Source organism: Lacerta agilis, chromosome 10 (assembly GCF_009819535.1).
Source record: "Lacerta agilis isolate rLacAgi1 chromosome 10, rLacAgi1.pri, whole genome shotgun sequence".
Classification (NCBI taxonomy): Eukaryota; Metazoa; Chordata; class Lepidosauria; order Squamata; family Lacertidae; genus Lacerta; species Lacerta agilis.
Genome location: NC_046321.1, coordinates 180,820 through 241,763, shown reverse-complemented (window position 1 = coordinate 241,763; position 60,944 = coordinate 180,820). Strand labels below are relative to the sequence as shown.

The 60,944-nt window shown below is 52.6% G+C and overlaps 2 protein-coding genes across 8 annotated transcripts in view; one reads left to right on the top strand and one right to left on the bottom strand.

Annotated features, from left to right (window-relative positions):
- DENND6B (DENN domain containing 6B) overlaps positions 1–6,328 on the bottom strand; it is a 17,870-nt gene extending 11,542 nt beyond the window's left edge. For 2 of the 6 annotated variants that reach the window (XM_033161466.1, XM_033161467.1), the window contains exons 1-3: positions 3,429–3,528; positions 2,816–2,895; positions 2,670–2,732 (exon numbers count right to left, since the gene is read on the bottom strand). In XM_033161466.1, the coding sequence (XP_033017357.1) occupies positions 2,670–2,732; positions 2,816–2,833 (81 nt within the window). In that variant the 5' untranslated portion in view covers positions 2,834–2,895; positions 3,429–3,528. Of the gene's footprint in view, positions 1–2,669; positions 2,733–2,815; positions 2,896–3,428; positions 3,535–4,480; positions 4,562–5,515; positions 5,629–6,189 lie in introns of those variants that run through there. The other 4 variants (XM_033161468.1, XM_033161469.1, XM_033161464.1 and 1 more) reach the window with 4 other exon arrangements.
- An 11,501-nt stretch (positions 6,329–17,829) lies between these two features.
- PPP6R2 (protein phosphatase 6 regulatory subunit 2) lies at positions 17,830–54,930 on the top strand. Of its 2 annotated transcripts, XM_033161461.1 has the most exons (24): positions 17,830–17,965; positions 25,629–25,874; positions 26,816–27,002; positions 27,156–27,293; positions 28,353–28,418; positions 29,564–29,676; positions 30,416–30,529; positions 32,517–32,643; positions 33,309–33,461; positions 33,689–33,901; positions 34,336–34,400; positions 35,412–35,527; positions 36,780–36,865; positions 37,100–37,180; positions 39,148–39,245; positions 40,130–40,187; positions 40,740–40,867; positions 41,389–41,579; positions 42,711–42,873; positions 43,700–43,788; positions 44,650–44,836; positions 47,789–47,812; positions 51,987–52,148; positions 53,966–54,930. In XM_033161461.1, exons 2-24 carry the CDS (start codon positions 25,648–25,650, stop codon positions 54,015–54,017), a joined length of 2,838 nt encoding a protein of 945 aa, XP_033017352.1. In that variant the 5' UTR covers positions 17,830–17,965; positions 25,629–25,647; the 3' UTR covers positions 54,018–54,930. The 2 variants fall into 2 exon arrangements, with proteins under 2 accessions (XP_033017352.1, XP_033017354.1); XM_033161463.1 differs by lacking the exon at positions 47,789–47,812.
- The last annotated feature ends 6,014 nt before the right edge of the window (positions 54,931–60,944 follow it).

Below are 60,944 nucleotides of genomic sequence, written 5' to 3'. Positions count from 1 at the left end.
CGGCGGTGGTGGGAATACCTCTGGAAACCTGTAGAGTTGTGCTGGGTCGAGTGGTGTGCCTTTAAATTGTTCCAGATGCTTGTCCAAGAACTTCTGTTTCTCCGCCAGGGACCTTATTCTTATCTTTTTTCCTTCAAACGTGAATGCCAGGCCTTCTGGAAATTCCCAACTGAAGGGGATTTTCCTTTTTCTAAGCTCAGTTGCCAAATCGTTGTAAGGAACTCTTTTGTCAAGGAAAAATCTGGGGATGTCCTTATAAAAAATTACTTTATTCTGCTCTACCACCAGGTTGTTTCTATAGTGCCAGTCCAGAAAGAAGTCTCTATCGTGTCGATCGTGGCACACAATCAAACAGTCACTGACTGTTTTGTTACTTTTCTTTCCTCTGGAACCTCTTGGACCAAATCTGAAGGCCTTCACTATGCGCGCTGAGACGTTGATTTCTTCTATCTCCCAAAATCCTGAAAATAACTTCACTATATAGTCTTTTAGGTCTTCCCCTTCCACTTCTGGAAGATTTCTTAGGCGAATGTTGCCCTCTCTTTGATGTAGTTGCAGAAACGCAAGGGACTCTTCCACAGACCTCTGTCGTGTTCCAATATTCTCTATCTGTTCCAAATCTAAATTATCCAATTTTTCCTCCACCTTTTTTATTTTTTCCTTGACCACTTTAATTTCCTCTGAGTCCTTTTTCAAGGTGGTCACCTCTTGCCCAATCCTATTGATCTCTTCTCTGTTCTTCTTTACATTCTCCTCAATTTGCCCAATTGATTTTTCTAGGGTCTGCGTAGAATTTTTAATATCAGCTTTTATATCCGCTTGAAGTTTTTCTATCGCTGAATTCACTGCTGTATTTCCTGATGAGACTTGATCTTGTGTTTGCTTCAGCCCATCAGTAACACTTTTCAGTCCTGCTGCAATTTCTGCCACACTAGCAACCAATTTCTCCATTTGTTCCTGTAGAGTTAGGGAAACAGAGCCTTTTCTCTTCTCAGAGCCAGTTCCTTTAGATCTAGTTTCCATTCCCTGTGGGCTCTGCAACTGTAATCTCAAGGTCACTCCAGTTGCTGTGGTAACAATCTCAGACATTCACAGTAGAAGGCCAACAGTCCCAAAAGTAAACACCAGGTGGCCAGCAGATCAGTTCTGAGAACAAAGAGACTGCTGAGCCAGGAGCCCACACCAGTCCCAAAAGTCCAACTTTTAGGCAAAGAGTTTAAATTCCAAAGTATAAATTCCTTAGAGCCAAGAAGGGTCCACTTTCATGTAGCCCAAGTCAGTAACAATTCTTGGCTTGCAGTGTTACCACCAAAGTTTATAAAGTAGCTTGTATCTGGTTACAAAGAAGTCAAAATGTCTCCACTGGTAAACAGTCACTGAGACACCAACAAAGAAAAAATGGCAACAATATATCCCAGCCCGCTACTGACCCGGAATCCTAATCCAGAGGGTGAGGGGCGTCTTCTTTTGCCATATCAACTGTTTTTAAGTCTTAAAACAAACTTTAAGCAACTTTTAAACCACTTTTAAAAAGTTTGGCAGAGTTCGCAAAACTTTTCCGTTAGTCGCGGCTTTGATCTTTTAGCGCTACCAAGCTCGCGCGAACAGTACAAAGGGAACAGGCTTCCTTTTGCAGTTTCCTCTGCAAGTAGTGCTCTTTAAACTTGTAAAAATAATCCAATTCTTTAACTTACAGAGTTTCTTCGGAGATTTCTATGCAGGAAGTGCCGGGTGCTCGAGTCTGGCGGGATCGCTGCTTTGATCCTCCGCAGGCAGATGCTTCTTCAGTCCCGTGCCGGCGCTCCGCTCGCCCGATTTTCCCCCTTACGAGGGTCAATCGGGAACGGAGACGGCACGTCTGGGACCCACGAAGCTCAGGTCCACGGGACGCTCTTCCCGTGGCTTTAAGGGACCCGTGGCGCAGGCACGGAGATCCCTAAAGCCTAGCGGAGGACGGAGCCGTCGGACTCCCGTCCGCCATTGACCGGCACCTAACCGGAAGTCCAATAATTTTATTCTTTACACCCCACCCATCTGGTTTCCCCAGCCCCTCTGGGCAATTCCCAACAGAGAACTAAAAACAGAATAATAATAATAATAATAATAGTAATAATAATTTATTTGTACCCCGCCCATCTGGCTGGGTCTCCCCAGCCACTCTGGGCGGCTTCCACCAAACATTAAAATACATTTAAAATATCACAGTTTAAAAACTTCCCTAAACAGGGCTCCCTTTGGGTGTCTTCTGAAAGTCAGATAGAGTGGCATTGAGCGGTCCTTGGAGGGATGCAACCTGGCAGCTCCAGGCAGAGACCAGCTGACAGCAGCTCAGGACCCAGTTATATGCAGAAATGAGCCCCGCCCTGGTGGAGGGAGCCACAGGCCAAACCACAAGGGCATCTCTGCCCTGCTGAGCTGAAGAACGGCATCTTGCCACCCAGCTGTTCTCACACATCACATGCAATGCTCCCCTGCCCCCTGCAATGCAGGAATTGTTGCTAAAGCACCTCTGACAGGTGGCCCCCAACCTCTGCTTAGAAATCTCCAAGGAAGGAGAGTCCACAGCTTCCCGAGGGAGACCATCGAATGGTGGTTACTGTGCCGCAGGGAAAAGCATATGCCATGGAGGGCCCCCCCACCCCCGGCCTCCAAGTCCCAGCAGCTCTCACCTCCTGATTCTGGGGCTTGGCGGGGCTGGAGCCAGGCTTGTCCAAGCGGGAGGGAATCCTCACCTGTGCCACGAAGAGGGACAGGCAGAGTGAGCGCTCCTCCCCCAGAGCCCCCTCCCCTGCTGCACCCCGTCCCCACCAGGTACCTGAATGACGACGCCCATCACTGGGAGATTGAGGGTCTGGCCAGGCACAGGAGGCGGCCACTGGTCAATCTCGCTGCACACTGGAAGAGGCAAGGCCATTTTAGGAGGTGGCCCTGGACTCCCCCACCCCAAATGCCGTGGCCCCCGCCTCCCTCCCCGCAGGACCTCCATCGTGTCAGCTTATTTGCCCCCTATCCTGGGGGAGGAGGGGAAAAGCCAACATGGCGGCAGCCATCTCTCCCCACGTACCTGGGAGATGAGAGGCGGAGGAGCAGGCAGGGGGGCGCCTTGGAGAGAAAACAGAAGGGCTTCTTCTTGGGATGGGGTGAGCAGCAGAAACTGTGAAACTGGCGGGCAGGAGATTCAGGGCAGGCAAAAGGGCCACCTCTGCATGGGTTCCCGGCAGCCTTGGCCAACCTGGCGCCCTCCAGGCTTTTTGGACCATGGCTCCAATCAGCCGGCACAGCACAGATGGTCCTATTGCTTCCCTTCCCCTGTGCCGCTTGGGGCTGCTGGGAGTTGTAGTTCAAAACACCTGGAGGGCACCAGGTTGGGAAATGGTGCAGCCTGCCACCGCCAGGCCCGGCCCCAGGGGTAACTAGTCCCTCCTCACCTGCCTCCAGGCACGGGTCCAGCTTGTCAAAGTACTCTGGGGCTATGAGCTGCAGCAAGGTCTGGAAGAGATTCACGTAGGGGAGGCGAGACACCAGGACAAGAGACTGGAGGAGAGAGAGAGACGGATGGATGGTCGCATTTCTATGCTAATTAATAGAGTAGAAATACCTCTAAGCAGTATACAGAAAACTGAAGCAACAGCAGACAACTTACACAAAATATTACAAGAACATAGTTACATACATCAATACAATATTCCTGTTATCTATGCATCAATACCAAGTCCTGGTCCTCCCTCTCAGCCTCCGGGTTCTCACCCAGCCAGGGTCCAAACAAGCTCTTTGCTCACCCACAGAGAGAAGAGTTCTCAGGAACAGCAGATATCTCCATCGTCTCTCCCTCTAGACTCGCTTTTTATGGGCAGCCCAAGGTGGATGGCGCTTCCTCAGGCTGCCCACAGCTGTGCCCCATTCAGCCGCCCTCACCACACCCAGCTGCTACACTGGCTGGCAGCCATGACTATCGGAAAGACGCAGGAAGGGCTGCAAGAGATCCTGTCCGTCTCCTCCTCTTCCTTTTCCAGCTTGTCTGGCTCCCCACAGCCACCCTCTTGTGCTCTGCCCATCGTTTCAGGCCAGTGGGTCAAATCTGCTTGGTTCTCTTCTTGCCCAGCACCCTAATGCCAAAGCTGCTTCTGTGACAACCCAAAGGGACCTGCCTCTGGCAAGGTCAGCCGCCATCTGCCCAGGAGGAAGCAGCTCTACCACACTTTCCCACAGCACAATCTTATGGCTCATGCCACTTTGGGCAGCACCCGGAAGACCCAGAAGAGAAGAGGCTGGTGGAGGAGGGAGAACAAGCAGCTCATCCCCCCCCCCCCAGCTTTTGAGGCCCCTGGCGTAGCTGCCCTTCCTTGGGCCCCCTCCAGCTCCTCCCCACCCTTCTGCCAGAGCCTCACTGGCAAGGAGCGACTCCAGCTCTGTGCAAAGGAAAAGGCTCATCTGGTCAGAGGCTCCTGAGCGACCAGGCTTGGCTTGTGTCTCCGCTCACCTTCTGGAAGTAGCCTCTCTTCACAGAGCTGTCCTTGACTTGCCGGAAGAACACGTAGCCAAAGTAGTGTGCAGGGTCTCTCTGGGTTGGGGAAGCAGAAGTGTCTGTGAATGACCCCCCACAATCACTTTCAGGCCCAGCGCCTGGCCTGCAGGGACGTCCCCACAGCTACAACCCTCTAGAGCAGGGGTAGGCAACCAAAGGCCTGGGGGCTGGATGCGGCCCAATTGCCTTCTCAATCCAGCCCGCGGATGGTCCGGGAATCAGCATGTTTTTACATGATTAGAATGTGTCCTTTTATTTAAAATGCATCTCTTGGTTATTTGTGGGGGACAGAAATTCGTTCACCCCCCCCCAAAAAAATATAGTCCGGCCCCCCACAAGGTCTGAGGGACAGTGGACCGGCCCACGGCTGAAAAAGGTTGCTGACCCCTGCTCTAGAGACTGCTTTCCCATTCAGCAGGAACTTGCCACCCTCACATCAATCCGCCTGGCACATGCCATCACCTAAGCCTGCACCCACCATTGTGGCGCAGATGAGCTGCCAGTGGGGGGGGCCAGTCCTCCGGGAGGGGCACAGGGTGTGCCAATCCAGACACAGCTTGGCTTGCACATGACTAGGAACCCATGGAGGGAAAGGCTCTCCCCTCAGAGAAGGAAACACTGCCTGCGCTTGGGGATTGAGCCAGGAAAGGAGAGCCCCAGGGGGTCTTTCTCCTCAGCGTGATGCTGAGCCTGGGTCTCGCGGGGCACTTACTCTCCCAAGGATCAGCTGATGCCCCACCCGCAATTGCTCCAGAACAGTGGCCTGAGAAAGCCAAGTTCATCCCCAGAGATGCTGCTCAGAATTGATGCATTAGAAATTTAACATTTTTTAAAAAGGAAATTGTTTGAAGTCATTTTTTTTTTTTGCTAAATGACAAGTAATAATAATGATAATAGTTTCCAACTCAGAAGTGCCCTGGAGAAAAAACCCAGACCAAAGCCAAGCATCTCCACCCTTTTGCTTTTAACCCTGAAAATATCACAACTGACCTGTAATGATACTGCAGCTTCCCTGTTATATTCAAAGTCATCCCCAAACAATGCATTTCGCTGCCCCCCAGACTGACGGAAGCGAAAGCTGAACTGGGTGTCTCCAAGGCTTCCTGGGATGGACAGAGACAGGGCAGGAGAAACAGAGCAGCTGAGACAATGGATTCAAGAGGATTCTGCCCTCCTCAAAAATCAACATCCCTGAAGCCGTCATCCAGGGTGACTGTAAGCCCCCATGCAAGCTGGAAAAGGACACTGGGATGAATGTCCAGAGGCAGAAGACTCCCCTTCCCTGCCCCACCTGAGAGTTGGGTTGCTGTGGGCAGTACCCAGGTTGGATGCACAGCACTAATCCTGATTGGGGACAGGACCTCTACCCTTTACACCAGTGTTTGCAACTCTTTCCCTAACAATTCTGAAGTGACTGCAGAGACACAGATTGAATGCTACCAGTTAAGACTCTGCCTTTTTCCAGGAATCCTTGTGGGGCATTTTAGAAAGTCCATAGAAAAGTTGTTCTCTGTTGAGCCACCGCCTCAACCGCCTAGAACTTGATGTTGTTGGAAAAACACAATACTGTACAAGTAGCAAAGCAGATCAAATCAGCTGGGGGTTCAACGACTGTAATGCCTCCATACTCGACTCTGTCCTGACCCTGTGCCAAACCCACTTACCTGAGTATGAGTCGGGGAAGGATAGGTAGCAGATGCTTGTTTTCTGGAACACAGGAAGCGAAGAGGGTGTGAAGAAAAGCTCCTCCCCCACTCCCTACCCCACAGGCTTTGGGGCCAGGGCAGCAGCGGGGACGCGGCCCTCTCACCTCTTTTTCTGTCAAGGTGTAGTCAGGGGGATACACCAGCTGCAAAAAAGAGGAGAAACTTTCAGCGGTTGGACCCGGCAGGGAGCTCAGCTTCTTTTTTCTTTTTTGAAAAGTTTTATTATGCTTTTATTGATTACATTTAAAGAATCCACAAAAAGAAAAATTCAAAACTTAATAGAAACCATTTTACATCCACACATTTTCCTTATACTACCCTATACTCTGCCGAATATTATGACTTCCCTCCCTTCCAGCCCTTGTTTTCAATCTTCTCTTCATTCTTACGCTTAGTTTGCTGTCCTATTACCTTTAACATATTAAGTTTTGTTTTTAAATTTATCTAGATTACATTGCAAGTATTTTATCAAATCCTGTTGGTGTTGTCGTTTTGTTACAATGATTTTTTAAATACTCAATAAATTTACTCCAATCTGTTATAACCTTTTATAACAGCTCAGCTTCTTATGCCCCCTGAGCCGCAGGTGGCAGAGCCCAGCTCCTCCCAGCAAGAGCTGCCTCAGTTTCCTTGCAGTGTTTGGAGGGGCGCTGGAGACCTCTGGCTTGTGCCAGAAACACTTGAGGCTCCAAAGGTTTGTGTCTGCACCTGCTCTGAGCTCCAGGGCCCCTGGATGTAGCCTGGGCTGGGGGAGATGTTCTCACCTGAGGCTTCTGTTGGGGCCCCCCCAAAGGAGCCTCTTCCCTCAGGGTGCCCCACCCACCAGAAGAAGGGGGCAAAGTGGGCGCACAAACCGGGGTAACTCCGACCCAAGAAGCAACGGAGCCTTAGCTCGGCTACTTGGTGGAGCTGTCCATGGAGGCCCAAGTCAATTCTGTGTCCTGGGCATCTGTCTACCTGTCCGCAGACTGTCTCGCCAGAGCGGTGCATGCTCTAGTTATCTCCTGCTTGGACTACTGCAATGCGCTATACATGGGGCTACCTTTAAAGGTGAACCGGATACTGCAACTAATCCAGAATGTGGCAGCCAGACTGGTGACTGGGAGCGGCCGCTGAGACCATATAACACCGGTCCTGAAAGACCTACATTGGCTCCCAGTACGTTTCCATGCGCCATTCAAGTGTGCTGACGTTTAAACGTCCAAATAGCCTTGGCCCAGCATACCTGAAGGAGCATCTCCATCCCAATCATTCAGCCTGGGCACTGAGGTCCAGCGCCAAGAACCTTCTGGCAGTTCCCTCACTGAGAGAAGTGAGACTACAGGGAGCCAGGCAGAGGACCTTCTTGGTGGTAGCGCCCGCCCTGTGGAACACCCTCCCTTCAGATGTCAAGGAAATAAACAACTATCTGATGTTTAGAAGACATCTGAAGGCAGCCCTGTTTAGGGAAGTCTATAATGTTTGATGCTGTATCATGTTTTTAACATTCGTTTGGAAGCCGCTCAGAGTGGCTGGTTAAACCCAGCCAGATAGGCGAGGTATAAGTAAATAATAATAATAATAATAATAACAACAACAACAACAACAACAACAACAACAACAACAACAACAACAACAATAATAATAACAACAACAACTTATTATTATTATTACTAGCCCCAAAGGAGCAGGCGGAGAATCTGCTCAGCTTCCCGAGAACGGAAGGCGGCTCCTCAGACTCCTTCATGCCGGATCTGCGGTACTCTCTCCCGCAGGAGAAGAAGAAGAGTTTGGATTTGATATCCCGCTTTATCACTACCCGAAGGAGTCTCAAAGCGGCTCGCATTCTCCTTTAGCCCTTCCTCCCCCACAACAAACACTCTGTGAGGTGAGTGGGGCTGAGAGACCACCCCAAGGTCACCCAGTAGCTGCATGTGGAGGAGCGGAGACGCGAACCCCGTTCACCAGACTACGAGTCCACGCTCTCAACCACTGCACCACACTGGCTCCTCCGGGGCCTCACCCACCTCCACCGCCTGGCCCAGCTCCAGGTCGAAGGTGACGGCGCACACGCACTCCAGCCACGCCGACAGGCGCCCCCAGGGCAGCGCCGAGCCGCCGCCGCCGCCGCCGCCGCCGCCAGAGGGACTCCCAGGCCCCGGAGAGGAGAGGCGGCGGCGGCGGCAGCGCATCGCCTCCAGCCCGCCCGGAGCCTCCATGGCGGCGGCGGAGGAAGCGGGCCCTGCGAGGAGGCCCCGCCCCTTCCGCCACAGAGCGCGGCGGGCCCAGAGAGGCGCCCCCGAACCCTCCAGCGCCCCCAGCAGGCCGGAGCCAGGTCAGGCCCCCGCCCCCCCCCCCGCGCAAGAGAGAGCGGCAGAAAGTCCTCGTGCCCGGGAGGTGGGGGGAGGCGGCGGGTCCCGATGCCGTTTGCTCCCGCGCAGCCCGCCCCCCCCCCCGCGAGGCCGGCCGGGTCCTCCGCCTCCTGGGGCCGGCCTGGGTCGTTGTGCGCAGGCGCGCCTGGCCCCTCCCCCTCCCGCGCTCTCTCTCGGCGCCGCCATTTTGGAGCTGAGGGGAGGCCGCGAAGAAGCGAGTCCCGGCGGAGGGAGAGGGAGGGAGGCCGGCCGGCCGAGGAGGCGCTCCGGGACACTCTCCGCCTCCGCCCCCGCCCCAGGTAAGGCCTCCAGGGAGGGAGAGCGGCCTCCTCTGGGACCCCCTCCCCGCCTCGCGTGGGTCTCTTCAGGTAGACTGCGCCTGGCCCTGGAGTCGCCACCGACCGGCTTTCCGTGCGTGACCGGCTCCCCCTCTTCGGCCAGCGAGAAGCGTCCCGAGCTCCGCAGAGCCGGAGGCGGTCCCTCCGCCCCCCGGGTTGGGCTCGTGAGGTGTGGGGTGGCCAGTCTCCGGCAGCTCCCGAAATCCCGGGCTTCTTCTGGGGAAGGGCCGGGCCCTGCCAGCTGCGCCGGGGGGCTCCCACCGGCCGGGCCCCCTCCCTCCCGAGAGGGACCTCACGGCGCCCCGTCGCCTTCTCCTGGGTGTGGGGCTGCAGGGGGCGGACGTCCCCAGGGAGAAGAAGAGGAAAGTCTAACCAGATATTTAGTAATGATTGGGCAGCGTTCAGAGAATATCTTAAAAACTAAACAACAACTACACAAATCTCCTGACAGACTTGGATTGAATCTTGAAGTTTAAGGAAATTATAAAGTATTTTTTTCCTGATAACTAACTGAAAAGAATCATAAAAATGAAGTGCGTATAGACTAGTAAGGTATAAAAAGCACAGTGAGGTGAATCGGAAGTTAAAGGGTATGTAATGTCAAATGAGGTGTTAGTCAGTGTCTACGGTCTGTTTATGTTGTTTTTCGTTGTGTTTATGTTCTATGTAAATTGTTCTGTAATAAAGAATCTAAAAGAAGAAGAAGACTGCATTCCCGCTTCCTATAGGAAGCAGGTGGAGGTGTGTTGGTGCAGGATCGGGGCTTGGAGGCAGCTGGGGCCAGGAAGCAGGATCCCCGGAAGATGGAGAGGTGAAGAAGCGCTTCCCCTGCCCTGCTCTGGATGGAGCCCCGCTTGCCTTCAAAGGGGCAGCTGCACGGCCTGGGGGGCGGTTGTTCCTTAACCCACCTTTGTCCTTTGAGGTCCAGGCGGCTTCTGTGGCTAAGAGCACCCCCCCCCCCAAGCTATGGCCAGTTTGCCAGCCGGAGCCTTTCCTGAACCAGGGCAGTGGAGCCATGGTTCTGCATGCTCTGCCAGTCTCCAGTTCCAGAGGTCCCAAAATCCAGCACCCAGTGTGACTCAAAAGAGTCATTCTCCCCTAGATCCACCCTGGGTACTGCTCACCTCCCAATTCAGCCTTGGGCTCTGTGCATAGGGCACCCATCTTCTTCTTCTTCTTTGGCAATCACTCGTAGCCGAGTAAGATTGTCTTCCATAAACATGGTTTTAACAATGTGTTCGTAAGTGACTGTGGAGGCCAATTCTGGATCCACACGTCCTTCCACAATGGGGACATAGGTTTCCAGACGGGAGCTGATCACAGTGAGGCTTTGCAAAGCATGCCTTCCTCGAAGCACATTTCTCCCTTGTGTTCTGAGTTCGAGTGTCTTCAAAGCCCGTGACACCTTTGGTAAAGGCTGTTCTCCAGTTGGAGTGCTCACAGGCAAGTGTTTCCCAATTGTTGGTGTTTATCCTACATTTTTTTTAGATTTGCCTTGAGACAGACTTTAATTCTGTTTTGCATTATGCTTTCCATTATTAAGTTTGGAATAGAGTAGTTGCTTTGGAAGACAATAATCAGGCATCCGCACAACATGGCCAGTCCAACGAAGTTGATGTTGAAGAATCATTGCTTCAACACTGGTGATCTTTGCTTTGTTTTGCTTGGTTTGATGTGGCTAGGGCAGGATTCTGCTACTATGAGGGCTGCCTGGCACCTGAGTGACACAGCTCCTGCTTTGGCTGCCTTTGTTGTTTGTTGTTGTTTAGTCGCGTCTACGTAATCCCATGGACCAGAGCACGCCGGGCACTCCTGTCCTCCACTGCCTCCCGCAGTTTGGTCAGACTCATGTTAGTAGCTTCGAGAACACTGTCCAACCATCTCGTCCTCTGTCGTCCCCATCTCCTTGTGCCCTGAATCTTTCCCAACATCAGGGTCTTTTCCAGGGAGTCTTCTCTTCTCATGAGGTGCCTAGGGGCCCAATTTAAGGGGACATGTTCTGGCAGCTAGGAGGGCGTTTCTCTGTTGTTGGTGCATTGGCAACCTCATGGTTTGATTACTGCAATGCGCTCTGTGGGGCTGCCCTTGGGGTTCGTTTGGAGGCTGAAGCTGGTTCAGAATGTAGCAGGCTTTCCTGAGAGGGAAAACAACTGACAGCAAAGAACACCTGGCTTGGCACTGGGCCAAAATCAAGGTGTTGGGTTAACATGGAAGACCCTGTGCAGCTCAGGACCAGGTTGCCTGATAAACCACCCTGCAAGTTCCAAAAATGTCAAAAGTCCTCTCTGCAATATCTCAAGAGCAGAGCTCCTGTTCTCTGGAATAGCATTCTTGCTGAGATCTTACAGGTGCCCACTGTCTGAATTTTCTGGAAACAATTGAAATGAAGACATTTCTGTCCTGGTAGATTTTCCCAGCTGGATGAATGGGCCTTTGCCAGGAGTGGCTGTTTTGTAGTGTTTTATTCCTACTTCAGATGTATCTGCTGCTACTAGTATCTGTTACTAACTGTATTTTCAAAACAAAATAAAATTCTTTCCAGTAGCACCTTAGAGACCAACTAAGTTTGTTCTTTTTTTTTAAGTAATCTTTATTGGTTTTATTTACACACATTAAAAAATATTTACAGTCTCATCAATACAAATAAAAAAGAAGAAAAAGAAAACAAAGAAAAAGAAAAACACGAAAAGAAGGTTAAAATTGGTTTACATAACCACACTTCTCACATACATACAAATCTTCCGATCTTTCTTAATGTACTTTCATTACATCATTGTTTGTCTGCACAGTTTTGATCTTCATTTCTCGTTCCTTTATCTTCAATAGTATTCGATATTTGTTTAATTACAAGTATCACTCTAGTTCTGCTAATATGGCCTTATTGCAATATATTCTTATGTATTCTTTAAATATTTTCCATTCACCAAAAGTTTTCTGCATCATTTCTCCTCTAACTCCTCCTGTCAATTTCGCCAGCTGCAAATAATCTAACATAAGCATCTGCCACTCTAAGATTGTCGGTACTGATTCATTTTTCCACTTTCTAGCCACAAGAATTCTAGCTGCTGTGACAGCATACATAAATAGCGTTCTCATTTCTTTTTTAATTTCTGGGGGTAAAATCCCAAACAGGAAAATCTCTGGGTTTTCTTTAATGTAATTTTAAACAATTTCTTCAGTTCATTGTATATGTTATCCCAAAATTCCCCACGTCCACACGTCCACCACATATAGTAATAAGACCCCACGACTTTTTGGCATCTCCAGCAATTTGGTGACCCTCCTTTATACATTTTTGATAGTTTCGAGGGGGTGTGGTGCCACCTGTAAAGCATTTTCATGGTGTTTTCCCTTAGGGTATAACAGGCTGTAAATTTGACATCCTCCTTCCACAGTCTTTCCCATTGATTCATATATATGTTATACCCGAAATCCTGGGCCCATTTCACCATTACCGTTTTAACCTGCTCTTCTTTGGTTTCCCACTCTAAAAGATGGTCATAAATTCGTGAAATATTTTTCCCTTTAATCAAGATTAGATCCCTTTAATCAAGATTAGATCTTTTTCAAATTTGGATGTCTTTCGTGTGCATGCACACTTCTTCAGATAACTGTATTTTGCTGTTTTTATTGTACGTTTGCTTGAGACGATGGTGTAGAAGGAGATTAATAAATTACTGATGATAGTGGTGTGTAGAACTATGCATGTGGATAAACTGGGGCTTCCCACTAAGCTGAATGGGAAGATTCAGGACAGGCAAAATAAAGTTCTTCATGCAATGCATAGTGAAACTGGGGAATTTGCTCCCAGAAGATGCCATGATGAGCAGCAACTTAGATGGCTTTAAGAGAGGATTCTGGAAGGAGAATAAGGCTTCCCATGGCTCCTAGCCATGCTGGCTGTCTTCTCCACTGCTAGAGGCAGCCAGTGCCTCTGAATACTCGTTACATAAATCAGCGCATGGGGTAGAGAAAAGGGACGGAAGGTTTGTCTCCATCTTGCAATACGTAGTGACAGCCACTAGCCAGGATGGTTTTAATGGGATCCAATTTGCAGTTGCCGTTGCCTAGGGATTGTTGGAGCACAAAAGGTGGCAGTTCTGTCCCCCACCAGGACTGGTGCTGAATGTCCAACCAGTGTCTGCCCACAGGAACCCAACTCTAATGGGAATATTGAACGAGATGTTTCGCTTTTCCTCCCTGTTTTCACCCATTGTTTAAGAGTTGAAGTTTCTTTTCCTTCCATCTCTTCCCCCTCTCCAGCCAGCCCTCCTTCCCCTCTACATCTGCAAGGGCTTCCTTGCCTCATGTCTGTTCTTCCTCTTTCCTAACTTTCTCTGTTGTAACTTCCGTTCCATTCATCTACTCCTGACTCACGCACAGGGTTTGGCCAATGTTAGAAACTCAGGTGTATAAGCTAATCGCCAAATGACACTTTTCTGTCCCAGTTTCTGATACTGCCCCCAACTGAAAAGGAGCCTCTGAGGATTGCCTTCTGCCAGTGCCTGGGCCCAGGGGTGAAGCAAAGCCCAAGGCCCTTCTTGGTCAGCCACCACCAGCTCAGACCTCAGTAGCATCTATGTACAGTAATGCTAAGATATTTTGCCCCTGCATGCATGCATGCATCTCCTTACGCTTGTTAACTCTGCATCCGATTTATCATTTTAAGGCTCATTCACCCAATTTGGAGAGGTCCTTTTGGAGTGCTTCACAGCCTCTTTTAGGTAAAAACCACCCTGAACAACTTGGTGTCATCAGCAAACTTTGCTAACTCATCTCCAGGAACAGCTAGAAAACACTTTGTCTTGTGCTGCAGACTTGGGTTCAAAAAGCAAGCAACACCCAGAAAAATCTCACTCACTGTCACCAAGAACGAGACCAGAATGGTTGCCAAATTTCAAAAAGTGAAGATCAGGACACAAAAGTTGTTGAGTTTTGTTTTTCTGTTTTTTGCAACAAAAAACAAAACCCAAACCCTACTGATATGGGCTGCTATACACCGAGTTTCCCCGATCATTTTAGCCGCTTTTATGAAATTCTGCCCAGACGCCATTTCCGAAGGCATTATTGCTTGGACGTGTGGCAGCCCTAGGTTTTCTTACCTATTGCAAGAGATAAGAATATTTATTCTACTTGCACTCCTCCCTCCATACTAAACGTGCCATCAGATACACAAAATCAAACTTCAGAATGGGTAGCTATACAGGAAGGGGACCCCCCCCCATGCAAAAAAACCCTTTTTTGTCATAATTTCCAGTCTGCTCTCCCACCCCCATGCTCAATCTGCATTCCTAGAAAAAAATGATGTAGCAGAATCCAAATAAAGGAGACAAACCTTTATTCTACAAAACCAGCCAGCAAAAACAGTATTTTGAGAAGAAATGAAAGGCAAAGCAATAAAAGAGGCGCTGCTGTACTGCTAGAGCTGTTTCACTTTCAAGAAGCAAGATCACCAATATAAGCCTTTTAAGTAATCGGCTAGCCCCCCTGCTCCCCCCCAAGAGAGAAACAATCCATTAATCCATTAACTTTGCAGCTGGTTTGTTTGCTTGCAAACAAAGGGGAGGGGTGAAAACCAGCTCCATCTCCCCTTCCTGTGCGAAAGAGCTGTTTGCTTACTTATGGAAATCATACAAAAATGGGAAAATGTTTCCCCCTCTGCGCATCAGAGGCCTTCCTAAAAGGGAACAGCCAGACCTATCAGTAGCAAACCATGCAACTGCAAATCTCAACTTGGTCTCTAGGTGGTTCTTCAGAGTCGCAAAAACCGACTGGCGCCCAGTTAATTTCGAACACTGGTGTGATGCAGACGCTTCTGTGTTTTGCTTTTGTGTCTTAAGTGTGGGGTCACAGCCTCTCTCCCCCCCCCCCCATCTGATTGTTTTGGTGCATAATAGCATCAGGTAATGCAGATCTATACAGGGCTCCTAATCTCTAGTGGCACACTTTAGTTTATTTTTATGAATTTTGTACATTCTATTCACTAGTGCTGCTCATAGCCTATGGCTGTGACCAAGGACTTGGAAGGTGTTGGTGGGGCTGCCATTCAGCTGACAAGGGAAGGTCATATTCCTGCATTTCCATTCTGTGAGGTGAGCCATTGAGATGCCGTTCTGGGTCATGTCCAAGTTTCCCTTGAGAGGAAGTCCTGTCCCTCCCTCCTTCCCTTCCTGGGGACAGCAGTTGCCCCCATCTCTGACCAAGAGGCTCCTGCCCCCAGCCCTCGCTTTCCTTCTGACCTTGAGGACCGTGACCAGTACTCAGGCTGGTATTAGGGAATTGCAGAAGCCTCCAGCCTGCATTGCTCCCTCCCTGGGAAATGGGGGCTTCTCCCTAGATTGATATATCTGTTTGATAGAATTTATATACCACTTGATTGTAGAAAATGCCAAAGCAGTCTACAAAAAGAATAAAGCAATAGGACAGGGGTCAGCAAACTTCTTCAGCAGGGGGCCGGTCCACTGTCTCAGACTATATTTTGGAAAAAATATGAACGAATTCCTATGCCCCACAAATAACCCAGAGATGCATTTTAAATAAAAGCACACATTCTGCTCATGTAAAAACACCAGGCAGGCCCCACAAATAACCCAGAGATGCATTTTAAATAAAAGGACACATTCTACTCATGTAAATACATGCTGATTCCTGGACCGTCCGCGAGCCAGATTTAGAAGGCAATTGGGCCGCATCCGGCCCCTGGGCCTTAGTTTGGGGACCCCTGCAATAGGATTATTAGTAAAAACACTTAAAATATTATTAAAACCAGCAATAAATAAAAATGCACCAGAATTCTAAATATCTGAGTCTGCTTGTCTAACTAATTTTATTCCATAAAATTTAGATCCAGGTGTGCTGCATGGGCCACAGGGTCCTGAATACAACGAGGGGGGGGGAGCCAACTTTAAGATGTTGTCGTTCAGTCGTGTCCGACTCTTCGTGACCCCATGGACCAGAACACGCCAGGCACGCCTATCCTTCACTGCCTCTCGTAGTTTGGCCAAACTCATGTTAGTTGCTTCGAGAACACTATCCAACCATCTCATCCTCTGTTGTCCCCTTCTACTTGTGACCTCTACCTTTCCCAACATCAGGGTCTTTTCCAGGGAGTCTTCTCTTCTCATGAGGTGGCCAAAGTATTGGAGCCTCATCTTCAGGATTTGTCCTTCCAGTGAGCACTCAGGGCTGATTTCTTTAAGGATGGATAAGTTTGATCTTTTTGCAGTCCATGGGACTCTCAAGAGTCTCCTCCAGCACCATAATTCAAAAACTTTAAGATAGTTAATTGAGAATAAGGCTTGAGAGAGCCAAAGAGGAAAGCAAGTTGGTGCATGAAGGAAAAAAAAAAACATTTTCAAATCTGTCCACCTGAAGATGCAGGCTTCTTGTCTCCTCGCAAGCAAGCAGCACAATGTCCTCGGGGTTAGAGGGATCCTGAGGTTGGCAGCCTTCCATTCTGGATCCAGCGGGGCTCCGATCAATATGTTCCTCTGAGCAGCCAGCAGGATGAGAAGCCAGGGAAGACATTGTTGCCACAGTTGGAAAGTTGTGGGAGGGGGGACTCGCCACACTGCAAATGGCTGCTGGATTGACCCCATTTGGCTTGTTTATGGAGACTTGGCTGGACATTCATGGCCGGCTGCCTCTTGGGAATGGGCCTTTGGCAGAGGTGGCTGGGGGCAGGCAGAGCCCGGCTCTCTCACTGGGCTTAGGTCAGGAAGGGACAAGGAGGCTGGCCGGCCCTTTGCCCCACTGGCCTTTGGCAGTTTGTGGTGTGCCATTGGAAGTGACGTGTGTGCGCGCGTGCCAAAGCATGTGAAGGGATTGAAATTCTTGTTCTTTGGTAAGGAAGAAGAGGAAGTGAAGGTTACAGGCCATGGCATATTGTGTTGGTAGTCCCAAAGTGTGGTGTTTTGGCAGTGTGTTGAAACTGTTCCCTGTTCAGCATCTCCAGGTCACCAGATGTTGGCTTTGCCCCCTTTGCTTTGTCTTCATTGCCTGGAAATAGCACCCGGTGCTGAAAAGAAGTAGGTGGCCTTGTGGAGAATCACCTCTCCTGAAGGGCCTCCATTAAAGGCCCCCCTGACTGATTTGAGTTTGATGTGGTTATGGGGTACAGGTGTGTAAGCCGGGCTTTGGATGGGCCCCTGGTGGTTCAGCATGTTTGCTTTGTGAGGTGGTGCGTTTTCTGTGACGCCGGCTTCAGGCATTCTTCGGTTGAGGTTCAGAGTTCTTCCTGTCCCTGGTGGGCTGGTATATCACTCAGACTCAGAATCTGGCCTTTGGGGGCATTTCTTATTGCATCTGTTACACTGTGTTTGTTGCTCTTCCCCCCACTGAAGAAGCATGGCCATAAATGCCAGGTTTCCCTTCCCCAACTCTCTGGACTGCTCAAAGGAAAATGCCGGTCGAGGTCTGCTCAGAAATAGCGGAAGGGAGAGATGGGCTTGGTTGCAGCCAGGCTTGGCCTCACACAGCAATCCCAAAGAGGGATTTTGGGGACGTTTCCTGGATTCCCTTTTGCCTCTTTCATAGAGCAGGGGCCCTTGCTGAATGCGCTGTGCTTGTATTCTGGTGGTGTGAGGATTTTTGGAACGAGGGGAAGTGGCCTTTGGGTTTCCTTGACAACCTAGATCTTTCTTTTGAGCGGTGTCAGGAAAACAAATGTGTGTTCTTCTCTTTTCACAGCTGAGTCTGCAAACTGAAGGGGGCTGTAAGGAAAGGCTCCCTTAATCCTTCGCTGAGACTTGGCTCCGAGTAAACACATACAGTGCTGGATCAGGCTGGGCATGTGGGAAACGGCACCTGTGTCCATTTAGGCACCCAGGGCCCTCTCGATATCTGGTGCAGTTTCTTGTTAGTGCTTTTCAGTATTAATGACGTTTTCATTTCCTTCTTTTATTCATCAGGCAAAAACAGCAACTAAAGGTAAACTGAGATCCATGGAAGGTGTTCTCGAAGTGGAATCCTCCGTTGAACCAAGAAGCCAGATGTACCTCTGTCTGTGGCGAAGGTCTCGCTTTTGAAACAAGGTTTGCACAAGAGGTAGGAGCTGTTGCTGGCTTTTCTTTATCGTTTGGATTGTGGGCACTGCCAAGGAGCAGGCGGGGATGTCCATATTTAGTACAGAGGAAGGACCCTCTGAAGTGTGTGGAGGAGGAGCCTGGGTGTGGGGTGCATGAGAATTGCCTTTGGGATGAGGCCAGAGGTCCCCAGGAAAGCTCCCAAACAGGACTTGAGGAGGAAGGGGGGTTGCTTTTGAACATGGCTTCTTTCTGCAGAGAGGGGTTTTGGCAAGCAGCTGTGACAGTCACAGTTGCAAGGCCTTGTCAGATCTTCTGATGAGCTGCACTTCTGCCTGGAGCCACTAGCACTCTCAGAAACAAAACTCCCTAATGCTGCCAACCCTGGTGGGCTGCTGGCAAGCTGCTTTTTCCTTCTGAAAAGTATAGCTCAAGAAATGGTCAGATCCAAATAGGATCTTATTGGTGTGCCTGTGTAGAATCAGACAACCCTGTTCAGTCTGGGTATGTTTAACCTGGAAAGCTGAGAGGGAAGATGATAGCCATATTCAGACATCTAAAGGCCTGTCACATGGAAGATGGAACAAGCTTGTTTTCTCCTGCTCTGACGGATTCAAGTTACATGAAAGGCGATTCCAACTAAACATCAGGAAGAACTTTCTGACAGTTAGAGCCATCTGGCAGTGGAATGGACTCCCTTGGAAGGTGGTGGACTCTCCTTCCTTGGAGGTTTTTCAGCAGAGGTTGGATGGCCATCTGTCATGGGTGCTTTAGCTGAGATTCCTGCATTGTAGGAGGTTGGACTAGACGGCCCTTGGGGTCCTTCTAACTCTTATCATTCTGTGATTCAGTCTGTTTTGTCCTGAAAGATAAAGAGTTGTGGCTCTCTTCAGATATAAAAGATCCCATAAAACAGCAACTAGCCTTCCTCAGCCTCAGAGCTGAGCAGCACAAAAGTTAAAGCTGACTCAAAGCTCTGACTGGGTCAGAAGCCTGACAATGTGGAACCACTGCTATTTCTTCAGCTAAGCGGCAGACCTCAGCACAAAAAAGTGGATGTTGGTTGGCATCCACTTGTGGCCTTGGCATTGAAAGGAAGCTTGGTATGGATGGAAACTGCCTGCAGAAAATTGAGATCGTTTGATGTAACTTTCGGGAAGAATTAAAGTCTTGAGCCTAAGTTAAAAGCTGCTTTGATGGCTTGTCTGTCTCCCTGAGTGCCGTTCTGGTGCTTTCACATTCGCTTCTGTCTGTTCATATCTGAGTTCCTCAAAGGAAGTTGCCACAGCTCCAGACAGCTTTTACCTTTCTTTATGTGGAGTTGCAAACCTGTCAGTGTTGGAGCATCCGTGTTTTGGCAGAAGGCTCAGCACCCAAATTCAGTCCCTGGCAACATCTCTGACACTGGCAGTCAGTGCAGGCGATGGACCCCTGTGGCCTAGCTCCATGTAAGGCAGCTTCCTCAGAGCATTGCAGGGCAGGGAATTGTGAGGCTACACTGGGCAGAGGTGCCCTCCCTGTGCCCATCTCTCATGGTTGTCTGGAGGTCCTGGCTGGAGTCTCTGGTGGGGAACTCAGAAGCTTCTCAATCGTTGGGACGAAGCAGCTTCCTTGCGGCTTTTCCCCTTTTGTCAGGGGATGTTTCATGCAGGCATCTGCTTGGACCCGGTGAGCACAGGATGCTGCACAAGATGGGCCTCTTTGGGCATGATCCAGCCATAGGGCTCTTCTCAGGTTCTTACCTATAGATGCGCACAGCACTCAGTGTTGCGCCAAGAGGCTTTTTGTTACGTGGGAGGAGGTGGAGCAAAAGACTCCCTGTGTCTCCCTGGCCACCAACAGCTTTGCATGTGCAAATGGACGGGAAGGCAGATGTCTGGGAGAACTCAGACTGTCTTCCAGTTAGATGTAGCTTAACAAGGACAAAGTCAGGCGACCCCAGGAAATGTGATCCTTGCACAGCCTCAAAGGGAGCCCCAGGCCGTTGCTGGCAGCTAGTTGAGGATGAGCTAGTTGAGGATGAGCTAGAAGCTTTGGGGGGTGGGTGGGCAGAGCAAGTGCAGGCCAAACCTGGCAGGCACATCTGTCTGACTTGGGAGGGTGGGGATGCAGGCAGGATGCTGCCCCCCCCTTTTCCAGCATTGCGGGGTAGGGGGACCTGCTCTTGGGTAAGACCCAATGATTCTGCTGAGACTCGCAGCTCAACCCCATGCAGGGTTCATCCTGCCAAAGCCCTTTCATTTCACCTGGCCTAATTCTGCATGCCATTGGGCTTCTTATGCCATAGAAAGCAGAGGGTCTCCTGCCACGCACACGTGGGGCCAGAGGTTATTTCAGGGTGGGCCTTGTGCTCTGTAGTCTAGTAGCAGAGGAAGGGAAGGTTGAAAGCAGAGCTCCTTTGCAGCCCTTGCTTGCTTGCTGACATTTCTTTCACAGCCCCATTGCAAAGAGTGGTGGGCCAGTGGGGCTGAGGCTGCTGTCCCTGTGTGTTTTGCAGTGTGTGTGGGTGGGTGCTGTAGGGCTGCAGGATGGCCAGAAAGCTCTTGGGGGAGGGGAGAAATATACTGCTGGTGAAACCGCCATCGCACTCTGCCTCGGCAGAGGGAGAATCAAGCTGAATCAGTGAAGTGCTGATAGAGCTTATTCCTTCCTCTGCTTCTTCAAACTGCTTGGCTGAGGAGCGTGCTGCTGCCCTCACCTCAGCCAAGCAGTTTTATGGAGCCCCTGACCCGCATGAGCCAGCAGCAGGATGGGGGCTCTGTTAAAGGGCTCCCCCTTCCATGCCAGTGAAGGCAGAGGGCGCTTGGCCAAGCACCCCAAGGTCCTTGCTGCTCCAGCGTGAGCGGAAGGGGAATCGGGGCTGGCTCCGCTGGGGGCAGGAGTCTTTCCACACACACCCCCGGCTGAGCACCCGGCTGGGGCCCGCTGTATTGGCCACAGCCTGTGAGGTGCTGGGGTGAAAGCACCTCAGCTTCCGCCATGAGAGCTGCAGCAGTTTCTCCTGGCATCTCACTGGCTGGAAGCCAGTGCAGCTTTTTTCAACATCATGGTATATCGCCTATCTGCAATGTTTGGCTGGGATACACCACAATGTAGTAAACCCAGCATTGCCTAGTCTTAGTGTCCGGGCTGAACGATGGGGGTGGAGACACTCCTTCAGGTATGGTGGATGCTTTCCTCATGAAGAGAAAGAGAGAGAGTCTAATTTGAAAATAATTCAAAAGAGTGAGTGTCTTAAACTCTCCCATTTTCTCCTGACATTGAGCAGAAGAAGTTAAACACCGATCTTCCCTCATGTAGTCCTTAAACATATTATCTCCTCCATAATCATCCAGCTCTCAAACTCCATTATTCACTTTTGCATCAAATCTTACTGTTGCAATAGGTGAATTGCCTGGGAGCAGCACTCTTTAATTCATCCCATCTCTATATTCCAGTCATGCTGCTTTAATCAAATCTAGAAGACTTTTTTCTTAACCACAGAGGAGATGGAGAAGGGACTTTGATTCATGAAGACGAGGGCTGCTGCCTTCAGGGGACTCCCAAGTGGTGGGCTCAGGCTGCCCTTGGAGAGATGCCAGGTGCCCACCATTTCCGTCTTGGAGTCATGTGGATCCCAGTTTGAATGATGCTTTTAAAAATACAAGTTCTTGGATTAATTTAGGTGGTCTTTAAATGTATTGCTATTTTGTTATTATTTTTAGTTAAAGTTCTATACTGCCCTTCGTATGAGTATCATCATACAGCAGTTTCCAATATAAAAACACAAAAATACATACCATAGTAACACAAAAAATACCCCCCCCCCCAAGGCCATGGATTGTTTAATCAGTCCAAGCCTAGGGAGAAGAGGAATGTTTTTGCCTGTTGCCTAAAGGTACGTAAGGATGGTGCCAGGTGAGCCTCTCTGGGAAGAACATCCCACAGAGGGGGAGCCACCGCAGAAAAGGCCCCTTCTCATGTTGCCACACTGCTTGAGGTATTGTGGTTTTAAAATGCATTCTTCATTTTCCTGTTAACCCCAAGCAGCCAATAAATACACTGAAATGTAACTGAAAATAAAGACTCTGTAGCCTCTTTAAACACAGGAAGAGGGTCACCAGACTGGTGGGGACCAGAAGCCAAGTTCTGCAGGTCCAGGGGCCCCATTTCCCAGTTCATAGGCAATGTTGCAGGAGCACCTTTAAAAAAAGGGGGGGGGGTTAAATTATAGCAGGCACGTCTGTGGTAGATCACTGGTAGATCACTGGCTCCCCCCAAATAAGCTCAACAACTTTGGCTCCCCTAAAAAATGCTCAACATTTTAGCCCTTCATCCCCCCAAAACAGGGCTTTCCCCCACCTCAGGAAAGCTCAACAACTCTGACCTGAACCCCTAAAAAATGGGCCTTCCTCCCACCTCAGAAAAGCTCAACAATTCTGACCTGAACGCCTAAAAATGGGCCTTCCTCCTTCCTAAAAAAATCTCAACAACTTTGACCTGAACCCCCCAAAAGGGGGTAGATCACTGCCAGTTTTTAACTCTGTGAGTAGATCACAGTCTCTTCGGAGTTGGCAACCCCTGAATTATAGTAATTGGTTATGTTTGTACAGGTTACATAGCCTAGTTTGCAAAGAGAACAAAATACCTGGTGAAAAACCTGAAGAATCTTTCTTCTGCTGAAAGGTGATAGATCTCAAGTCAGCTTGACTTGAGCTGAATGGCATCTGGAATGTCCACCACTGTCCTGCTGCCTAGGATTGTTTTACAACAAGAAATGGGTCCCCTTCCACCTGCAGGCCCCAAGGTAATTTACCAGTATGTAGGGAAGAAATATTAAAAGCCAACTGCAGCTAAAGATCCCCCAAGGATACATTTCCTGCCATAAGATTATCTCTGCTAAACAACAAGCAGTTGAGAACCACCTGGTGAGTGTCTGCCAAACACCGCCTGAAAGGTGACTAAAAGAGTCCTAGCTGGGGGCCAAAAAGCTGTTGGACTAGGAGCCAGGCCTGTCTCCCTCGGGAAAGTATTTCAGGACGAGGAATCCCTGCCGAAAAGCCCTTTCTTGCTTGGCCACCTTCCACACATGCCTTGGAAAAGGTTTATGCAGACACTCCGTGAGATGGCAGGGGGCTAGTTCTGTTGTGTCCCTCACTAACATGGTGCTTTTCAGAGTACCCTAAGCTGAGGGAGCCAGCCCTGCACCAAGGAGTTTCCTGTCTGAATTGTGCTGGTGCAGGGGGCAGGAAACTGTTTGGGCTTCATTTCACTTGGGAAATATTGCAGGAGCCAGCATTTTCTTGATGGTTGCCACAAGACTGGATGTGCTCCCTTTTCCTGAAGCATCTGTTGAATTTGGAATGGAAATCTACCTGCAGCCATGTTAATAGTGACTGCAAGAGGGGGTGAGGGGCATCCCAGTCAGCTCCCAGGGCTCAGGGGCCACAGAGCAGCTGAACAGTGTTGCAGCACGGAAGGAGAGCCCAGCCTGACTCCTCCGGGAGCTGTTGGGTTTTGCACAGTCCTTGAAAAAGGCCGTCTGCCACACAGAGGGTGGGCTGCAGTGACCTGCGTGTCAGTGGAGGAAGCACTTGGTCTTGCTAGGACTGTGTGCCCACTGAAAGAGGAACCTCTAACTTGAGGAGAGCTCAGCTGATGTTTGTGGTCAAGGCTTTTGTTTTTAACTTGCTTTTAATTTGTTAAGATTTTGCTATATGGTTTTGTTTTTCTGTATTGTTGTAAACTGCTGTGATGTATTTCTGTGATACAAGCAGCATATAAATACAGTGGTACCTTGGTTCTCAAACTCCAACTTGGAACCCAAACACGGCAAACCCAGAAGGAAGTGTTCCGGTTTGCGATCTTTTTCTGGAAGCCAAACATGCTCCATTTTGAGTGTTATGCTTCCGATTTGAGTGCCGCACGTCTGTTTTGAGTGGTATGCTGAGGTCTGTCTGTTTTTGCTATTTATTTTGCATTTTTGTTTTTGCGGCTCTTTTGTTTTTGTGACTGTGTGGAACCCAGTTCAGCTACTGATTGATTGATTGTTTATGTTACTGCAGTACATTGTTTATTACTTTCATTTTTTGGATCAGTGGTCTCGTAGATAGTAAAATTCATGTTAAATTGCTGTTTTAGGGGTTTGTTTTTAAGAGTCTGGAACTGATTAATCTATTTTGCGTTACTTTCTGTGGGAAAGCGCACCTTGCTTTTGGAAAGCTTTGGTTTTGGAACAGACTTCTGGAATGGATTAAGTTTGAGAACCAAACCATGTTACGAGTAATATCTGTTGGAAATGTAAAAGTGTGGAAGGTACCTTTTATCATATGTGGTGGACATGTCCAAAGGTTAAGGCCTTCTGGGAGAAGATTTATAATGAACTCAAGAAAGTAATGAAAATTACTTTTAGTAAGAAACCAGAGGCCTTTCTTTTGAGCATGACCAATCATGAGATACCCAGTCAGGATAGAGTGTTCTTTATGTATGCCACAACAGCTGCTAGAATTTTACTTGCAAGAAAATGGAAAGGTGAAGAGCTTCCGACAGTAGAAGAATGGCAAATGAAGTTGATGGACTTTATGGAACTTGCTGAACTGACCGCGAGACTCCGAGACCAGAGGGAGGAGAGAGTCCAACAAGATTGGAAGAAATTCAAGGATTATTTAATAAACCGTGAAAAATTAGATATTTGAAGCAGAACCAGTTTGTTTAAATGGCTTTAGCTAGGTCATGTTATATAAAATAGTATATAAGAAGTGATGTTATAAATGGCTTAGGTTTGTTTAGTAATGTTTAAGGTTATGTAGTTTAAGAAATGAATTACATATGGTTAGCCGGTATGTTTATAGTATATTAAGAATGATGATGAATGTTTCAGAAAATAGTTACAAAGTTACCAACTTAGATTAGTTTTGAACGCAGTTGAGAGAGCGGGGGAAGTCCCCCTAAAGAAGATTCGAAAGTACAGTGGTACCCCGCTAGACGAATGCTTCGCTAGACGAAAAACTCGCTAGACGAAAGCATTCGTCTAGCGGGAGGCTGCCCCGCTAGACGAAAAAGTCTATGGGGCTGCCTCGCAAGACGAAAAAATTTCGTCTTTTTTTTTTTCTGTTTTTGCGGAGCGCGGCTCCCATTGCCGCTCCGCAAGACGAAAACCCCGCTAGACGAAAATTTTCGCGGGACGAATTATTTTCGTCTAGCGGGGCACCACTGTAGTAGTAAATAATGATTTATTTTGTATTCCTGTCTTTGTTAGGTATGTATTTTTTCATTTATTATTTTTATTGTTGTTTTAATTTGTTTGATGTGTTTTTTTGTTTATTGTTATTGTTGTTATGGTTTTTTGTTTGTATTTGTTGTTTACTGTAGAAAATAAAAATTTTATTAAAAAAATAAGTTTGAGAACCAAAGAACAACTGTATTTTTTAATAAATAAAACCAATAAGGGAAGAGGCTGTTTATCCTCCATTTCTCCATAGCCTGGGCTCCTGCCCAGTTAGCAGAAGATGGAGTTTCTCCAAGGGGCAGGTTCGTCTGTTACCCAGTTTTCCCAGTGTGCATCTGTTCCCAGAGTGCATCTGTGAGGTTCTCAGGCCCTGACCCAGGCGTTCACAGAGCCTTGCAGGGAAAAGGGGACATGGGGAGCTCTTCTGGCGTGGCGTTATGCTGACAGCACCGCTGCTGCTCTCTCCGGCTCCTTGCAGGTCGGTGCTCACTCTCACCATGTTCTGGAAATTTGACCTGAACACCACGTCGCATGTTGACAAGCTGCTGGACAAGGAGGACGTGACTCTGCCTGAGCTGATGGACGAAGATGACATCCTCCAGGAGTGCAAAGCTCAGAACCACAAGCTGGTGGACTTCCTGTGTCAGCAGCACTGCATGGAGGAGCTGGTCAGCCTCATCACCCATGAGCCCCCACTGGACATGGACGAGAAGGTCCGCTTCAAGTAGGTACCTGGCCCTAAATCCTGCCAGCTGGCAACTAAGAGGGTGTGTGGCCTTCTGGAGGGGGGAAATGCTGGCCCTGTGGCAGAGCGGGGGGAGCCTTTCATTCCTTTGCATGCAAGCTTTATAGAGCACTTTTCAGTAGTCCCTTCCCAGGTAGTTTGAAATGAAACAAAACAATAATAAAATCCCAAAGCCAGTTGTTTTCACAAAATGACATGAACATAAAAATAATGGAGGCAACAAAACAAGCCAGCAGCACATGAAGAGACACATCTGTGTGTGTATCCGAGGGTGAGGGCGTCCTGCGATGTTGGGGCTGTCTCTGAAGAGGCCCTGTGCAGACAGCAATGGGGCTCAGCCTGAAGGGAGCAGAGTCCCTAGCCCAGAAGGATGCTCCGCTCTGCCAGGGAAGCTGTGATCCTGATGCATCCAGCCAGCGCCAGCTGCTCTCTTTGGAAGGCGCCATGTTCACAGAGGCTTTGGAGCCATGGAGGCTGATGGAGGGGAGCTCTGAGGGATCCGAGGCAGGGATGTTGCCCTGGCAGTCTGGCCACCCCAAGCATAGCCCTGCTTATCCCAGAGGAATTGCCATTCACATCACCCATCACAAGTACTTCCAAGAGGCAAGTTCCATTTTGTGAACCAAGATTTATGCTGGCAGACAAACCGCCTCCTCCATTAACTCCCGTCAGGCGAAGGAGAGTCTTTTGCCTGTGAGCTCTTTTGCTCTGGTGGAAGCTCCATATGGGCTGCATGTCCCGCTGCCCCTAGTTGGAGGCGACTGTCTTGTCCCCTTTCACATTTCAGGGCAGAGGTGGTTAGGGGGGGGGTGTCTTCTGAAGCCGGCTGGCATCCCTGGTGGGTCTCTGCATGGCTGCCTTTGGGCTCTTGGCACCAGCGGCAGCAGCTTCCCCTCTTGGCTTTGGCACTGTCTCTGCAGGTACCCCAACACAGCCTGTGAACTGCTGACGTCTGATGTGCCGCAGATCAACGACAGGCTCGGAGGGGACGAGGCCTTGCTGAACATCCTCTACGACTTCCTGGACCATGAGCCACCCTTGAACCCTTTGCTAGCCAGTTTCTTCAGCAAGACCATCGGCAACCTCATCGCCAGGAAGACGGAACAGGTCAGGCGAAGTCTCTCTCTCTCTCCCCCCCCCCCCCCCGCTTAGGCTCAGCCTGCCTCCTTTGGGTCTTGACTGTTTTTTGGGTGGCAGCTGAGGGGTAATTCACAAGGCTGTCTCTAGCTAGCTCTCTAATCTGTCTATTTTTTTCCTTAGGTGATTTCATTTTTGCGGAAGAAAGCCAAATTCCTCGACTTGGTACTGAAGCATATTGATACATCTGCCATGATGGACCTCCTCTTGCGACTCATCAGCTGCGTGGAGCCAGCTCCACTGAGGCAGGAAGTACTAAACGTGAGGGCTGCTCTTGGGCTCAGAGGGTTGTAGAATTGTAGAGTGGGGGGGGGGACCCCCATGGGCCATCCAGTGCAGCGCAGGAATTGAGGCTCCAGGATTCCTGGCCTTGCTCCTTGGCTTTTCCTCTGCTGTCGGGCTTTGCCTTGACCTCGTGGGGAGCTGAGAAGAGCAGCTACGCAAGGCTGTTCTCCGCTGGCTCCTTCGGATGCTGGAGGCTCCGACCGCCAAGGCCAGGCCGGCCTGGAAGCAGAACTGCCGTGTGACCTGCGCTCTTTATTTATGGAAGTGTTTAGGTGCTGCCAGTTCATACCATCTTAGCAATGTGCAGCAGGATAGACAATAAATGATGAATGACCATAAATACAGAACAAAAGGAGTCAAGTGAAGGGCTGGTCAGGAAATTCAAATGGTTGCCCAGGCCTCTCTTCATAAAAAGGCTGTGAAGTGAGGCTGCCGGCCAGCTCTCTGCTGGGGAGGGGCTCTTCTGCACTTGCTGTTTCCAGGTTTTGTCTCTTTAAGAAATGGAGACCGTGATCTCTGAGGAAACACCTCAGTTGGCTCCTCTTGGGCCATGTACAGCCGTACCTCGGAAGTCGAACGCCTTGCGAGTTGAACGTTTTGGCTCCCGAATGCCGCAAACTCGGAAGTGAGTGTTCCTCTTTGTGAACGTTCTTTGGAACCTGAACGTCTGACGTGGCTTCCATGGCTTCCGATTGGCTGCAGGAGCTTCCTGCAGCCAATTGGAAGCCGCATCCTGGTTCCCAAATGTTTTGGAAGTCGAACAGACTTCCGGAATGGATCCCATTCGACTTTTGAGGTACAGCTGTATTCCAATATCCCCCCCCCCCATGGCTTCTGAAGGGACTGACGTGACCAGAGTCCTGAACCTGCATTTTCAGTGGCGGAAAGTGGAGCTTCATCTGGAGGGCAGAGAGAAGCCAGCTCCAGACTGGCAGGGCCATGAAGGGAACTCCCTCAGCATCCTTGGCCTGGCGGTGGGCCACGCAAGGGCAACTTTCTCACTAGGGCTGCTTCTTCTTCTCTCCTTGCCTGCAGTGGCTGAATGAAGCACAGATAATCCAGCGGCTCGTGGAGCTGATCCGTCCCGACCAGGATGAGGATGTGAGTGCAGCCTTCTGTCCGTGGGGCTCTCCAGCTCTGTCTCCGAGAGCATCTTAGCAGAAACCTTTCCTTTGTCCGCTTAAGCTGTTTTGCAGGGAGAACCTATCGAGACATTTTGCCATTGAGCAGCGGGAGAGGTTGGGCAGGAAGCTCTGGGCAGTGCCAGTGTAGAATGGGCAGCTGTGGTGTCAACGCTTAATTGTGGAAAGGAAAAAAGGGCCTGGCGCATCTGTAAGGAAGAAAGCGGCTGCCTCCTGGGGGCCAGGCAGTGCTCTGCTTGCCGCCCGCACCCCTCCCCCGTGCAGTCTGGTCTGCTTCCCCCTTTGGGTGCCAAGTTTCAAAATTTCTCACACCCATTATCATCTCTTGTGGCCTTTAGCTCAGGTCCACACATTGTCGAGCCTCAGCCTCTTCAGAGAGCTTGGAGTGGGCCTGCCTGCCTCAGTCCCACAAGTGAGAGACTCTGCCATCTTGCTGTAAAGGATCTGCTGTTGCTTTAGCCTGGGGTGTCCTGTCTGGGGACCACACTCCCCTGGGTCAGAAACAGATGGGGAGCAGGGTGCCCTCCCGACAGCAGTATGGGTAGGGACGGTGGGATTTGTCATCCATGAGCAGTTGGGGGGGGGGGACAGGTTCCTCATCCTCGAGTGAAAGGGCCTGATCCTGCTCTCCACTCTGGGAATCCTCTGATTTTGAGGCAGCCCAATCTGGGGTCATGTGCCTGTCGTTATAATAAAAATATAATATTAAAACAGAATATTAAAAACACAATAGAACATCACACATTTAAAATTTCCCTTAGTGGAGCTTTTAAGCTGGGAGGTTGAGGGAGAGTGTTGAGTAGCCAGCTTGTGTGTTTATGTGTTAGAGCAGACCCACTCCTGGGCACAGAAAGCAGGCAGGAGTTCTTTTCAAGCAGGAGTTCAGTCTGGAACTCCTCACCTTTAGAGTCATTTCCTGCTGTGCTGCACCATCTTCACAGCTTTAGCCCAGAAGTGAAGCTCAGTCAAGAGGGGGCCACTGGCCACTTCCCTCCATTTCCAGGGGTTTGGGGTTCTGCGTTGCTGTCAGCTGCCCTGCCCCCTTTTCTCTGAAGGCTGAGAGGAGACCACTTTTGCCACAACTGACTCGTCTCCTGTTTGCAGAGGCAGTCCAACGCTTCCCAGACCTTGTGCGACATCATAAGGCTCAGCAGGGACCAGAGCAGCCAGTTCCAAGAGGTGGCTGAGCCTGATCCACTCCTGGCAGCTCTGGAGTCGTAAGTACAGCGGGCAGAAGCCTGGGGGGGGGGGCTGGGAGACCAGGGGCTGCTCTTGGCCGCTTTCTTGTGGATGTTCTTAAAAGGGTGTTGAGGTTTTCCTCCGCTGGACAGAGCAGGCAGGCATCTCCTAGACTGATGAGGAGCACAGCGTCTAGTGGACTGGACCTGATTTGGGTCTCCCAGCTCGGTTCCCTTCTCGTGGGGATGTTGTGTTAGAATCATAGAATTGTAGAGTTGGAAGGGACTCCAAGGGCCATCCAGTCCAACCTCCTGCAATACAGGAATCTTAGCTAAAGCAGTCATGGCAGATGGTCATCCTCCATTTGACAGCCCTTTGGAGATTTCAAAGTTAGTATGATGTTGTGGCTGGAGGGTTGGACTTAGGAGGCCCAGGGTCAAACCCATACTCAGCCAGGAGCCTCACGGGGTAAGCCTTGGGCTCGTCCTTCTTTCTCAGGCTGGCTCGCCTCGCAGGGGAGGTTGTTGAATATCAGCGCCCACTACTTAAGAAGGCTGATGGCCCAGCTGCAGCCAGGGAGGGGGAAGAGGAGGGGAAGCAGTGCCCAGCCAGGCAGTGCCCCCCCCATTCTCTGGGCAGGACGTGCCAGGTTGGAAGCCAGGGGTGGGGTGGGGGCCAAGTTTTGGGGGTTTGTTTGGGGGAAATGCTGCTGCATCCTGACTTGTGAATTTGGGGCCCCCTTAAAAGTAGCCTCTAACTTGTCCATTGTGTTTCCAGGCAGGAATGTGTGGAGCAGCTTCTGAAGAACATGTTTGATGGCAAGCAGACGGAGAACTGTCTTGTGAATGGGACTCAGGCACTGTTGACGTTACTGGAGCCAAGGCGCACCAGGTAAGCTGGTTTGGGGGCCAACCAAATGCATTGCAGCAGAGACTTCGGGGTAGAACCTAAACTCTTGGGCGCCTGGCCAGGTGGTTGACAAACACTTGCTCTAAATAATTAAGTGAAGTACAGGAGACCCCCCAACGTACGCCTGATTTACTTAAACGATTGCAGCTTTGTAAGAATGGCAGGAAAATAAGTAAATAAACAGAGAGCTTGTGGGGAGGGAATAGTTGGAAGGAGCTGTCCAAGATCTCACATGACCTGCCCAGAGCCTGGGAAGCAAGATGGAGGAAGCTATTTCATGAACTCTTGGAATGTCACTCCCACCTCGTAAGCTGCAGGCCTTCTGTATACCAAACATCCTTTTCACAGGATGCAGCTAGATGCTTGGCGAAAAGCCTCTAGACTGAAGGATTTGTGCCTCCTCCACTCCAGGAGCAGCCAGGCAAATGCAGCCAGCTCCTGGAAGAGCATTCAGGACAGAGGAAAGAAGGGCCTTTCGCACAGCACATCGTTTAACTGTGGACTTGGCTCCCACAAGAAGCATGCTGGCTTTAGGCTTTAAAAGGGAATTAGACTGATGGATGAAGAATCAGTCCATTGGTGGCTGCCAGGCATCTTTTTTTTAATTTTTTTAATTTTATTTTCTACAATAAACAACAAATACAAAATACATCAAAGAACAATTGACAAAAAAGAACAAAAAGCACAACAAACACATTAAAACAACAAAGAAATAACAAAAGAAAACTTATACATACCTACACAGGAACACTGGATGAATAATTGTTTAGTTCTAATTTCAAATCTTATCTGGGGGGACTTCCCCCGTTCTCTCGACTGCGTTCAATACTAATATACTTTGGTAACTTTGTAACTATTTTCTTATCATTCACTATTATTCTTAATAAACTTTCAAAATACTGTCTAATCATATATATTTCATTACTTAAAAAACATAACCTTAAAAATTTCTAAACCATTCATAACATTGCTTCTAATATACTGTTTTTATCTAACATCATCTAGCTAAAGCCACTTAAACAAACTGATTCTGCTTCAAATATCTAACTTTTCACGATTTTTTAAATAGTCCTTAAATTTCTTCCATTCATCTTGCACCTTCTCCTCCCTCTGGTCTCGGAGTCTCGCGGTCAGTTCAGCGAGTTCCATAAAGTCCATCAACTTCATCTGCCATTCTTCCACTGTCGGGAGCTCTTCACCTTTCCAGTTTCTTGCGAGTAGAATTCTAGCAGCTGTTGTGGCATACATAAAAAACACTCTATCCTGACTGGGTATCTCATGATTGGTCATGCTCAAAAGGAAGGCCTCTGGTTTCTTACTAAAAGTAATTTTCATTACTTTTTAAAGTTCATTATAAATCTTCTCCCAGAAAGCCTTAACCCTTGGGCATGTCCACCACATATGATAAAAGGTACCTTCCACATTTTTACATTTCCAACAGATATTACTTGTAACATGATATATCTTAGCTAACTTCACTGGTGTCAGATACCATCTATATATCATTTTCATAATATTCTCTCTCAGTGCGTTACAAGCTGTAAATTTTATACCTTCCTTCCACAGCCGGCTGCCAGCCATCTTAGCTGTGCTCAGCTTTGGAGGCAGTCAATGCCTCTGAAGGCCAGCTGTTTTTACGCTAACATCCTATCTTTGGGCTTCCCATGGAGGCACCTGGTTGGCCACTGTGAGAACAGGATACTGGGCCAGATGGGGCCCTTTGCCTCATCCAGCAAGCTCCTCTTATTCCCCAAGTAGTTTCAGGGTCCAAAATTCCCTGAAGCTCTGAACCCTGCCCCTATGCGTTCCCTCTGGAACACAACCAACTACATCTTGTGAGACGTGCTGACAGCCGAGGGTCCCCTTCCCTTGGCACCGGAGGAGCGGGCCCGCTTGTGTAGAGCTCTCCAACTCATGGGGCTTTGCTTGGTCTGAGTCCTGAGACTGGTTTGCCTGTCTTTCCCCGCAGTGTGGAGGGGCTGGTGGACTCTTTCTCTCAGGGATTCGAAAGGTGTTGCACTGTCAATAGCAGCATCCTGGGTGGCATTGAGCCGCGGCTGAAGGACTTCCACCAGCTGCTGCTGCAGCCGCCCAAGGTAAGGAGATTCTGTGTCTCTCCCCCCCCCCCCCCCGCTTCTCAGGGCTGGCCCTCAAACCCTCCTTCAGTGTGTGTAAATATATAGAAGTACGGTGTGTATTGGTGATGGTGGGATCTGTCAGATCCAGTCAGTACTTTGGTAATCAGTGGGGAAATCCAGGAAAAGAAGTGTTGGAGGGTCGGGCACCTTTTGCTCAGACTTGAGCTCGGTTTGTGGTATTTTTAAGTTTTACCAAGGGGACACTGTAGAGTAAAAGACACAAAACGAAATGGTTTCTGTTATGGGATTGGAAGAGGACAGAATCTTTTGCGGTGCAAGGGACTTCATCAGGTGGAAACCTGAAAGCTTGCATACTTCTGCAGCAGCTCAGATGAGTCCTATAAAAACCACTGCCATTCCTGTTATGCATTTCTTGGGTGAAGGGCTGAGTGCAGGTTCTGTGCAGGCAGGCAGCTGCTTTGTCCCCCCAGAGGGGAGAGAGTGGCTTCTGCCTCCATCCAAACCACCCTGTTAAGGATTCCTGCTGCTTTGTGCTCTGCTGTTCTGACCACCAGCCCCCTTGCTGTGGGGTGCAGGGCAGGGGACAGGAGGAGCTGAGGCTCTGTTGGGGCATCATGTTGGTCTGGCCTGAGAAGCCCATTTTGTCTCTCTGCTGGCAACAGGCAGCATCCATTCTGACGACCATTGGAGTCTTGGAAGAGCCGCTGGGCAATGCTCGCCTCCATGCTGCCCGCTTGGTTGCTGCCCTTCTGCACACCAACACGCCCAGCATCAACCAGGAGCTGTGCCGGCTCAACACCATGGACCTGCTGCTGGTGAGGAGCGCCTTGGCTGGCGGGGGTGGGGAAGAGGTCACTTGGTGGCAGAGGCTTCAGCTTGGCCTGCGCTGGGTCAGGCCGCCTGCTCACCTTTGCCAGGAGTTCCCCATTTGGGCAGCTCTGGCTCCTCCTTCGCCCTCCTGGGCTGCTTGGTGGGGGTGGAGGAAATACCCTTCCACCTTGGAAGAGCTTTGCTCACTGGCCTCTCCTTGATTTTGTTCCAGGACCTGTTTTTTAAGTACACATGGAATAATTTTTTGCATTTCCAAGTGGAATTGTGCATCGCAGCGATCCTGGCGCATTCTGTGAATGAAGGCAAACTGGCCCCAAGCGAGGCGGAAGAGAAGGAGGGAGTGGATGGGAGCGCAGCCTCGGGGAACTCGGAAGCCCTGGAGAACAGCAGCAGCTGCCGTCCCGAGAACATCATGGTGACCCATGTAAGGAGGCTCATAAGCCCAGCCAGGATGGGCTTCCCCAAGCCCCATCCGCACAGCGCCTGCTGCCCTCGGAGCTTGTCTGCCTGCATCCAGGGTGGGAGGGCAGAGGGAGCAGTTCAAGGCCCTGGGTCAGAACCCCCATCTTGCCAAAGGGGGCGGCCAGAGCAGATTAGCCCGTTGGTGGCCCCTCTCTTGGTTTGCTCCTGGCACCCCCTTGCTTCTCGGGGGCTCCTGGCCAGGCGGGAGGTCTGTGTTGCTGGGTGGATTCAGTGGGGTGAGAGGCCCTGGGAGGGAGCGGTGCTGAGCCCTTGGAGAAATTGAGCTTCAGGGGTCTTGGGGGTGGAGAAGCCCCTGGCTGCTGTGATGGGGCTCAGGGTTGGGGTTTGGACCTAGTGCTGCCTCTGATGTGCCTGTCCCTCCTCTTTTTCCTCCAGCTGTTCCAAAAGTGCTGCCTGGTCCAAAGGATACTGGATGCCTGGGAGACCAACGACAAAATGCAGTAAGGCTCCTTCCCCTCCTGCTGGGGTCTTGCCTCTGCATGTTCATCCAAAGAGCCCCATCCCCCATGGCATTGGCAGGGCAGTGGGCAGGAGGCGGGGCAGCTGCCCTGCAATGCAGGACAGGCCCAGAAGTGTCTGCACCAGCCGTCCGCAGGCGCTTGGGCTGGAGGGGGCTGTGACATGCAACCGCCCTTTGGTCACGGGCTGATCTCCACCTGGTGAGGGTCCCTCGGGTGGGTGCCTCACCTCTACGAGGTTAGTGAGGCCTTCCTGGCACCCCTCAGTTCCTAACTAATGTGCCAGTGTTGATTCTGCCCTAGCTTAAGAGTGGCTGTCCAGGGTATCGTAGACCTAAGAGCACTCCTAGGCAAACTTGGTCCTCCAGATGTTTTGGGACTACAGCTCCCATCATCCCTAGCTAAAAGGACCAGTGGTCAGGAATGATGGGAGTTGTAGTCCTAAAACATCTGGAGAACTGAGTTTGCCTATGCCTGCGCTTAGAGTTGGAAGGGAACCCTAAGGGACATCTAGTCCAACCACCTGCCCTGCAATACAGGAACCGCCGACCTTCCGATTGGCAAGCCCAAGAGGCTCAGTGGTTTTGACCACAGCACCACCCACAGCTCCCTGTACCTTTGCCTTTTACAACACAGAAATCAGTAGATGATGAGGGGTGTAGAAATGTGATAAGTACTAGCAGTAAAATAATCTCAACTAAAACCTCACTGATTGGGCCATCCAACCTCTGCTTAAAAACTTCCAGGGAAGAAGAGCCCATTCCACAGTCAAAAGGCTCTCCTCTTTGGAAAATTCTTCCTGGTGCAGAAGTGTTTCTGGGTGGGGATGTTCCCTTCCTGGACTGGAGACGCCCTTGGAAGTTCTGCACTCCAGACAGGTGCTTTCTGCCCCTGAGCTGCTGCCACCCTCCCGTCCCACAGGCAGCGGCTCAGGCAGCAGCTGAGGAGAGACTCTCCCAATGTGGAGCCACTCCTCATGGTTTATTTTTCCAGGGCAGAAGGCGGAATGAGGCGAGGCAACATGGGCCACCTGACGCGGATTGCCAACGCAGTAGTGCAGAATATGGAGAAGGGCCCCGTCCAGACCCAGATCAGCGACTTTGTCCGAGGTAGAAGGAGCCCCTGGCGTCTCGAGCCCCTTCTCTTCGCAGAGCAGTCTGGCTGCCGGGCTGCTCATCTGAGTGGGGGGGGGGGGTCTGGAGAGGGTGGCTCCCTCCCTCCCTCCCTCCCTCTAGGATCAGGGGTGCAGGCAGGGCACCTGGGGGGGGGGTCTGGAGATGCCCCAGCAGCTTCCTGGCCCTAGAGCTGCCGCCTCCGGAACAGAGGGAGCCCGGCTGCTTCCTCCCTTCTGGGTGGCTGCAAGGCCTTGTCCATGGCCCCCCTCTCGAAAGCCTCTTGGATACTTCAGCTGAGGCTGTGGGCTGTGCCTGCACCCACAGACGCCTTTGTCCTGCTGGGTTTTAAACAGCCCCACACCCAGTTTGGAGTAGTGTTTCCAACCCCTTTCTGGCTCAGGGCCAGCCTGATCAGGACAGTTGGCTCCTGCCCAACGCTGCAAGTCCTGAAAGGTCCCAAGGGTCATCTAGTCCAACCCCCTGCAATGCAGGAGCTGCAGCTCACGGATCCCTGGCAGATCCCCCCCCAGCCTCTGCTTCACAGCCTCCCTTGAAGGAGAGCCCACCCTCTTTGTGACAGGGGCTGCCTGGCTCCCCTTTTCTCTTTGGTTTTGTCCCGCTTTTTCCTTCCCTGCCGTTTCTTCACCTGGGGCTCCGATTGGGAGGGTTTTTCTTGTGAGCTGCTCTGCAAACCCTTCAGAGGTGAAGAATGAGACAGAACTTAGTGGAGGGGGGTCATTGTGGAAACAGGTCCCAGGTTCTCTGAGGAGCTGGTTGTGGCAGGCAGAAGGGACCCCGTCTGTCCCTCTTGGCAGAGGGCAGCCTCTGGGGTTTGGAGGAAGGCCGGTGGCTCCTGCTTTGCCCAGAGGGCAAAGGAGCCCTTGCCATGTGCAGGAATGAGGGGGCAGAGAGGCAGCAATGGGGCAGTGGGGGGGAAGGGGCATGGGGAAGCTCTTTGGGGTCCCTTTCTCCTGGCTCCGGGGGGGGGGGGACGTGCATTTGCTTCCTGACTCCACTATCCATGTGTCTTTAATATGAGTCTGAGCGGTGCTGTTGTCTTGTCCTGGGATCCCAGCCCCGTCAGGAGGGCTAGATAATGAGGGAGGGTCTCTGATAGTGGCCAGGCTGAGGTTCCAGCCCCTTGTTGGCTAGGGACGCCCCACCCCACCCCTAGTAAAGAGCAGCACAGGGGTTTCCTCCACAGTAGGATCCCTAACCCAGGCCTGCCTCTCCTTTTCCTTGGCAGGGCTGCCAGAGGATTGCAGAGGACGGTGGGAGAGCTTTGTGGAGGAGACGCTGATGGAGGCCAACCGGAGGAATACAGTCGACTTGGTGAGATTGCCTGGGGGCTGCTTGCCCTCCCCTCCCCTCCCCTCCCCTCCCCTCCCCTCCCCTCCCTCCGGAGCATCTGTTTCGGGAGGGTTCTGAGGATACACTGAGCCGCCAGCTGAGGAAGCTGGTTGTGGGGAGTGTGCCGGTGGAGGGGTGGGGAGAGTGGGGAGGGCATGGGGCTTGTGTCCCTGCCCCTGCCAGCTGAGATGTTCACCTTGGTCCTCCCCTTCGCAGGTGAGCACGCACCACCTGCACTCCTCCAGCGAGGACGAGGACGCGGAGGGAGCCTTCCCCAACGAGCTCTCTCTCCAGCAGGTAGGGCTCCTCCCAGGACGTCCTTTGGCTGTTGCTGTTACAGAGCTGACCAGGATCTCTGTTGGAGAGCCTGCTGCTGCCTGGCCAAGGGGATGGCTGCATTGCAGGGGGGGGTGGATTAGAAGACCCTCTATGACCATTGGGCAGAGCTCTCTCTGGGGGCTGCCCAGGTGAATTGCAAGCAGGTGTCCTCCAGCAGGCAGGCAATGGAGGGGGGGTCTTACTCTGGGCATTTTCTCTCCCTGCTTGCACCCGGGGTGGGGGCCTGGAATGGTTTATTTCATTGCTCTGTATTTGTTGCATTTGCACCCAAAAGGAGCACAGGGTGGCGTCCGTGGCTCTCTGCCCCCAGCCCACCCTGTCTCCTCATTTAATCCCCACAACAGCCCTGTGAGGTGGGTGAGGCTGAGATGGGGAGTGCCTGGCGCCACCATCGTGGTTTCCTTTTCGGTGCTGGGTTGAAGTCTTTTGTGGTTGGCTCTGGCCTTGTAGGCAGAATGTGATGCTGTTAGCATTTTTCTTTGGCATTTTATTTTATGGCTCCGCTCTATTTGGATTTATTATGAGTTCACAGTGGTACCTCGGGTTGTGGACACGGTCCGTTCTGGGGTGCCATTTGCACCCCGAAAAGTCCGCAGCCCGAGCGGCGATAATCGCGCTTCTGCGCATGTGCTTCTGCACAGACTGTGCAAAATGCTTCTGTGCGTGCGGCAAAACCTGGAAGTAAACACTTCCCTGTTTGCCTCATTCGTAACATGAAAAAACACAACCAGCAGCTATCGTAACCCGAGGTATGACTGTATCTTGGTTGTTTGGCTGTGTTTCCTGAAGAGCAGCTTGAATAAGAATAATACAGTAAAGTAATTATTAACAGCAACAAAATGCCACACACCCAGAGCATCCCAATACAGGGCTTGGGCCTTCAGATGTCTAGGAAAGAAGGAAGTCTAATTCTTTCTCTCTGACATCTGACAGGAGGGTGTTCCACAGGGCGGGTGCCACTACCGAGAAGGCCCTACATAAACTGTGGCTCAAGTTGTGGCTTTTCTCACCTGGAAGTAAGCGCTTGGTCTTCCTCAGTGCAGGTGTTTCTCTGCAGCAGCCGTGGTGGCTGGGATGATGATGATGATAATAATAATAATTATTCCTATTCTTATTCTTATTTATTTGTACCCTGCCCATCTGGCTGGGTTTCCCCAGCCACTCTGGGTGGCTTCCAGCAGATATTAGGATACATTAAAATGTCACAGATTAAAAACTTCCCTGAACAGGGCTGCCTTCAGATGTCTTCTGAATGTAAGGTAGTTGTTCATCTCTTTGACATGAGATGGGAGGGCGTTCCATAGGGCAGGCGCCACTATTGAGAAGACCCTCTGCCTGGTTCCCTGTAGCCTTGCTTCTCGCAGTGAGGGAACCACCAGAAGGCCCTCGGCGCTGGATCTCAGTGTCCGGGCTGAACGATGGGGGTGGAGACGTTCCTTCAGGTATACAGGACCGAGGCCGTTTAGGGCTTTAAAGGTCAGCACCAACACTTTGAATTGTGCTCGGAAAGGTACTGGGACCGTCCTTGCACTCCCTGCTCCCACTCTGCTTTACAGTATAAAAATCATCACAACTTGCTCAAATCCAGCTGTTCAAAGAGGCAGAAGCAGCACAGACAAGGTTTCTGAGGAGTACTAGAGTACCAGCCACTTGCTAGTCCCCAATCCCCGTTGAAGTAACAGTCACTTGCAAGGTTGGGTGGAGGAGGGCAAGGCAGGCCTCCTGTGTATCTCCTCTTTCTGTGTCCTGGTTAGAAGCCACTCAGGAGGGGTGGTCTGTGTGTTCAGCGGCCCTGCTTGAGGCCTGGCCAGCGCTGGCTACAAAGTGGCTGCCAAGCACTGACTGGGGCAGGCAGGGGGCTCAGCGCCAGCGCTATATAGATGGTGCAATGGCTGTTCTCCCCTCTCCCCCTCCTCCCATGACAGGCCTTCTCGGAGTACCAGATCCAGCAGATGACGGCCAACTTTGTGGATCAGTTTGGCTTCAACGATGAAGAGTTTTCCGACCAGGATGACAACATCAAGTGAGTGCCCCCTCTGCCCCCTTGGTCTTCATCCCACGAGCAGGTCAGTCTCCCCTTCTGGGAAATGGAGCTGTGAGGCATAGGGACCTGAGGGAGGGGCTCCCCTCTCTAGCTGGGCAGGACAGGGCAAGGTTTTCTCCTGGGGGCCACAGGGAACCCTGTGAAGGAGCACTTGGATCATTCACTCAGCCATTCGTTCTGCTGCTTGTGGATCCCCTTTTGGCACCCAAATAGCCCCACTTGGAAAGGATGTTGTGCAGTGTGGAGAGGAAAGGGGAGTGGAAGAGCAAGCAGCTGCAGGGACCAGTCAGGGCTGAAGTGCCCCCTCCCCTTTGGGAAGCTTCTTTGTGAATGAAGACCTGGGCGAAGGGAGCAGCTTTGGACGGAGACCCCTGCAGCCCCCCTTCTCTGCAAGCGCACGGGCAGGTTTGCTTGATAGTAGTAGTAGTAGTAGTAGTAATAATTATATCCCGCCCTCCCCTGCCACGACCGGGCTCAGGGCGGCTAACACCAAATATAGGATACATTAAAAACACAATCAAACAAGTGATTAAAATACAGCTTAAAATTAAAATCAGGATGAAATGAAATGGCAGTCCACAAATCACAACCATAGGGGTAGGGAACATCAAGTGTTTGCCAGGGCCAGCTATCCATGCTGATTGCATATGAGCCGATAAAAAGATGACCTAGATGCCCGGCCTTTTCCCCAAGGAGCTCAGGACAGGCTCTGTGGGGCCTCCCTCTGCCCTCCATCCTCACAAGAGCCTGGTTCGGTTGGCCAGCCCACCCCCTCTGAAGAGCAGCTTCCTTGCTCAGGGTCCCCGAGGTGGGAGCTGCTTCTGGCCCCCTCCCAATGGGCTTCTTTCTCCCTTTTTTTCCAGCGCACCTTTTGACAGGATTGCGGAGATCAACTTCCACATTGATGCCGACGATGACAGTGTAAGCAGCTGGGCTCGGTGTGTTTGGGCATCTCCGTCTGTGTCAGTTGGGGGAGCCAGCTTGTGATCTGCCCTGTTCCTGGTGCTGTTCAGCACTTCCAGTGAAGCTGCTGGGCCACACTGCCAGGCGGTTGGGGCTGCAGTGCCACCAGCTTGCGGGCAGCATGCAGCTCTCCCTCTCCTTGCCACCTCATGAGGAGTCGGCTTGTGCAGCACAGGGGGGAATGTTCCCTGGGGAGGATGCTGTTCCCTGGCGCCGCCTCTGTGAGGGCAGGAGGCCGTCTTAGCTCAGAGCGGGGAGAGGATCCAGAGCATCCCAGGATGCCCCCCCTTTGCTCAGTTCACATGCTTCTGCACCAGAGACTTGGGGCAGCCACTGGAGACTGACTTCATTTCTTCCCCACCTCTGGTGCCCCTGGTCGCCATCTCTATTCAACGCCTTCCTGGGCGCTTGGAGTGAGAGGCGCAGGCACAGAGCTGGGCAGGCGACTGCGGCAGCAGCTTCTTTGGAAGCGCCCTGAATCCTGACCCTCCGTCTCCCCCTTTGCTGCAGCCCAATGCGTCGCTGTTTGAAGCCTGCTGCAGTGAACGAATCCAGCAGTTTGATGACAACGAGGAAGAGGAAGACATCTGGGAGGAGAAAGAAATAAGCTACACCGCCCAAGTCAAGTCCAGGACGCGGTAAGGGGGCTTTCCGCCTCTCCTTAGATTTGTCCAAGGGGCAAGAGGATCATGGGGTTGTAGGGTTGGAAGGGGTCCCAGGGGTCATCTAGTCCAACCCCCTGTAATGCAGGAGTCTCAACTACTAAAGCACCCATGACAGATGACCCCCCAGCCTCTGCTTAAAAACCTCCAGTGAAGGTTTTACCACCACCTTCCCTATATGTGATGGAGGGACCTCCTATTTGCTTGTGGTGACTGAAGCACGATGGACCCGATTCCTTCTTAAAAATAGGCTAAAAACAGGTTAAAATTCGTGTCAACTTTTTCAACTGAGGGGCTCACAGGATTATTCCTTCTGAAGCAGGAAGTCCATGGCTTACCTGGTTGGCCTGGTTGGGTGGGGGTCAGTTTAGAGGACCTTGAAGTGCCCACGCAGGCGTTCTGAGAGTGTCGGAGTAGGGGGCTGATCCCAGAACTTGCAGCGGCCTACCTCCCAGGGGCCTCATGGCTGCCTTGCCTTCTTCTGTTCCTGCCTTCAGGTTTGGCATTTCTGGCACGTCGGAGGGATCCTCCAAAAGTGACCTGGAGAACGGAGGCCACAATGGCAGCCCAGACTCTGGGGGGGAGGAGTCCGATCGGGCCACTGTGCCACAGCCGCCCCCTCCTGCACACGCCGAGGGCAATGGCAGCCTCCCGGAGGGCAGAGGGGCAGCAGAGCCCTCTCCTGAAGGTAAGGGGTCTCTGAAGGAGCAGGAGGGGTGGCTGCACAGCACGTCTTTCTGGTGGATTTGGAGGGGCTGGCCAGCTGCCTAGCCACAGCACCATCCCTTTTGGAATGCAGCACCCAAGGGTGCTCGGGGGTGAGCAGGAGAGCCTGCTGGAAAAGAAGGGAGCTGTGGGAGGAGCATCACTCCAGACCGAGGCAGGGCAGCCCTCCCCCTTGGTCACCCAGGCGGGGGTGCAGGAGTGCCTGGCTCTGCAGGACAAAAGCAGCTGCCCGTGAGTGGCACTCTCTGCTGGGCTGTGGGGCTGCCTGGGCCTGGCCAGGAGCTGCTCCTGCAACCAGCGGCTTGGAGCAGGAGGCCTTCCCTCATTTGCATGAATGAAAGGTCTCTGTGCTGCTTTTCCTTTTCCAAAAGAATTGCCAAGTGCCTCACGCTGTAGTAAATGATAGCAATTACTTCCAGTGATATTCATTTGACAGTCAGGAATAAAAAGGCAGAAATCCTCACTAAAGCCTAGTAAAAACAAGGGTCAGGGGGCGCCCAACTGAGCAGGTTGGTCTTCAGTTGGAGACAGAAGCACCCCACGGTGGGTGTCCCCCTGTTCTCCGCAGAGAGAGCATCCCATGTAGAGAAGGCCCTTTTCATCCTCCCCACTAGAGGGAGCTCTCTAGCAGTCAAGAGGGTCCCATCCCCAGCCTGCCGTGACCTGGGCGCTCCCCTGGCTAACCTGCTCCTGGGCAGTTCAGGGGTGCTTTGAGTTTGACTGGGCAGATCAGGCATCTTCCTTGGTCACAGGGTTTACGAGTGTCAGAAGCCCCCCCCCCCCAAGTACCCAAGCTGCAGCTTCCAAGACCACCCTGAGGACAGTCTGCTTCGTAGGATGTGTGACAGTCATATAGCCATTCAGCGGGAGCCTTCCCTTGTAAATTGGATAATATGAGCCCTGGTCTTCCCCCCTGTCCCGTGGCTGTGGCTGCTCAGTCCCAGCTGGCTGACCCCCCCCCCCCCCCGTGGTTATGATCCCCCCTCTCTGGCGGCTGAGCCAGGCTCCTCCTGGCAGTTGCAGCGATGCAGGCCTGTAGCCACCTGGTGAAGGCTGGACTCAGAGGAACTGCTGACTGATTGCATTTCTGCAGGGTCTGGGTGGACGGCTGCCTTTGAGCCTGTGAACGCCAAGGCCCCGGCATCGTGTGTGGCCATGGATGTCGGATCCAGCGTGTGGGACTCTGCCACCCCAGACATGAAGACCCCGGAAGAGAGAGGCTGGGCCAAGTTCACAGACTTCCAGCCCTTTTGCTGGTGAGTGAGGCACAGCTGTCCGGGACACAGATGAGCATGTGGAACGGAGAATAGGAAACGTGCCTGATCAGCTCAAAGGTCTGTCTCCTCCAGCGCATGGCCTTAGTCCACAGCCAGACAGTTGCCCCCCTTCCTTCCTTCCTTCCTTCCTTCCTTCCTTCCTGGAAGCTGCCAGGGGCAGCCAGAGGCCTTGACCCTCCCTCTCTTCCTGCTGGTGCCCCCCCCCCGGCTTTAGGCAAGATCAGGTGTTGGGCAAAAATTTTCAGCAGTGGGCTGGTCCACTGTCTCTCAGACCTTGTGGCAGGACGGAGAAGTGGCACCGGGGGGGGGGGAGTGGAGCTGGAAGAGGAGGTGAGGGGAGCAAGTAGTCCTCTGCCCCAGCCCCAGCCGCTGTGCTTACCTTCCCATGGGCTACGGCCACCACCGCCACTGCTTCTGCTTCCTTTGTGTAGGCAGAGCGAGCTCATCCGCTCTGCTCTCTGTCCCACAGGAGCACTAGGGCTGTGACGGGAGGAAGAGGCTGTTTGCCGGCGGTTCTGCCAATCAAATGCTGCGCCTAGTTTACCTCAGCGAGGTGTGGGGATGTCTCTGCCAATCAAATGCCACTGAGGTAAACCAGGTGCAGTGTTTGAGCGGCAGAGCCATCGCCATCGCCAGGAGTCTCAGCTTCATGGCAGGCTCCGGCTTTGCGGCGTGGACCGGATTTAGGACCCAGGTGGGCCTTAGATTGCTGACGCCTTGGCAAGATCCTCTCCCACTGCAGCCCCAGTTCCTGGCCCTAAACCAGCACGAGAAACACCCCCTTTCAGCGCCTTTTCCCTTCCAGCTCGGAGGTCGGCCCCAGGTGCAGTTCCCCTGTGGATACCGAGAGCAGTGATTCAGAAGGGAAGGCCAAGCAAAGCCAGGACAAGAACTGTGAGTGCTTCCTCCTTGCCCCCGCCACATGGATGGGGGCCAACGGTGGGCAGTTAGCCCCTTTTCTCCCACCTCACACTCACCCACACTCCTGGAAGCCTTGCGCTCGCTCCCCCTTTCTTGGGGGAGGTGGAGGCGGCAGTGTCAGGGGAGGCAACCGTTGGGGCTCCCCTCCTGGGGGCATTTCAGGCTGTGAGGGCAGCTCCCAGGCCCTTTTCCCTGTGGGTGAGTGACCAGGGGAGGGGGACTGGCCATTTCTCCGGCCTGCCTCTCTCCTTCCTCCCCATATCAAGAGGGACACTTCACCCGGTCCAGCCAGCTGGCCACTCAGGACATCACCCCCGTTTTTAAGATTGGGGTGTCTTGGGAGGCTGCAGAAAGCAGCAGCTCCCAGGCCCGAAGGCAGAACGCTTAGAGGGGCTTTGGTAGCAGAGGTTTTTCACAGGGTTGAAAGAATAACGAAGGAAGGAGAGATCAGACTCAAGCACAAGCCAGCAGTTCCTTGGCTTGCTTTGGGGGGCAGATAGCCAGCCCCAGCCCTGCCCCTGTGAGATGCAGCTTCCTCCACAGAGCAGGGGCCAGAGGGCTCTCCATGGAGGTGGCATTGCTGCAGTGCTGCTGGTCCTTCAGTCATCTGCAGAAATTTTAAGGATTCCCAGCAAGTCCGAGGGTGGGCCTCATTCTGGCAGAGCCTGGGCTTCCGCCACTCAGAGTCCAGGCATTCCCCTTCCGGCAGAGTCTGTGCCTCGGAGGTCCTGCTGCCCATGGTGGGGAGCGGGGTGGGGCCGCGTGGTTGCTGCTCTGGCATCCCAGGAGAGCCCTACAGGGTGGGCCTCCCTCACACACTCTCTCCCCATCCAGTGAGTGCTGCCTCTCCTTGCGTGTGGAACGTCTGCGTGGCACGGAAAGCACCTCTGGTGGCCTCAGACAGCGAGGAAGAGGAGGAGGAGAAGGCTGGTGTTGTCACGGAAACCATCAGCACGGGCTCAGGCCAGGAGACCATCAAGCTTACCATGGATGCCAAGAATGAGAAGGCGCTCTTTACCAGGTGGGGGGGGTGGCAGCAGGGGGAGGGGGAGCAAAGGCCAGCGGGGGGAGGGGGATGAAGGCCTGCCTGCTCTGTGGCCGCAGGTCTCGGGCAGGCGGTGGGCCGCCAGGGAGCGCCCACCTCCGGTAGCTGGGGTGGGCTATGCTGGTGCTGCTGTGCAGAGACCCCCAGGTGGGCAGCCTCTTTCTGGAGGGGATGCGAGACCCAGCAGGGGCTGCAAAAGGCTTGTGGTGCAGGAGGGCCTGGAGAGGCCGTGGTGTGTTGCTTCCGCCCTTTCTCCCCAAAGGCTCTCTGGGCTGCAGGAACCTCAGAGCAGTTGATGCTGTACTGGTCCAGAGAAGAGGCATAGAGTAGCCTCCCCTGCAATACCTCCCCCCCCCCATAGCTCCCCTTCCCCTGACGAAAGGCTTCTTGGGCTTCCTCTGACTCGTGCGCAGTTGCCCAGAAGCTCCTCGGAGGCGCGTCCCAGGTGAGTCGTTCCTGCCGTAAGGGGAGAGAAACCACCAACGGAGGCTTGTCAGGCACCACCTGAGCTGTTTCCCTTCCCTTTGCGTCCCTCTGATAATAACGCCGAGTTCTCGTGGCCTGAGATTTTGTGGAGAAAAGTGCAGTTTGTCAGTGCTGCCTTCAACACTATTTATACAAAAAGAGAAAATGGGAACACATGGCAGCAAAAAGGACGAAGTAGAGGCTGCTTAAAGCTTAAGATCAGAAAAATGATTCTTTTCAAGAATTATGGAAACAGGATCATCCCAGGGCCGCTAGGTGCTGAAAGCTAAACTGGCAGCCTCCACCTGCTGCTTCTGCGTGGAAGGAAAGGTGCTGTTGTTGGGGGACAGAATATGCCCCGTGGGCAAATGAGCCAGAGGCCAACGTTGTCAGCTCTTGTGTGGTAGTGTTGCCTAGCCCAACCCTGGGTGGACGAGGGACAGAGTTGGCATCTTGGTTTGTTGCTGGATCTGGCCCCTGCAGTTGTGGCTTGGCTGTTGCTGGTGAGAACGTGTCGGGGGGGGGGGGGAGGTTGTCTGCAAGCAAGGTCAGCTCCATGGCCCGAGGTTTGGGGTGCAAATGCCTGGGAAAGGCTTGAGGTCGTTGTTGACACACTGGTTTTTGCTGTAGGCGTGAAAAAGTGGCATTTGCTCAGCTTCTCTGGGTGTCTTCCTGGGTGCCAGTGAGCTTCATTGAGTCTCCTTTGTTGTCATTCCTTTGCGCTGTGTTTTTGTAGTTCAAGGGATGTTAGGTATAAATTTCTATCTTCAGGTACAATGTGCAGCCCAGCAAGCTGGAAGGACAAACGGGTGGCTCTGGAAAGTGGCCTTCGTGGTGCTGAAGCTGGAAGTGTCTAGTGGGGTCCCACTGTCAGGTGGCAGCCATGTCCCTCTGGTGGCCACAGGCGTTGCCAATGCCACCTCCGCTTGCGCCAGGGCCGGCTTGTTGCCTGGAATCAGTCCCGCGGCCTGGACAGGCCTGGCTGGCAGTGGGCAGAGGGAAGAGCAGCAGCCTTGCTTTGGAAATCCCCCCTCTTGCGGTTCCTTATTTCTTCCCTGTTGCAGCCGGTTGCAGGGGGGAGGAAGGGGGTCTTCAAATGAATGTGGACTTTGCCGGCGCTGTCGTTTGCCGAAAGAGCAGCCAAGTGGCCCGTGGCCCGTTCATAGTTTTCCTCTTGCAAATGCAAAGAGCTTGCAGTCCTCTTGAGCATTTCCCACAGCAGAACTGCCGCAGTGGTCGCTGAAACCGTGGGCAGCCTCATTCAGGGCCTCCCTTGTGGCCTGCGAGGAGCAAGAGGGCAGGTGGAGGGAGGCTTGTGAGGGGGCACGACACCTGCTTCTTACCTGCTAAATTTGCTGTCAACGTTTCCATTAATTCTGATGTTTCTGCAAAGGAGGGCTTTAGATGAGCAGAGGAGTAATGCCTAACACTTGAGGTCCGGCTTTGCTGCGCCTGGCCAGGAACTGGGGCAGGGGACTCAGGCCGTGAGCAGTGGGGCTGGGGTCGGGGCACAGGATCCTCCGCAGGGGGCCACAAGGCCAGCAGGGGGCTTGGCACGGTGTGCTAGGTGTTGCCTGAGCCCTTTTCCAGGGGGTTGGCACCAGCGCATGAAGAGTGTCTCGCCAATGGGTGAGATTGCCCCGCCCCCCAGTCCTGACCCATGTGCCAGCCTTGCCCCCTCAGCTGACCCACAAAGGGGCCCCTGGCGAGTGGGGATGCGGGCTCAGAGAGTGCCCTCTCAGTGGGGATGGGGAAGAGGTCTCGCCATGTGCTGCCAGGCCGAAGGTGGAACCAGCCCCTCCTTCACAAGAGCTCCTTGTCGTGTTGAGATGGCATGTGAAATGCCGGTGTGTGTGTTGTGCTTGATTCATTTCAGGTGGGCCCTGCTGTTATGGGGACCCTGAAGCGGGTCTGGGAGCGAGACTTCTGCTGTGGAGTTGGAGGGGGAAGGGTCCTGCAGCCAGTGAGCAAATTTCTGTGGCAGCCCCTCCCTCCCCCCTTCTGTGTCTGCAGGAGATTCTACCAGTTGCTTCCCTGATCCCTCCCAGCAAGCAGAAGTCAGCAGAGTGCCAGGTGGGGTTGGGGGGGTCCACTCATGCAGTAGGACCTCCCCCTCTGGACTCCCTGCACCTGTTCTGGGGCTCGCTCTGACCTTCCAGCCTTGGCAGAGGATGAGGTCGGAAGTCCGGTTGCTGGAGTGGATCCCATTCCCTTGCCAGCAGCCTAGTGGACTCCTGCCGGTGGCTTTTGTGGTTGGGGGCTGTGTCAGCCCCTCAGCTTCTGCTTCAGGGGGTGCTTTTGAGGTCTGGGACTGGCTGGGTGCCCTAGTGGAGAGGGAGGGGTGATGGGTGGGGCCAACAGTGAGTAAGCGAGGAGGGTGTGCTGGTTTTGCAGCCATTTTTATCTTTCTCTCCATTTCTCTTTCTCTCTGTGTGTCTTTCTCTCTTTGTGGGTCTTGCTCAGAATAATAAGGCCTGGCGCTGGAGGGTATGTATCCTGGCCCCCACTGCAGGGTTCCAAACATCCACCGGACAAAGCATTTCTGTGCAAAGGAGGTGCAAAGCGGCACCCAGCTAGCCAAGGGGGCTTTTCCCTGCAGAAGGCTCTCCTTACAGAGCAGGGGCAACCAGGGCAGAGGTGCCCCCCTCCCTGAGTTAGCAGCCTCTTTCTCCTCTTCAGGAGCTCGTTCTGCAAGGAGGAATTGCCCCTCAAAGAGGGAGAGGAGGGCCTCTGCCTAGCCGCCCCAGGGATCCCCACCTTGCAGTTCCCCCAAGCAGGACCTGTCCCCCCTCCGCTTTAATGCTGGCTGGAAGCTGCCCTGTTGGGGGAGCTCTTTGCATAGGGAACACATCACCCTAGAGAACAAGGCAGATATCTTCTAAAGTTAAAACCCCAACTTTTCAAAAATCCAAAGAGCAGCCTTTTTGTAACTGAGGTTGGAGTGGAAGGGGACCAGGCCTCAGGCTCAGCCAGCTTCTCCCTTAGTGGATGCAGGGAGCGTGTGAGATGGGCAGGATCCTGTAAGCCCCACAGCAAGGCTTCTCCCAGGAGCCTTCAGACCTCTTGGTCTGCCTGGAGCAGGCAGCGGCTCAGCATGAGAGGTGCTTGCGGCTCTCCTGTGGCTGTCGCACGTGACCCACCCCCCTCCACCTTGGAGGAATCGCCCTGCAGAATGGGGACCCTGAAGGAGACTGATGTTTCTTGGCTGCTGGACTCCTGGCTGTGTTTCTGGCTTGGAGGCTCAGCTGTTTCCTGCGTGTTCAGAGCAGCCCCTGCCCCCTCCCCACTTTATACATCTCTGCCTGAACCCCCATAGCTGCTGCTGCTGCTGCTGCTTTCCTTTGCTGTCAGACTCAGCAACTGAATCGGGAGGCAGGAAGGGGGCTGCCCTGCTCTGCTCTGTCTAGATGGCCACAGCATTGCTCCAGTAACAGGGTAAGCAGCTCCATCCCTGGCCAAGGGGCTGCTCTGAGCCTCCCTCTCCCTCCGGAAGAAAGGTGGGGGGGTCCCTTGCACCCCTTGAGGCCTCTGATCAGCTGCACTGCACTGCACCCCTTTTTGAGCAGAAGTTTGTCAAGGCCCTTGGCTGGGAGGCAGGGACGCCAGGGAGGAGTGCAGGAGGGGGCCTGGCCGCTGGCCCCTCCCAGCCTCCCCTTGAATGCTGCAGGAAGCATTTGGCCCCAGCTTCGCATTGGCCTGAGAGCAGTGGCACTGCACTGTCCCTGTGGATGTTTAGGGCTCTCCTAGTGGGGGCGCTGCTTTCCATGGCTGCTCCTCATGGACCCTGCATGGCTTGGGGCTTCCTCCTTTTCCCCACACCCAAGCATGCCCCCTGCGCCCAGCATGATACCAGGTGCCCCACCTGCCTGTCTGCCTGCCCCAGCCCTGCCACTAACTGAGCCTGCTTGCCAGAGCACCTTCAGAAGATCCTTTGTCCACTAACCCAGCTGGGAGGCCTCACGCTGCAAGATCTGGCACTCCCAGCCCCACTGCAGTCTGCTTGAGCGGCTGGACTCAGTTTCTCCCGTCATCCCAGAGCCAGACGTGAAAGTGGACAGCGTGGGGGTCCTGGGCTCAGCCCCTCTCAGGGGTGCAGAAGCTTCTCCACTGGGGTTTGGAAAAGCAGCTCTCACTGGGAGGGGGGCTGCTGGCCTGGTTGCTGCTTAGGAACCTGTGTGGCTTGGCATGGCTGCTGTTTGCATCCAGGCTGTGTTCTCTGTGTGGCTTTCAACTGATGGATTCCTGGGTGGCGTATGCCCAGGGACTGCCCCCCGTCTCTGCTGGAGCCTGAAGCCTTGTGTGTTTGGCATCGCTGTGGTGTTGCGGAGGCAGCTACTCTCCACCTCTTCCCTTGCGGAAGAGAGATCCTTTCCCTATTAATTTAGCAAGCAGCATCAGGAAGACCCCTCAGGCCAGGATGGGAGCAAACCTGGGTGGCTCAGCAACCACCACCACCCTGCCAGGCTTTTCTCACCTCCTCCTGCCCTACCTCAGCCCTGAGAGCTGCTGGGGCACCTGCCAAGGGAATGGCCTGTTGGCCGCTCTCTGGTGAGCTGTGGCCTCCCCACAGCAGCAATAGCAATAGCAATAGCAGGAAGGCCACTTTGTTCCATCTTCCCAGAGGAAGGAGGGGCATCAGATGAAGCAGCTGCTCCTGTTGTCCTGGTCAGCAAGAGATCGGGAGAGAGATAAGAGTCCCCGGCTCCCTTTCAGCCCCGCCCCCTTGCCCAGGCCTCCATTGTTGAATGTGCTGCAGAGGGAGGTTGTTTGTTTCCTCAGCAACGTGTGACTGGCTGATTAGATTATCTGTCTGGAAACTGTAGAAACGGCTCCCTTTCCTTAAGAAGCTGTAGAAATCTGAGTTGAACCCCATTAAAATGGGGCTTTTCCTCTTTGCTTTCCCCCCTTTGCAAAAAAGCTGCACAAATCTGAGCTGATCCTCAAAAAAACAGGGCTTTTCCCTTTGCAAAAAAAGCTGCAAAACTTTGAGCTGATCCTCAAAAAAACCAGGGCTTTTAGAGGAGGAAAACCGGGGGAATTTTTTTTTTCTTGTTTCCTCCTCTAAAAACGTGGTGCGCCCTATGGTCCGGTGCGCCCTATGGAGCGGCAAAAATACGGTAGATTTGTAACTGGCTGACTGACCGAACCCAAAGTGTGCTCATCAATGGCTCCTCTTCATCCTGGAGAGAAGTGACTAGTGGGGTGCCACAGGGTTCTGTCTTGGGCCCAGTCTTATTCAACATCTTTATCAATGACTTGGATGATGGGCTTGAGGGCATCCTGATCAAGTTTGCAGATGACACCAAATTGGGAGGGCTGGCTAATACCCCAGAGGACAGGATCACACTTCAAAATGACCTTAACAGATTAGAGAACTGGGCCAAAGCACACAAGATGAATTTTAACAGGGATAAATGTAAAGTACTACACTTGGGCATAAAAAATGAAAGGCACAAATACAGGATGGGTGACACCTGGCTTGAGAGCAGTACATGTGAAAAGGATCTAGGAGTCTTGGTAGACCATCAACTTGACATGAGTCAACAGTGTGATGCAGCAGCTAAAAAAGCCAATGCAATTCTGGGCTGCATCAATAGGAGTATAGCATCTAGATCAAGGGAAGTAATAGTACCACTGTATTCTGGTCTGGTCAGACCTCACCTGGAATACTGTGTCCAGTTCTGGGCACCGCAGTTCAAGAAGGATACTGACAAGCTGGAACGTGTCCAGAGGAGGGCAACCAAAATGGTCCAAGGCCTGGAAACGATGCCTTATGAGGAACGGCTTAGGGAGCTGGGTATGTTTAGCCTGGAGAAGAGAAGGTGAAGGGGTGATATGATAGCCTTAAACTAGGGCAGGTTGAAGCCTGTTTCCGCCAGAGGATATGGTAATCCTCTCAGAATGGTGCTGCTGGGTTGCTGTGCTGGCGGCCCGGAGTCCTGCCCTATTGTGTCTGGCTTCGGGGTCTGCACGTGGGGGGCAGAGCTGCTGAGCATGTTGGGGGGCAGGAGGGGGCTGGTGGGGCAGAGCTCCTCATGAGCGCAGTAAAGGGCGGCCCTGAGGTGGCGGCAGCAGCTGCCCCAAATGCTGCTTTGCATCGAGGTTTTGACCAGGGGCTCAGAAAGTGGGAAGAGCCACCCAGAGTCAGAGGATTGGGTTTTTTTGGGGGGGGTTCAAATGCTAGGAAGGGGGGCAGAGGGATCAGGATGGGCCAGAGCAGAGGAGAGGGTGGGATCCTGCCTTAGTGCGCTCCTTCCAATCCCCATGTTGCTTCTGCCTCAGGAGGAGTCTCAGCTGGTGTTGAGCATCTCTGGCTTCTGTGGGAGGGCAGGCACCGGCCCCCCTCCTGCGTGGAGACCCCTTTCAACCCAAGGCAGGCTTGTGTGTGGGGTCTGGACATTCCTTCTGTGGGGAGTAGGGTGTGTGTGTGTGTGTGCAATTCTACCTGATGGAGCCCTGATGAGTTTGGAACGCCAACCCTGGGACCGGGATTTGGGGGTCCCCTTCCAGGGCCTCCTCCTCCTCTGTTCTGGGTTCCCCCTTTGGGGAGTGGTGTTGCTGGTGTCCCACCTGCCTTGGAAGAGCAGTGTCAGGGTCTGCTTCCTCCCAGGAGGGACCCCCTGGGGGCTGTTTAATGTGAGCTTCCGTTCTCTCCCTACAGCATGGGGGGCTCCCAGGTCGCGGACAAGCCACCCAGCGCCGTGGAGAGTGGACCCCCCAAGCCCTTGAGCAGCAGCACTTCCACCGCCAGTCTGCCGCCTGAGGGTCTCCTGCCGGGTTCTCCTGCCCCTGCTGGTACAACCCCAGAGGCCAAGAGAGACAGGTGAGGAGGGGTGCTGGCCGCTGTGCCATCTCTGGGTCTTCCCTGGCCAGGGGTGGGGGTGTGCTGCTGAGAGCCTGCCTGTCTGGGGTGTTGTGTCTGTGGGGATCAGGTCCCACCGTCACGGGTGCCATGAGAGCGTCTTGCCTGGCAAAGAGGGGAAAGGAGGGAGCCTGCTCTTACTGCTTACTGTCCTTTATGCCGTAGGGTCAGAGCATTGCAGCGTTGGAAGGGGCCCAAGAGGCCATGCAGTGTAACCCCTTGCAATGCTGGAGAAACATTTATAAACTACTTGGTATTTCAAAAATCTCTTAAGGAACCAAAACAATCATTAAAACAAAACCAAGAAACCCTAAAAGCAGTAAAGCAGCAATATATAAAAAACACCCTTAAGGTATATAAAAACAAGTAAGAGAAAATCAGAGGATCCAGGCAGGCTTTAGTCTGATGGTTCACTGGAAGCCTGGGCAGAAGCCACTGAGGGCTGCTGCTTCATGTAGGGCAGAAGGAAGGAGGGCGCCTCACAGGATGGGGCAGCAGCAGAAGGTGCCCCCTTTGGAGCCCCTGCCCTGCGCCCATCTGCCGGGTGGCTGCCTGGTGGCCTCTGCCAGCTTCCTTTCACCAGGGCAGGCAGGGCTCCCTTGCGTCCAGGGGCAGCCTAAGGCCTTTCAGCACCAGAGGCGAAATGCCCCACTGCTGCTGCCCCCGCAATGGGGGGCCAAACTCCGCAAGAGTTCCTCCTTTCCGGATCCCCCACCTGGTGGCAGGACTTTGCACCAGCTTCTCCCTTCAGGAAAGATCTGCCCCTAGAGGCCGGGGGGGGGGGTCACCGCTTGAGGCAGCCAGTGGGCTGGCTCTGCTGGTCCCTTCCCTCCCTGGCCCACCTTTGGACTGGGAGGAGAAGCTAGTGCTGGGAGACTTGGATGGGGTGGACTCCTTCATTGGAAGTTTATTATTATTATTATTATTATTATTATTATTCATAAACCAACAAAAGATAACAATATAAATTCAGTATTCTCATAAAGACAAAAACAATTATTCATACACCTCATAAAGAAAAAGAAAAGAAATAAAATAAAATAAATTACAAACATAAGCAAAAAAGATTTTTCCTTACATACAGTTGACTTCCCATTCATTCCATATTTCTTCAAAATTAACAAAACTTGATGCATCAGTTTTTCTGTTAATCAATGTTAAGTTATTTTTATAATGGATTTTCTTTTTTCCTTTCATCAATCTTTTACAGAAATTATTCAAGGGCTACGACAGAATTTAGATTCCAACAATTACTTTTGAGATATTCTTTTAGAACTTCCCAATTAGAAATAAACGTCTGTTTAGAATTATCTTTCATTTTCCACGTGAGATCTGCCAATTCTACATACTCTAATCAACCATTCAGACATTCCAACATCATGGGAACTTTCTCAGCAGAGGTGGTGAGGCTGCCTGCCAGGCATTGCAGGGGGGTGGAATGGATGACCCTCAGGGGTCCCTTCCAACTCTACAATCTTACCATTCTGTGGGGAGAAGCTGCTTCCTCCCCGCTTAAGGCTCCCCCACAAGGTGCTCTGCTCGGGCAGATGAAGTGGGCCTGGTTCGGGTCCCTGCTGAGGCAGGTGGCCCCCCACCTCCCTAGCAGGTGCCAAATGCAGCCAGGCCCTCCGTGGCAGAGTGAGTGCCGTGGGCACCCTTTGGCGAAGCTTCTCCTGGCCCTCTGGCTTGGCTGAAAGGGCAGTGCTGCCCAGGCGGCTTCTCTGAGCGCCTGCCGGCCAGCCCCTCACCCCTCACCCCTCCTCTCCCCCTCTCTGCAGGAAAGAGGAGCCGCTGCCAGGAGGAGAGCCCACCTTGAACGGTCCGGCCTGACAGACTGCCTGGGCCCAGACGGTGGGGGATGCAGCTGGCCCTCCTTCGGACAACCTAATTTAATTTTGAATCACAAATGCTGCATTGTCGAGAGGACTGGCGCTCGAGAGCTGAGGTGCCGCGTTGGGGTGGCCACCCTGTTCCGAGAGGAGGCCCTCCCTGTGCGGTTGACATGTAGCATTGGCCAGTGGCCGCCCAGGTGTCCTGCCTCCGCCCCCCAATGGATGCCGCCTCCTGCACAGCAGCATCCCTGGCACACTCTCTGGGGAGGACGTCCTGTCCTCCCTTGTCTTCTTGCTTCCAGGATCCAGCTTCTCTTCTGGAGGGCAGGAGCTGCTCCGCGGACTCTGCCCTGGGCCTCGCAGGGCTGGCGCTGGACAGCCTGGGACAGCCTTTTGTATAGCAATAATGCCTTACCGGAAACGTTGGCTGGCGAGAGGAGGCAGGAGGTTCCTGGAGGCAGCGGCCGGAAGGCGGGGTCTTCTTGCCACACTGTTTTTCTTACTGTTTCAGGGACGGAGGCCCTGGGAACCTCTGCTCGGCCTTGCCCGCTCTCCTTCTGAAGGTACCACGCCAGCCCCTGGGATTGGGGCTGCTGGCACTGGGCTCTGGGGGAGGAAGCAGCCTCCCCATAGAAGGAACTGGGGCACTGGCTGGGCATCTCCAGAGGGTCAGACAGGCTCCTGGAAGTGGGTTGGTTTCCCCAGATGGGATGGGCTCCGCTCTGAGTTGGTTTGGTTTTGTAATGTTGTTAATGGATGCAGGAATTGCAACACTTTGCACTTTGAATCTCTTGCCAGCCTTGGAGGTTGGAGGTGGCAGCGGCGGCAGCTCCCCTCAGGCTGGGCTCCTGTTGTTACTGCTGGGCAAGTTGGCAGGAGGGGAGGGAGAGGCTTGGCCCAATGGCTGCTCTTGCCTGGGGGGGGGGAACCTTCCTCCTCCTCCTAGCCATGGCAGAAGCCGGTGCCTGCCCTGTGCCTGGCTGTGCCCTGGGAGGGGACTTAGGAACTGCCTGCAGCCGGGGGAGGGGCAGCCACTCTCCGTATATCTTCACTGGCTGCTTGCTGGTGGCCAGCAACAGCTGAGCTGGAAAATCAGGCACTGGGGAGTCCCTGGGACTGGCGAAAGCAGCTTCTAGGCTGATTTAAAGGTCTGGCTCTGCCGTCGTTCTGGTGGGTCTCTCCCCTCAAAAAAACAAGAAACCACCACCAATTTGCTTTTTGAAATACTCTCCTTAAAATGTTGGACTGTGATGATCCCTTATTCTGCACATTGTTAAATATTTATATTGAGGCCAAGGGCGGCTTCCTCCTGCTTCTTCAGCTGCTCTAATTTTGGCTTCTGTGACGTCAGGGCACCTATGGCATAATCTCCTGGGCAAAAGAGTTGTGGGGGGGGGCACATCACTGTGCTGCTTTGGCAACCCCCCCCCCCAAATGTAGCTCAGACTTTCCACCTGGGGGTCAGGGGTCAATCAAATGCGGTTGGATTCCCTTTCTGTAAAAACCAGGCTGTGGCTACATGGAAATCCTGGGAGGTGTCCTGGTCTCCCCCTCTCAAAAAGGATTGAGGAAGAGGTATTGTACATGGGCCCCCAAACCGCGTCTTTTCAGGGGAGGGGCAATTGTGGCCAAGCCCAGTGGAGCAAGAGGCCTCTGTGGCTTTGCTCCTCCTGCTGCTGCCTTTAGAGAGAGGCTCTGGAGAGGGTCACCCCACCAGGAGTCATTGGTCCCAGCCAATGGGGTCGGCTGTGGCCCAGCACGAGATGCCCTGCCTGTGGCTTGCAGGGCGGGCTTCCAGAGGGGTGTGGGCAGCTCAGAGGACGTGGCAGGAGGCCATTTTTCCAGCCTGTTAGTGGGTGCAGCTTCTCTTGAGTCTGGGGGCTGACTCTCCCCCCTCCTTTGCCCTTTGCCTGCTTTGCTTTTTGCTGCTGCCCCCACCTTCCTTGTGGAATGGGGGCTATGGGGAGGGACAGGGTTGGATTCTGCCCCCCCCTCCCCCTAGATATGGGCGGCCCAACTCTTCATCCCAAGTGGGCCACAAGAGTACTTCAGCGTGGAACCTGTGGGCTGCACACTGCCTTGTTGCTTGGGGTGGGGGGAAGCGAGGCCAAAATTTGAGGGGGCCCCCATCACTTTTGCTGCCTTCCCAAAGAGGGCTAAGCGAGGCAACAGGCTTTGGGAAGGAGCCACAAGGCTCTGGGAGGGTCCTACAGCGCCCCCCCTCCTTCCCAAAGCTGAGAACGCACTAAGGAGGCTTTGGGGAGGAGGGGGAGGACTCGAGGACCCTGTCAGAGCCCCATGCTTCTTTCCCAAAGCCAATCACCTCACTTACCTGGCTTTGGGAAATTGCATGAGGGCCACGAAAAAGTCCTTGAGGGCCGCATGCCTTGGACCACCCTGCCCTAGAGAGTGCTGCTTTCGTGTGCCAGGTTTGGGGCTGAAAAGTCAAGCTGAACCAAGTTTGCCCCGCATTTCCATGCGAGGGAGACTTTGGGAAGGCGTGGGCCCCTGTGGCATCTCCCTTGCCAGTCCAAGGGCCTCCTGCCCAAAGCACCCTCTGCCAGCGAGTGATGGGGAGTTTGGGCCTTGGGGTGTTTGTGCAGTGGCGGCAGCAGCACCCAGCCTAGCGCTAGTAGCTTTGGCTGGTCATTGATTTGAGAGCTGCAAGGCCAGAGGTCAAGGCTGGTCCCTGTGCCTTGCTCTCCCCATTGAGGTGCACCTGTAGGGCACACAGAACAAGGCATCCCTCAGCACCTGTGCAGCCAGCGGATTGGGGGGGGATGTAGAGCGGAGCCAAAACCCAGTGGCAGGGGCCACGCTGGCCTGAGAGGAGCTTGCTCCTGGCCTGCAGCCGGCTGGCTGGCCTCTGACTGCTCCCCTCCCACAGGGCGCCCATCGCCAAGGCTCTCCGTATGCAGTATTCTGTCTGAAGAGAAGATGCCTCTGTTACAGCCGGCCGTGTGGCTCCATCAGCAAGAGGTCGGTGGAGGGCTTTGTGCGTTTTCCTCTCTGCTGCCAGCTCCTTGCGTAAGGCCTTGTGGTTTTCTGGGAAGTGGGTGTCTCCCCTTGGATGCCTATAACTTGGACAGGCTGGGATGGGCAGGCCCTTGGGCGTCCAGCCCTGTGCCAGAGTGTGGCCGTGGGAAGGGTGACCTCTAGATCACAGGCTGCCGCAGGATACGTCCCGCCTTCTTCCTCCGTTAATAGAGCCCTCCCCTCGCACAGCAAGGCCAAGGGCTGTAAAGAGTCACATGCCTTTTGCCCAGCCCCAAACTCTCCACACGGAATAGTTGTGGCATCCAGCCTGTTCCAAATGTCCTTTGAGCAGAAACTCACATGGTGGATTGAAGCTGGAGAAGGAGGTGGGCAGAGGCTCAAAGCCAAGAGACCGGATAGTAAAAAATAGACACTTGTGTCTTCAGAGCATGAGCAGAGAGCCAGACCCAAGGCACACACATCAGTGGTCAGCTTGGTGGCCGCGGGGAAATCTCTCATCTTAAGTTCTGGACTTGACATAAGTTTGCAGTTACAGCAACAAGCAGTTGCCTCGTAGGTTGACAGCTTAATGAGTTGGAAGGGACCCAAGGGTCATCTAGTCCAACCCCCAACAATGCAAGAATTGCAGCTAAAGCATCTGACAGGTGGCCACCCAACCTCTGCTTTCAAACCTCCAAGGAAGGGCAGCTGGGGTGGACTCCTGCTGTTTCCCCTGCCTTGCTGTAAACCCCCTTGAAGGTCAGAGGCTGCTTCCCCCCTGAGGATTGGCGGCATCTCGGAGCCCAACTGCCTCTTGGCAGCAGAAGGGTCTTGCTCCGAGACCTTTTCTCCTGGGCAGGAAATCCTGTGGGTGTTTGTTCTCCCTCCCAGTGGCTTCTCCAAGAACCGTGTTTGCTTCCACTGTGACTTCCTTTACCCACAGCCCTGCTCCGGAGGCTGGGCTCCTGTGTTGTCTTCAAGGGCACAGGGATCAGGCTGGGAGGAGTCCGTCCATCTCCCTGTGCACAGCCCGCCTTGCAAGGTGAGCGGTGGGCAGCCCACCCTCCACTGCACGGCAGCCCAGCTCTGCAGAGTCACGGCTGATGAGAGACAACCAACCTCCTCCCTGTAGCAATGGCCACTTCCTCAACTGCCAAATTTGAACCCATCTTTCCAAGGTCCTAATCCAGAGATTTGCAGCTGGAGCTATTACGACAGGATCTGTTGCAACTTTTTACAAAAGTGGTCTATAAAACAAAATGAAATGTATTCTGCCTGAAGTCTTCTTTCTTCGCTGTCCTGTTTATTGTTCCACCAGTTAAAGCTTTTGGGTCTGCCTGCCTTGGCTGCAGCTGCTCATCCAAGGCGATGGCTCTGGAGGGTCTTTCACCCCAGCTCAACCAGAACTGCTTGGTCCATCTTGCCTCTCTGCTGGAAGAGAGGGGGATGGGGGCATTGCAGCCCCTCGGGGAAACCGGTGCTGCCCCCTCCCTCCCTTGTGGATTTAGTCCCCACTTGGAAAGTGGAAACAGAAGCAGAATGAACACTTCACGGAAAACGGCCGGCACACGTGCCAACCTCGGACTCCCCCTCTATTCTCCATCCAAGTTGTCCAGGCGCTTGCTTGGCCATTCCCACGAATGCAGCTGCCCCCTCTGTGCCACTTCACCAGCTGGCTTCCTTTGTGTTTGGTGCCCCATGGCTGGAGGGCAAAGACAGCCGCTCCCCCCATGTCCACTCAGGCAGGGGAAAGTTTTCTGAGAGGAAGCCTCCAGCCTAGCAGAAAAGCTCCCAAGAGGATGCGGAAAGGATTTTTTTGAGGAGCACGTATCACTTTAAGTTAACAACAATTTGAAAATTATTTGTATCAGAAGCTAGGGAGACCATTTGGCTGTCCCCTTTTTTTGTTAGAAACCGCCTTTACCGCAATGTCCTGCCCTTTGGTCTTGAGAGGCAGCAGTTGCCCGAGGCATCCCCGGAAAGCAGAACCCTTCAGGTTGGCTGCCGAGAGTGGGAAGGGAAGAGCAGCAGCCGAGTCTCTGAGATGCCTTGGTGGAAGGCAGGAGAGAGTATTGGTTGTTTTAAAAAAGTATAGCCCGTTTTTTACCATGTAGGTCTGGAAGTTGGCCTCTTTCTCAGGAGACAATGGCGGAGGGCCTTTGGAAGTGAAGTCAAATTGTTGGAGGGTTTCAGCGCCTGCTGTGTCTGGAGACCGACTTGGGAGAGATGTTTAGTTGCAGCTGGGGCAGATGAAGGTGTCCGGCTGTGCTGCGGCAGATGCCCATGGGCATTTCTTGTCTCTGTGCTTGTCCCAAAGTCTGGAAGTGGCATACAAATATATAAAACACAAGCAATTTTTTGGAGGGCCTTCTTGATAGTGGCAGCTGCTCTGTGGAACACCCTCCAATTGGATGTCGGGGAGAGAAACAACTATACAATTTTTAAAAGACAGCTGAAGGCAGTCCTATATGGGGATGTTTTTAATGTATAATGTCTCATCATGTTGGAATGTGCCCAGAGTGACTGGGTACAAATATTGTTATTCTCTTGTGCTAAGTTAAGCGCTTTACAAAGGAAGGCTTTACCATGACAGTCAAGCCAGCTGGGCAATTTGCAGCTGCTGGTGGCGCTGTGGTCTAAACCACAGAGCCTAGGGCTTGCTGATCAGAAAGTCAGCGGTTTGAATCCCTGCAATGGGGTGAGCTCCTGTTGCTCAGCCCCAGCTCCTGCCAACTTAGCAGTTTGAAAGAACGTCAAAGTGCAAGTAGATAAATAGGTACCGCTCCGGCGGGAAGATAAACGGCTTTTCCGTGCGCTGCTCTGGTTTGCCAGAAGCGGCTTAGTCATGCTGACCATATGACCCAGAAGCTGTATGCCGGCTCCCTCGGCCAGTAAAGCGAGATGAGCGCCGCAACTCCAGAGTCAGCGACTGGACCTAACGGTCAGGGGTACCTTTACCTTTAGTAACTGGCCCTTGCTTGAGGGACCTTCATGGTCCTGCTAGGTTCCCCTGTCGAGAGTGGAAAAGAAAAGAGAAGGCTATCAGGCAGGCATATAAAAGGCAAGGCAGGTTCTTATGCCTCTGATCATTTATTTGTTGCAACTAAGTGTGAACCTCTTTAAGCAAAGAAAGGAGGGAAAGAAACCCAAACAAAAAGTGTTCTGCTTTTTTAAGTTTTACATTTCCTGTGCAGCAGTAATCATACCCCACAAATGTCAGTAGTAGGTATACAAAACATCAGTGATGCACCACAAAATTAGGAAAAGTGATAGGTTAAGCAACATTCTATCAATCGAGGCATCCTGTGAAAAACAGGCCTCACACATTTTGGACAAGATTTAATCACCTGCTGCTCCTGCCCCCACCTAGGACAGGGCCTGACACACTACAAAAGGACTGCTATTGCCCAGCAGAGAGTACTGTTTACATTCTTTCAAACTGCTTTTAATTGTTTTTGTTTTGTTATTAACTGTTTTTATGTGTTTTATTTGGGGGGTGGCGGTATTTGGCTGTTTCTGTTTATATTTTATGTATTTTGTGTTTTTATATTGTGATTTTATCTTGTGAACCGCCCTGAGACCTGTGGGTATAGAGTGGTATATAAATAAAAATAAATAAAGTTGGCAAACTCCATTCAAATGACACTTCCAGTGATTAACAGATTTAACACATTCTGTTCATTGGACCAACTGGGCCAACGTAACAAGAGAGCGTATCAATGACGCTTACTGAGACGCATTGTTTTGGAGAAACCGTGCCTGAACACTTATCTGGAAGGATTATTGCCTAAGTGGCATCACGCTCCAGGGATATGGTAGCCGTGGTTTTCAGCTGTTCCTGCATGTGACCACTGTTGCATGCTGAGTGCAAGTGGGGGGGGGGGTTGACATTGGTAGACAAGCTACCCAGAAGGAGCACAGTATCTAGGCTGGCTTGAGGCTTGATCAT

What these genes read in the sequence shown, in the direction of transcription:
- PPP6R2 (XM_033161461.1), top strand. Translation starts at nt 25,648, where the DNA reads ATGTTCTGGAAATTTGACCTGAACACCACGTCGCATGTTGACAAGCTG. An exon ending in CTCCTGGCAGCTCTGGAGTC is followed by an intron (nt 29,677 to 30,415) that starts GTAAGTACAGCG and finishes TTGTGTTTCCAG; the next exon opens with GCAGGAATGTGTGGAGCAGC. An exon ending in GAGACCAACGACAAAATGCA is followed by an intron (nt 34,401 to 35,411) that starts GTAAGGCTCCTT and finishes TTATTTTTCCAG; the next exon opens with GGCAGAAGGCGGAATGAGGC.